This window comes from Coptis chinensis, chromosome 1, assembly GCF_015680905.1.
Source record: "Coptis chinensis isolate HL-2020 chromosome 1, ASM1568090v1, whole genome shotgun sequence".
NCBI classification, from domain to species: Eukaryota; Viridiplantae; Streptophyta; class Magnoliopsida; order Ranunculales; family Ranunculaceae; genus Coptis; species Coptis chinensis.
Window position 1 is genome coordinate 70,376,617 of NC_141456.1, and position 72,089 is coordinate 70,448,705.

General features: G+C 37.6%; 1 protein-coding gene across 3 annotated transcripts; it reads left to right on the forward strand.

Moving 5' to 3' along the window:
• The first annotated feature begins 21,489 nt into the window (after nucleotides 1-21,489).
• Nucleotides 21,490-36,487, forward strand: EMB976 (Tetratricopeptide repeat (TPR)-like superfamily protein). Of its 3 annotated transcripts, none has more exons than XM_086605263.1 (11): nucleotides 21,490-22,087; nucleotides 22,726-24,187; nucleotides 26,604-26,915; nucleotides 28,942-29,046; nucleotides 29,132-29,219; nucleotides 29,350-29,471; nucleotides 30,023-30,087; nucleotides 30,516-31,728; nucleotides 31,989-32,065; nucleotides 35,060-35,214; nucleotides 35,895-36,487. In XM_086605263.1, exons 1-8 carry the CDS (start codon nucleotides 21,569-21,571, stop codon nucleotides 31,071-31,073), a joined length of 3,231 nt encoding a protein of 1,076 aa, XP_086461389.1. In that variant the 5' UTR covers nucleotides 21,490-21,568; the 3' UTR covers nucleotides 31,074-31,728; nucleotides 31,989-32,065; nucleotides 35,060-35,214; nucleotides 35,895-36,487. The 3 variants fall into 3 exon arrangements, with proteins under 3 accessions (XP_086461389.1, XP_086461385.1, XP_086461394.1); XM_086605259.1 differs by having other exon boundaries at nucleotides 35,100-35,214; XM_086605268.1 differs by lacking the exons at nucleotides 31,989-32,065; nucleotides 35,060-35,214; nucleotides 35,895-36,487 and having other exon boundaries at nucleotides 21,984-22,087; nucleotides 22,709-24,187; nucleotides 30,516-31,724.
• Nucleotides 36,488-72,089: the final 35,602 nt, after the last annotated feature.

The window sequence follows — 72,089 nt, forward strand, 5'->3', positions numbered from 1 at the left end:
GATTTTGTCTCAAAGGGCGTTAGGTTCACTATTAATGGAACAAAGCTTTGTTCATAGGCTATAGGGCCGATGGGAATCGGGATGCTCAGGACTCCAACAGAAACTACATGGATTTGAATTTACATTCATAACGGGGATTGGCTTTTGTTGTACAGATATGGCATCTACCTTTTTAGTGAGGGATTCAATTAGAGTTTTAAGCTCAGGATCTGATTTAACCTCAAACATCTTGGTAGTCTTAAGCGTGGAAGAAGAACTAGCGGGCGGGGATATCATCACTACCCCGGTTGTTATTTTCGCTTAGTTTGATCCTCTAAAAATTTATAAGCCTCGAGGCTCCTTTACTTAAGAAACTACCCCATTCATTATGTCAAGGACTTCCTTATGGTGATGTTGAAGTCCTTTGAAAAGGCAACGAACTAACGTGTCTTTTGCTAAGTTATGGTGTGGACACTCTATAAGCAGATCAGTGAAGCGATTCCAAGCCTCTGAAAATGATTCATGAGGATTTTGTCGAAAGAAATGAATCTTGGAAAGCATCTCATCCGTCTTTAGGGGTGGGTAAAAATGTTCCATAAACGGTGAACAAGTTTAGCCCACGAGTCCTGAAATTAAGGCGCTTGGGCAGTTAACCAAGACGCCGCCTTATCGGCTAAGGTGAAAGGGAATACCCTTAATTTAATTTGTTCCGAACCAACCGTAGGATGGTGGAATGTTGTTAGGACTTGTTCAATCCTACGCATGTGCTGGTAAGGTTTTTCATGGTCTAAACCATGAAAAACGGGTAACAAATTAAAAATATTTGGAGGATCTGAAATCCCATTTGGGGTTTGCTAGAACGATGCAAGATTTGGGGCTATCGCTCAAGGCTTTGTAGAAGTCCGAGAGAGGAGTCTCTCTTTCTTCCCCCATTATATCAGGTGGTGTGTGTGGAATAGTAGCTAGAGGTGTAGTTGTGTGGTATACTAGATAGACTTGATTGTTGATGTTGTTGTGTATTTACGTTCGGTGTTTTTGTTCGGCCAGACCTTAATCTCATGCAAGACTAAGTCGAGCTTAACTACACATGCAACACTCCAAACAATTCTGATGTACTAGTATAAACCTCTAACAGGAGATGCGAGGTGTGGAAGAACGGAATACCTGATTGCGTCCTTGCTTCGCTTATGAATAGCGTCTTGTATGCAGCGTGTTATATGTATATAAGAGAATAAAACACTGAAAAACTTGACAACTCGAAGTTTGAATCAACTTTGTGGAAACCGAAATTTCAGCTAAAGCTGGCTGGCGCGCTTTCTATCTTATGCGGCTGGCTCTATGTAAATTCGAAAGTCCAAGATAACTTAGCTGGGGTCGCTCTTTCTTTGCGGCGTGGCAAACTCTGTTGTAAACGAGAATTCCGGTAACATATGCTGGTCAATGCTCTCTTTGAAGCCATGGCATTTTGATAACTAAAAATTAATATTTTCTCGCTGAATTTTTCCAAACCTAAACGGCAACCACGGTATGAATCAAACAAGGGTGGGTGGGTGAAATGGGACTTAAAATTACTAATTCTATTATGAAAACAATGCTAAAGTGCAACTAAGATGGCAGCGGGGCCATTTGATAACTATAAAATGAATAGTCTACCTACGAAATGAACTATGAATCCAAACGTAAGTAAACTATAACTATTTTGATGCTATCTTGAGTTATCAAAGAATTCTACTCTCAATCCTATGAGATATAGTGGAGTAGATAAGTTCGTTCCACTCCTAGTGCTCTAGCATGGATGTTTTCTAATCTAGCTAGTCGTTTTTAAGTCTATGAGAGTTTTACAAAGGGAATTATACTACGATGCAACTACCCACAAGATGCAACTAGTCGGTTATCAGAATACTACGGGAATGCTACGTTGATTCTTGATAAGGAGTTAGAGGGGGATTGATTCCACCATAACTCAACTTAATCCACTAACGGCGAATCGTCGTAAATCGAATTGAAGCGCTGCCATGAGAACAATGGGTTATTCTAATCCCTAATTATACATGGCATTTCTACCAATTATAACTAGCATGTGAACAATTAAACCCATTCTCATGGTGAACTAATCATTTCTAGAGTGGAATAGAAAATCGACGATTCTAACGATAATCGAATCAAGCTTTCATCAAGGCTTCACAACCCCTCTAATGGAGGTTTAGCCTTGAATCATTCCATAATCATTTCCATTTATATTAAAACTAAACATAATATAAAGCATTGAAATTTATTTAATTAAACAATAATGAAATCTAATTTAATGACTAAATTGAACTAAGGACATGAATTGAAATTAGATCTAGAATTGGAATTGGCAAAATCGAAATTGATAAAGAATACTACTTTATTGATCTAATCAAATGAAGAACAAGATTCAAGGTTTAATCTAATGAAATGAATTAGATATTGAAACTATACTTAATCAAAACAATTAAATAAAACTAGATCTAGAAGCTATTTTAATGGCTACTTTCTATTCTAAGCTAACTATTATTTTCTAAACTGGCTACCATTAATGAAGAGCTAAGCTTTTTGTTTTATACATTCAGATCAAAAACGTGCATGGGCTTGGAGCCATGTTTTGGGCCAGAGAATCGGGCCCCAAACCTAATTCTTTCAATTCAAAAGGCCTCTTCAGCTGCAGTTGACTTCCACAGACTTTTCGTCCACTTCTGCTCCTCTGATTGGGTCAAGGCTTGGACCATTGCAAAGCTCTTTCCGCGCCGGTCGTTTTGACATAAGGTAGGCCTCATTCCGAGGTCTGAGTCCAAAGATCTGGCTTTTGGAAGTTCTCGCTTAACTTTGCTCAGTATCTCGCTAAAGTGGTACATTTCGCACATAATGGACTTTGAAGCCTGAAATGCATAAAAACGCGTAATCAGTGTTAACTCTTACTTATTATTCACATAATTGGTCTAACAGTATGATTATTAAGGGGTTAAAACTACAGTTTTGGGCTCTTATCACATCATGTATATGCCCAATTTGATCTTCCATTGACAATTCCTCACTAAGCAACAAGGCATGTAATTCATTTGAAGTAACTAGATCCTTTCTAGTTCTGATGGAGGTAGCAAATGGTTTATAATCACTTGTAAGATCAGTGATAAGCACCCAAAATTATAATACTAAACCCCGTAGAGACATAGCGTTTTGGTAAATTATGTGTTTAATAATCATGAAATAATTATATTTTCGTACTTTTGCAGATTTTTACAGTTAACATGAATATGATGATAAAACCTGCATCAAAGTATGGGAATAATGTGCATACTTGAAGTCTTCCCACTCAGCCCCAGTGAAACCCAACAAAACCTGACTAGAGCCGAAGATTCCAAAAGGACAAAACCAGTGCAGAACGAGTCCACGTGACACGTGTAAAGAAGCAACAAACTTCTGAAGCTCACATCTTTCAAACCTGGACGCCGATTTCGGCAAATGAACTGCCAAAACGACCACTGCGACGAGCTCTACGCAAAGATAGAAAGTTGTAAAAACACCAAAATCCGGGCCACCATAAGAAATGATGAGTCATCATATATGGACAAGTGGCAAGTTATGGACACTTTGGTGACACATGGAAAGGAAAAGATAAGACAAAATAATCAATGCATGACTTGATTGTTGAAAAGAAAAAGACAAACTTGTGAAAAAATGTTTGGATTTTTTGGAAACAAAAAGACAAACTTGTAAAAAAGGTTTAGATGTTTTGGAAACAAAAAGCCAAATGGGAAATAAATGTAGGAAGGCTTTACGTGAGAGAAGGGGAAATATATAATTGGAAAGGTTAGAGAAAGGGGACATTACTTCTTCCATTTCCATTTTAGTATTTACATTTAATTCGTAGTTTTTCCCTTTCACTTTGAAGCTTTTGTATTGGTACAGGAAGTATCAACCTCAAATAAAATATCTTTCTTCAAGTTAGATTCCAGTTATTCATTTGCTTCTTTTTACTTTTCATTTCATACATGCAAGACAATCAATCCATCCAAGGACTATGAACTAAAACACTCCCAAAGGGAGGGTTAATGATGTTCATGTGAGGATCAGGCCGCAAGTTAGTATTCCAGAATCACTACTAAAAAAATAGGTTTAGATTATACATCCGGTCCCAAAATGATCGAGTCGACCAAGTTTAGATCTTCGATACTCGAGACGATCTCGCAAGAAGAACCAGTTAACACTAGGTCAGGTCTCGTGCGAGACCCTATGGTAGTCGTTAGCCCTCTAGTTTGTCCAGCTGATGTGTAATCAAACCAAGAGCTGAAGTGATATTCCAGAGATGGAATGTTAATTCAACTCCTCATGCTAGTGAGATGAACTTAGAGATGAGCGCATCTCACTAGGGATCGATACTCGATGTCGTTTCAAGTTTATCTATGAACTCGAGATGGATTAGAGCTGTAGTGATATGGTACTCTAACTTTTGTAACTGACCTTGCATGATTATGATTTAACCTTCTTCCTGTATCTCTCTCTATATTTAGTTTATTAGAAATCAATTGTTATACTTTTACGTTGCTTGCATTCCTAGTTTGAATTGAGCAACATAAGAAATAACCTAAAATCCTACTCACTAATCCTTTAAAGTTGTGAATCTAGTTGTGAACCTTGCCTAGTCCTAAGGTTTGGACGATCCCTTATTCGATCTATGCTACCAACCTACGTGAGTAAGGTAACTTGACTAATCGGACATTTTACGGACTTTAGACTCAAAAGACAAAACCCTAAAGGAGTGATCATCAACCAATAAGAATCTGATACACTAAATCTTGCTCTTGTACAGGAACTCCAACAGTAGCAAGTTGATCAACTATCTTCTTTATATTATGAAGATACTGTGTAATAGTTAAATTGCCTTTCTTTTGAGCTTGTAGCTTAGCTTTTAGCTGCATAACATGTGTTGTTAAGATAGTAGAGAATCTAGTCTCTAATATTTTCCAGAGTTCATGAGCAGTCGGCACTCCCACTACATATGGTAGTAATTCACTTGACAATGTGGCATTTAGCTAAATCAATAGAGTTGATCCCTTCTCACCCAATCACACTATAAAGGGTTAACATGATTACTTTCATTGCCCATATCATCTCTCAAGTATTCTTCAGGACACTTTTCTTTACCAGTTACCAAATTTGTAAGATTAAAATTTCTCAATATTTGTCTAAAACATGATTTCCATTGTAAATAATTTGCTCTATCAAGTTTCACAGTAACAAGATTAGAAATATTTTGAAAAGATAAATTTTGAAACGAACTCACTAAAGATGATGCGTCTGGAATAACCGCCATTGAACCAATAACTGGAGAAAACCTAGTGTGAAAATGCTAAGCCACCATTGAAGCACTAGAAACTTGAGAATTTGGTGGAATCGCTAGTGGAATTCGATCATTTACACTATTTTCACCACCATTTATGTTGGTTTCTTGATTCATGGTTGAGTTTGAAATTGATATTTGATGATGATTTTGAGCTGAAACTTGATTGTTTCTTGTCATTAGATCTGATATGAAATACTTGATTCAAGTATTGAAGAAAAATTTGGATCGATTTGATACCGTAAAGTATTTAGAATGCTCTGATTCCATAATGATGTTCTTAATCAAGAACAGAGAATGAAACAATGAAAAGAGGATTAACCTCAAAACTGAAAACTAAAATTTATTTCCTTTAGTGATTCTTGTAATACATTCATCTATTTATACTCTACGATCTAACTAACTATTGCTGACTAGGATGAGATGATGTGTCAGAAACGGTTACAACATAACAACAGAAAGCTTAGCTGGATGTCTTCAGTCCTTTGACTATGTATGATGCTTATTAGATGTTCTTAATCAAGAACAGATAATGAAACAATGAAAAGAGGATTAACCTCAAAACTGAAAACTGGAATTTATTTCCTTTAGTGATTCTTGTAATACATTCATCTATTTATATTCTACAATCTAACTAACTATTACTTACTAGGATGAGATGTGTGAGAAATGGTTACAATGAGAACAAATGAAAAGTTGAGTTGGATGTCTTCAATCCTTTGACTCTATATAATGCTTATTAACCTCCCTCAAGCTGAAAGGAGATACTCAAACTGTAAGCTTGGAAATTAACTGAAGAAATCGTGAAGTAGATAATCCCTTTGTGAAGACATTAGTAGTTTGATAAGCCGTACAGATATACTTAATGTCCAGAAGCTTGTTGTTGACTAGTCTCTGACATAGTGGTAGTCTACCTCTATGTGTTTGGTTCTTTCATGAAAGATGGGATTGCTTGATAAAGAAATGGCACTAAGAGCATCTTTAGGTGAGATACTTTCCTAGCATCAAACACCAAATTGCAACAATTTGGTGTTTTTTCATCTTCAGGAGTCACATGTTGATGAAAACACCAAAAAAACACCAAATCGGCCAAAATTTTGTTCTAGTTTTGGTGCTGTATCAAATCTCTCTCGCGGTTTTGGAAGAACCGCGCGGTTTTTCTAACATCGCATGGGATTGGGCTGCTAAGTGGGCTTCTATGGCACGGTTTTGCCAACACCGCCTGGGCTTATGATTCTATGGCATGATTTTGCCAACACCGCCTGGGCTTAGGCTTCTATTGGCGCGGTTTTGCCAACACCGCGTGCATTTTTTCTAAAAATTAGGAACTGTGCAAATGAAGAAATTAAGAATTATGCAATTGAAGAAATTAGGAATTGTGGAATTGTATCTAAAAATGATAAAAATGATTATGATTATGTATCCGAAATGATAAAAATGATCCAAAACCTATTATTATGATTATTTATCCAAAACGATAAAAATGGGAAGAAAATATATGATTATAATCCAATATCCAAAATGATCCAAAACCTATCATATTACATAAAATTTATTTAGCTCTCTTCTTCTTCGCCCTTACCGGTCGATGCCTCTCCTCTCTCTATTTGGATATTCCAAAGCAGCTCCTCTAAGTTCCTAACCTGAGAACCAAGATCTTCTCTGTCTGCACGAAGGTTAACTACCTCAGCCTGAAGTTCCTCATATCCCTAATGTTGTTGGGTATACACCTGCTGAATATCCTCATATGCTTTTTGAGTCTCGTCATACGCACGTTGGGATTGCTGATATGTTTAAGAATATGCTTCCTCTCTTTCTTGGCTATAATGATACACGTCAGTCCTCATCCCATCAAGCATACGAACCTTGTTCTCACATCTTTCCCGAACCTCAGCCTAAAAATCCAAGAAAATACAGTGTGAGTACATATTATATATATAATAAAGAAGATAAATAAAACAATTAAACTCACCGTGGTATACTGATCAATCTGCGGCTCTAACTCATAGAAACAGGCATCAGGCACCTCAGGAATTTAAATGTAAGTAGCCTCCTAATCAGGTCCACACACGACAAACATCTGAGGATTACTGGCAGACACAGGAGCTAGATGATATGCATTCAGAGGTTGTGGGTTGTAAACAGGCTGTGGCGGATGAGGAATACATAGCTCACGTCTCATCCTTTCTATGCCCACAAACTCGAAGTTGCTAGCCCGACCAACAGGGGGCAACAATGGACCCATAGAGACACGGTTCCACCATCTATAATATTGATCATCGCGCTCAACAACAAAAGAAGATGCATCTGGACAAGGACCACAACTGGCATGAACTTCATGAACTTGAGTTCTACTCCACGACTTAGCATCACTAACATCTGGTATGGGAGCACATGGAACTCCATAACATCCGGTCATCTGTCTCCAACATCCGCGTCCGCGATACCAAACCTTACGATCACGCAAAAAAAACAACTCTGTGATGTGACAAAACACAAGCATCGTTGCACAACTAGATCATCAAAGGCAGTAGACAAACGCCAAGGTCTCCACTCAATAGATGACAATGATCTAATATCAATCTGATCACGAGCCATACAGATACTATTTCTAATTTGCCCCCTGTTACGAGTCAAGTGAGGCCCTGACCAACTAGCAAATCTAGGGCGAGTATCAGCAATCATGTCTATGTTAGGACAAAGACAACGAAAGTACTCATAAAACCAAATCTCTAAAAGTCCTGTGAATCTTGCAATCTGAGGACTTCTACTTCTGAATGTCTGTGAAGATTTATCTAACGCCGATATTAATGTCGCATATACTGAACTACCAAAGTCATAATCTCTCATATTATGCAAATCAGAAACATAAGCATAATATCCAAGTCGTACCATAGAATGACCATTTGGAAACAAAACATGGCCAATAAAAAACATCAAAAAAGCCCTAACATACACATCAGCACCCTCACTACCAGGTAGAACAGTTAAAGCGAACTCCGCTCGTGTATCAGGATCTAAGAGGGGTTCCATATATGCAGTCTTAATATTAGATAGCTTAATACCAGAAGAATCATAATCATCCGCATCCAAGCGAGGAAAACTCATAAGCATACTACCAATGTTCTCATAATTTGTATTAAAAGGTATCAGTTGGCTTATACCGATACTCAACCCAGAAATCATGATGAAGTCTGGTGGTGTAAACCCTAACTTCGCACAAGGAAAATAAAATGTATGAGTTGTATTCCACCATCTTTCTATTAAAGTTATGACCACTGCCTAATCAGCCTTTTCATAATCTACATCAACCAAAAGACCCAAAGGTGTACACAGAATACTATCTCTAATATGTACAAATTCATCCAAACTCTTAATAACCTTCCACCACTTTTTAACACCAAGTAAAGCTGATCTAACTCAGTAGTCAATAACTTGCTGATATTATTAAAACAAAAATAATGCATATAAGATAAATAATTAATTAGTCCAACTCATAATCAATGCATAATATTCAAAATATTTAATCAAAAATAATTAATTACCTGAGAATTAGCCACTGTACTCAACACGTGTAGAAGACACAACTTGCATATCAAGTGTTTCATCGGGATTAAATTGCCAACTGAAGTCGTTCATTTGATACTCAAGTACATAGGGGTGTCTATCAGTCGGCGCGATATCCTCGGCTTCTTTTCCCCCACCGTCTTGTACTTCCTCGGGTTCTTCTACCTCTACATCATCGCCAATGTCGTTTGTGTACTACCAATACTCATAGTTATCATCGTCGAAAGGTTGAAAAGGATCCATATAAAATTTCAAGAGTTTAGGTAGGTTTTTGTTTTTTTTACTAAGGAGAGGGTTTATAATTGAGAGAAAAGTTAAAAGTGATTGAAATGCGCGGTTTTGGTCATCTTTATATAGAAATAGCACGCAATGTTTGGAAAACCGCATGGACTTGGGCCTGTCAGATGTGCTTCAGTGCGCGGTGTTAAGAAAACCACGTGGGCTATATGGCGCGGTTTATCCAAAACCGCATCATTTGATGTCGAAAATTTGTTGTTGCTCCTAAAGTTGGTTGGTGTTTTTTTGGTTTGGTGTTTGGTTTGGTTAAAATTTTTGGTGTTTTCTTGGTTTCTCTCCTAAAGATGCTCTAATGTTGTCACACCAAAGCACAGGTGGATGACTAAGTGGTACTTGAAGATCCTTCAGCAAAATGCATAACCAATAAATCTTGGCACCCGTATATGCAAGACTTCTGTATTCGAAGTCTGTACTTGATCTTGAAACTACTATGGATTGTCTCTTTGCACACCATGAAATTAGATTAGAACCAAAGTAAATGCAAAAACCAGTTACAGACCTTCTATTAGTTGGATTTCCTGCCCAATCTGCATCAGAATATGCTGTAATTTGACCATAACCTTTTTGAAAGTAGATACCCTTATCAATAGTACCTTTAAGATACCTCAACAATCTCTTTACAGCAACATAATGATTTGTAGTTGGTTGCTGCAAATTTGATTCACTGAAAATAAGATATCTGGTCTGGTCCATGTAAGATATTGATGTCCTCCAACAAGTGATCTATACTCAGTTGGATCTGGAAGAGGATCACCACTATAAGGATCAAGCTTAATAGATGTTGAGCAGGGTGTTGAACACGGTTTTGTTCTAGTCATTTTTGCTTTCTCAAGAAGATCATATATATATTTAGTTTGTGACAGAAACAGTCCTTCTGAATCTCTTGACCTCTATTTCCAAAAAGAAATAAACTGAGCCAAGATCCTTCATGACAAATGTATGACTAAGTTTCTGAATTAAGGAAGAATAATAAACATATGAGTTCCCTGTAATCAATATATTATCTACATATACCAAAATATATGTTGTAGTATGATCTTGTACTCTGATAAACAATGAAGGATCTGCCTTTGATGTAACAAAACCATGAGAAACAAGTGCTTTAACCAATTCTTCATACCAAGCACGAGGTGCTTGTTTGAGCCCATATAACGACCTGTGAAGCTTACATACATGTGTTGGCTTTTCTGCATCCACAAAACCTTGAGGTTGTTGCATATAAACCTCCTCTTTTAGATGTCCATGGAGAAAAGCATTAGTAACATCGAGTTGCCTAATATCTCAATCATGTTGAACAACTAATGATAAAATCATCCTTATAGTAGTTGGTTTTGCTGTGGGGACTAAAGGTTTCAGTGAAATTAACACCTTTTTCCTGACTAAACCCTCTAGCAACCAATCTTGCCCTATGTTTATCTATGCTCCCATCTGGTTTCTGCTTTAACTTAAAAACCCACTTTGAATCCACTAAATTTTGACTAGGATCATAAGGAACTAGACTCCATGTATTAGTCTTCACCAATGCATTAAATTCTATTGCCATTGCTTGTCTCCACTGAGAATCTTTTACAGCTTGTTTGAATGTAGTAGGTGTAGGTGGAAGTTTTTGAACTGTAGTGGATAGGGCTAATGATAAGGGATGTTTAGTGGCCATGTAAGATTTAGGTTTGAATATACCACCTTTTGATCTTGTTTGCATGACATGATTATTGGGAGAAACAATGGGTGAAGACTCAGGAGATAAGGATGAATTGATCATAAAATTGACTGATGTAGAAGTAGTTGAAGATTGAGTTTGATGGTAATGAAAGGATTTTTGGAAAAATTTAAAAGAGTAGGGAATAGTGTTGTCAGGCATGGTGTCAGAATTCTTGAAAATATTAGACTTAAAAGGAAACTCTGTTTCATTAAAGACAACATGTCGTGAAACAAAAACTTTACCAGTCAAAGGATCTAAACATTTGTAACCTTTATGTTCAAGACTATAACCTAAGAAAACATAATGTTTTCTCCTCATTTCAAACTTGTTATGAGCATAAGGTCTGAGCCAAGGAAAACAGCTACAACCAAAGGATTTAAGACTAGAATAATCAGGGAGAAGTTGAAAAATGTTCTGTAAAGGGGAAGTGTTTTTGAGAGAAGGAGTGGGAAGCCTGTTAATGAGAAACTGATGTTTGAACAATTTCAAGCCAGAATTGCTTTGGCTGAAAACACGTCATATTGTGTTACTGCGGGACATTAACCTCATCTTTGAGGGCCAGTGGTTGTGTTGAAGAGACACAAGTGGAATGTTACACTAGAAAATGTGTACTGAGCTAGAATTTTTGTGTAATTTGAAGAAATTTAGTTTGGTGAGTATAGTCAGTCATGCAGTAACTGATATTCCTTAGTATAATTCCTTTTGTGTTTTTGTTTTTCAAGAACTCTCTCTCAAATGGTGAGTTGTGACTCCAAGACAGTTGGCTTGTTTAAAAGCGAAAGTCTTGGAGAGTGAAATGACGAAATTTAGATTGTCATTGGATATATACCAATTTTACATCCGAAGTACTAAATTGTGCAACCTTAATTGAGGCTTAAGTTTGGTTAAAATTCTGTGCCACATCCTCTCCATCACCTCTCTCTATATTAAAGCAGAGTACATCTTATGTGAACAATCTCTTTCTAGGTGGTGCATTCTTGAGACACAGGTATGCCACGTGGACACTCTTAATTAATCATAAGAAATTTCCTAATACAACATGAACTCTTAATCTTAAGAAATTTCCTAATACAACATAACTCTAATAAGTCAATCAACATTTAATAAGGAAATTGTATACGACTCCAATAAGAAAACATTATTAAATTAACTCCAAAAACTTATGCTAATAATTATCAGTCATGAATTCCTCACAAAAATTTAGGAGATGTGAATTTTAGAAATGATACCGGCCATAAAACCTTGTGGTTACTTATGAGTCCCCAGCTCTTTGCCGGACTATATATTGTGAGGCTTAACTTTGAACCATACACCCCTAACCAAAACACGGAACAAACCGAGAAACCAAAGAATAGCCAGTTACCACCCTTCATCAAATTCACAAAAATCACAAAACCCACCAAAACCAAAACAAAAATTGTGCAAGGACAACTTCTCCAACAACAACGCCTTCTTCAACAACAGCAACAACAACAACATCAATCTTTAGCTTCACATTTTCATCTCTTACATGTAAGTAGAACTTCTACTTTCTTCATATTGCCTAGTTTGTTAAAATAGTGTTTGGTGTATTGCTATTAGTAATAATGTAATATCAATCGGTATCTGTATTGCAATTATGGTGTATTGCTTATAAAAAGTGTTATTATTTGGTGATACTGGTTCTTATTCTGAATGGGGCTGTGGAGGCACATAGTGATTGCATTTGTGTATGAATTAGATTTGAATTTTAGTTTGGAGTTGCAACAAAAGATAGCAACTGAATGGTGTTTAGCAATGGATGCTCCTATGGGTTCAAATATAGATGGATCAAGTATAATAATTAGTTCCTCTGTTAAAAGTTCTTGGGGTGTGAGTATGTGAGTGTGTGACCCTTGAAAGTTCGTGTGTCAATTGTATGATTTGTATCCTATTCAAGTTTGGTATCCGTACTTTTGTTTTCTAAATCGTTATATTATGCATTTTAAATTATGTTTGCTCCTTCCTACAACAATCTTCATTACATCATTTGGAGAAATACATCAGGATTAAGTAACAACAAATGAACAAAGTCTTGCTTTGGAAACACATTTAATTGGGTCCCCACTTAATTCTCCTTCCATTTAATCATTTGGTCATCCTTTAATCTGACCACTTCTTCAAAAAATTGGTTAAGGCCGTGTTTATAAGCATTGATTTATTCAAGAAGTTATTAGAAACTTCCGATCTGTTGTGTTCTGGTCCTAAACCAGTTTACTGCGCTGGTTGCTTGACCATTTCATAGTTTTATCTATTAACATAACCCTGCTATCACCATGTCTTACCAAGCCTTATAATAGAGTTAGAATACCCCAACAACAGAAGGCCCTAAGGGATCCATGTTATTGAGTGGGCTTGATATGATTAGGATCTAGCTATTTGTTTCTGAGTTTTCCATATCAATATTAAGTGAGGAGGCATGAGATGTGAATTTATCATGAGTACTGTTTTGATTTCCCCCTGAGTTTACTCATTCCCTCAAGTACGGGAAGTTTACTTACAATCTCTACAGCCACAGTTTGCTTCATTTTGGTCAAGTAATTATCATATCAAAATACTTTTATTTATTTATTTATTTTTCCAATTTATTTATTATTCATTTATTTGGTTATTTTGTAGCAATGCCTCGAACAAAGAATGTGAATGTGAAGAATGTAGAAAAAAGTGTTTTCACGGGTGCTAAGAAGTTGTTAGGTGGGGGGAGTAGTACTTCAGGTCACGATGAGGAGCCTGAGAAAAAGAGAGAAAGGGCAACAACCACCTCGGCATCAGTCCGTAGAGGGGATCGGAAAGCGGATGATCCCAGTAATGTAGTAAGTGGTGTAAAGTTAGAAAATCAAAAGAGAAGAATGCGGACAGTTCCGAGTGATGTAGATGTAGATTTAGATGAAGATGTAGATGTAGATGACATAAATATGGATCGTGGGAAGAGTGTAGCTGTAAGTCATGGTGATGGTGAAGAAGATGATAGTGAAGAAGGTGACGAAGAGGGTGTTAATGATGCAGAAGAGGAGAATGACGAGGAGGAGGAGGACGCGAAGGAGGAGGAGGAGGATAACGAGGAAGTCCCTATACATGTACCTCCAGTGAATATTTTGAGAAAGTCCAACAATGACTTGGAGTTCCAGAGAAGTGTTTATGGAGGTGGCCCTCGTGTGCCACATCTGTTGTATGACTACACGGTGCACGTGGCTCGCGATGTTTGGGAGGGGCAGGTAATATTATCATATAGTGTCTATTAGTATTTAAATTTTGTATTACGAAACCTTGTGCATACATTAATACTGAGTTTTTGTTGTTTTAGGTGGAGCGAGGGGTGTTGAAATGCCATGGGCACCTAAACAAGTTGGTACAATGGGATATCGTCGGAGAGTGTTCAGACTGTTCTAATTTTCACGTGGAGCTTCAAAGGACCGGCTTATGTGGTCTGGTCTTAGGTGTATACAAGCATCAGGATCCTTTGTTGGTCTTTGCGTTTGTGGAGAGGTGGCATCCAGAGACCAACACGTTTCATATGTCGTGGAGGGAGATGACAATCACATTGGACGATGTTTTCCAACTCTTAGGAGTTTCGATCGAGGCAAAGCGTTGGATCGGGGACACCGATTTGACCTCGAAATGAACAAAAGACTCCTCCACAAAGGTCTTGGCATACCCATGGACAAGATAGGGGAAGCGGAGATGAAATCCAATAAGTTCACTTCCAAAGTTAGGATGGATTTCTTGATGAAGTAGTTTGCTAGGAAGGTAATAGATGAAGATTATTGATGAAAATGGGGTTGTTGTGAAGAAGGCGTCAACCCAAAAAGAGTTGCGGTTTGCTATGAGAGCTTATATATTATTTTTCTTTGGATGTACCGCCTTCACTAACACGCCCTGAACTGCGGTTCCCATTTGTTATCCGAGACTACTTTTGAAATTTGCGAGATCGAGACTACTGGCGTGGGGTGCGCAGCATTACCGGGCTTACTTGTATGGGGTCTTGGGACTGCCACAAGTGCCAAGGTGAAGGGTGTTTCAGGCTATTTCACTCTCCTACAGGTATTAGTTTTTTTGTTTTTCTTTTCAATGTCAATTTTATCTATCTATTAATATTAATTGGGTGTTTATATTAATCTAGGCATGGATTTATGAGTACTTCCCGGTGTTCAGGCCATTCCCAAATGAGGACTATCAGTTGAGCATGTCGCGTACTCATAGGTACTCAGTTACTCATTCTTTTTATGCTAGCACAACAGCTGCATTTAAGCATACCTGAGCGGTGATTGATAATATGACTTGTACCGATGTAAGCATTTTTGTATGTAAATATTTTTATTTATTAATTGATGTTATTAGTATGTGGTTAATGATTAATTTCCTCGATCATATGCTATTTGACAGGTTGAATGGTATCCCTATGTTGAAGTCCGAGCTACACGAGCGATGGATGAAATAACATTTTTCGAGGGATTTATATGCTTTCTTGATAATATAATGTCGAGCAGTACAATGTTTCGAGGGTTGTGCGTCAGTTGGGTCATATGTAGTTTGTACCCTCAGATCCCCCAAGACCAAAGACCTCGACACGAACTACTTCCGGACGCGAGTACGATGTGAAATTTAATATTGCGTCTTCCTACTGTAGTAAATGGCAGAATCACTTGATACAACTTGAACATCGAGGATCCATTCCGTCTTATCCATGGGAGTGTGTTAGTAGATACATGAGTTGGTACGAAAACAATAGTCATATTCGAATGATAAACCATGATCATCATAATCACTACTCCCTCCAAAGTCTTCCATATCATAATCTGGTAAGTTAATACTTTACAACGTTAGTTTTTGTTTTTTTTTTGTTTTGGTATTTTATAAATGTATATACTAATGTAGTTTTTGTTTTAATTTTGACAGCACCCTATCGTCGATGAAATTTCTTGCTTGCTCAATCAAGGCCTGCAATTGGGTGGGACTGCGATTCCAGACGATGCACGGAACGAGTTCATGGAGGCATACAATTTGACCTGGTGTATGTTTATTGGCGGACGATATCGTGAAGGAGCATAGGTGAAGAAGCAACCTATTCTTGAGCATTGATCTCAACTCTTGGAGTTCTAGTAGTTTAGGTTGCTTTTGTTGTAAAGAGTGACGTTGTGATATCTGTACCCTAATACTTCATTTTGTCGTATGTTATTTCAAAATATTATTTGATGTTATGTGAATTTGGTTTTGATGTTATGCGATTCCATTTTATGTGTTTGCGATTCCATTTTATTTCAAAATACTTGAATTTCATGTTATGCGATTCCATTTTATGTGTTTGGTTTTGAATTTGGAAGTGTTAGAATTATTGGAATATGGAAGTTGAATTTGGAAGTGTTAGAATTGTTGGAAGTTGAATATGAAAGTTAAGAAAAAAAGAAATCGAGGTTCGGCAAATTTCAGTCCCAAACGACATGGCCACACCGGTCAAGAGGCAAAAAAACAGAACTTCGGATTTTTCAAAGTTCAAATCCCAAACGACATGGCCACACCGTTTGGGACTTAGTCCAAATGGTGTGGCCATGTCGTTTGGGACTAAGTCCAAACGGTGTGGCCATGTCATTTGGGATTTGAACTTTGAAAAAATAATACTTTTCGCTTTTTTTGATTGTGTGGCCACACCGTTTGGACTTAGTCCCAAAAGATATGGGCACACCGTTTGGACTTAGCCCCAAACGACATGGCCATGTCGTTTGGGATTTGAACTTTGAAAAATCTGAAGTTCTGTTTTTTTGCCTCTTGACCACACGCCACACCATTTAGACTAAGTCTCAAACGGTGTGGCCATGTCGTTTGAATTGGACTAAGTCCCAACGGTATGGCCGCCATCGTTTGGGATTTGAACTTGGAAAAATATGAAGTTACGTTTTTGGCCTCTTTACCAGTGTGGCCACACCGTTTGGACTAAGTCCCAAACGACTTGGCCACACCGGTCAAGAGGCCAAAAAACAGAACTTCATATTTTTTCCAAGTTCAAATCCCAAACGACATGGTCACACCATTGAACATCCAAACCATCCAACAAACATACATCCATACATCAAATTCGACCAAAGAATACCATCAAATTTAAGAAAATTGTATCAAAAACTAAATTACAATTCCAACCACATGAACATTAATTACAGACTTATTCCTAGTCAACATCTATTATTACCCATCATTAGTGTGCTCGTCTTCCAATACTAAATTGGGAATGTTCAATGCCGTAAATTGCGATTGTCTTGCTTGTAATGCAGTATCCTAACTATCTGCAATTAAGTGTCAAGCTCTACGCCATCTTCGTATCAATTTTGGAACCGGACAATCATCAACAAGTTCAACATGGAGAAAATGACATCCCTGTACGTAAGCGGTACCCAACACTTTCTTTACTCTCTCAGGATTTGCTTGGGTTCTCAGTGGCAAGATAAGATGGCAGTACATATTTCCTAAATGTACAAGGACGACATTAAATCTCGAAGCAAATATATATCCAACAAAGGGCATGGTCATCCACTTATTATAGGGTGCCCAACCACATGCATGAGAAATTATAGGTTTCACAAAACTAACCTCACTGTGAGTGTACAATGTATGCGATTATAGGGGAGGTTGTCATTAAGTTCTTGTAACAACTCATTTTCATCCACGGCCACTCTTCCCCGACTTCTTCCCGGTTGCAATGCACATTGCTCTATACCGCAATTGCCATCACCCACGTGGTCGACCACTTTTAACAATATATTTGTGCAGTTCTTTCCGGAATATTTAAACCGTAATGTTTCGGCCCCCTCAGGATGCCAATGTCTAACTTTTGAGGTGATTTTTTAGAAGAGTTATTCCGTGGTATGGTTATTTTAGGTGGTAAACGTGATTTTTGAGAAGAGTTATTCCGTGGTGTGGTTGTTTTAGGTGGTAAAGGTGATTTTTTAGAAGAGTTCTTCCGTGGTGTGGTTTTTTTTGTGGCAAAGGTGGTTTCGAAGAAAACTTTTCTGCAGGTAGGTTTGGAGTAGCGTATTTCGATGGTGTGGGTATTTTATGAGAAGGCTTGGAATTTGGCATACATTCCAATTGTTGCGATGAGACCCACTCTTCATGCTCATGTTGGGAATGTTCAAAACCAGATGAATCTCGCTTTGAAGAGTTCTTATCCTCAGTTGGAAGCTTTCTCTTGCAGCTACCCTTAGGGCAACCTTTGGTTTTTGCCTCCTCATAAGTTTCTAGCCATGTACTTTCTGGCACAGCAATCTCCATAAGTTTCCTAACCATAACCCTCTGCTCTTCTTCAGAAGCCATTTCATACCTTTTCATAAACATATCCATTGAAGGTCTACAATCGGGACCAACACCCACCGACACACTTGGAAAAGTAGATAGATTTTTCCAAAAGGGACCGATAGCACTCAAAGATATGGAACGTTCTTGCTTTTGAAGTTCAATGATTTCGTGAGCACATGGCAATCCATGACTGGTGCGCAAATAACACCCACAAATGAACTCAGAGTCCTTAGCAGCACGGCTTACACGGGTATCTAGTTCTTCATAAAGCAAGTCCAAACATTTTCTTGAGACCAAGTTTCTGAGTTCACGAAATAAAGGTATCTGGTAGTGGTGCTGGGTTACAATCAGACTCTTTTCAAACATACCTCTAATCTCAGACATCTGGATCTCTAAAATCGGGTGGATCAAGTAAAACATACTTAGAAAATCATGTATATTTGTGTTTCCTAGAACACATTTCACCTGAGCATGAGACCCTTCAACTCTATTGGTCGTTGTACTTCCAAAGTGAATGTGTTGATCTGTCCAACAACATATGAATCGATCCTTGTAAGGCAACCAAGTCTCTCGCAGATAACTAACAAAATTGGAGTACTCAACCGTATATTGTTTTTCCAAAGTAGCAATTCTACGGTTGAAGATATCCTCAGTCATCGATTTCATTACAGTGTTCCATGAGAACTGGCCTTTATCTACAAGTTCTGTGGTGGGAAAAAAATCATTGCATTTCTGAAGGACGCACATAGAGATATGCCATCTATAGAGATGCTTGTGCGCGTCAGGAAACACAATATCAGCGGCATTCATCAAGGCCAAGTCCCTGTCAAACACGATCACAGATGGCCTTTCTTCACCCAGCAAGCCGTTAAACTAACGCAAAGCCCACTCATAGTCTATCGCTGTTTCGGATTGAAGCAACACTTGGCAGACCGTGAAAGACTTTCAGGTTGAAGTCACCCCCACAAACTGTACAAAAGGCCACCGATACTTATTAGTTTTGTAGGTTGCGTCTATGATGAAAACTTTTGGAAAAGTCCGAGCCATTTTAACACCGTTCAGATGGGCCCATAACAATCCCGTTATCTTATCCGTATTCGTATCCTCTCTCACCTCCTCGAAATAATGGTTTTATGCTAACAACTCACGGAATCTCTGCATTTGCAAGTGATCGTTCATATCCAATGTCCTCACATTGTGCCTGGCATTGTAGACTTGACATATGCTAGATAGGTTATTAGGAAACCTATGTCTGATGGACTTCAAAACTTCTTAAGGCTTAACTCCATTTTGATTCATCTCTGACAAGAACTCGAATTGTGGAATGGTCAGTCGAGTAGCAAATGCATGTCCTTCAAGGGTTTTCGCCAATGGATGGTTGTGAACACCATTAAGAACGACAATTTTCCAACTATCGACAGTGCCGCGTTGGAAAATACATCTTAACTTAAATGGACATCCACGTTTCTTGGTTCCCGTATTTCTCTTATTAGCCTTCTCTACTTTTTTGTGTGAACGATACACGCCCGAACTCTCGCAAGCTAAATCCAGCCTTGGTACTCGTTTCCCATTAGCATTCTGCGACTTCCCAATTACCACAACCACATTACATTGTTTTCCCCGAGCAGTTACCCAACCAATTACGTCATTACATGTATGAAATACCTAAAGATATGAAAGAAAACAACAATCAATAAACTAATATAATTTCATTTAGAAAATAAAAACAAGTGAAAACAATGCCTACTATGTACCTCTTCCGTAGTAAATATTTCTGTTGTATCCATTAAAAGTGGTTGAACATCATCCACGTCATTCAAGTTTCTAGAGTTCTCGAAACACACCGAAGGATCCTAAATGAAGAACAGTTGTTAATTGATGTTTGGCTTAAGTACCAAATGCCACAAACACACCGTTTACCACTATTTGTGTTTTTCTATGTTCAAGTCTTAAAATGACATGGCCACACCGTTAGAGATTCCAAAAAACAGAACTTCATATTTTTTCAAAGTTCAAATCCCAAACGACATGGACACACCGTTTAGACTGAGTCCCAAACGGTGTAGCCAAGTCGTTTGGGACTTAGTCCAAACGGTGTGGCCACACCGGTCAAGAGGCCAAAAAACAGAACTTCATATTTTTCAAAGTTCAAATCCCAAACGACATGGACACATCGTTTGGACTGAGTCCCAAACGACTTGGCCATGTCGTTTGGGACTTAGTCCAAATGGTGTGGCCACACCGGTCAAGAGGCCAAAAAACAGAACTTCATATTTTTCAAAGTTCAAATCCTAAACGACATGGCCACACCGTTTGGACTGAGTCCCAAATGGTGTGGCCAAGTCGTTCGGGACTTAGTCCAAACAGTGTGACCACACCGGTAATTTTTTTTTTTCTAAGTCCAAATCCCAAACGATATGGCCACATCGTTTTGGACTCATTCCAGTCGGTGTGACCAGACCGTTTGGTGTGCAATATGAACGACATAGCCGGGTCGTTTAAGCCTTCGAATTTTCTCTTTCAATCCTATACATCACTGTACACATGAATAATTACTACATGTATAATTACTACATGCATAATTACTACATGCATAATTATGTTTAATTTAGATTTATTTTATTCTTATTAAATGCATCATCATCCATTCCTCTATTTTCTTCACTTGGAACTTGTTCTACATTTTCTTCTTGAATTGGGTCACTTGGAACTTGTTCTACATTTTCTTCTTGAATAGGATCACTTGGAACTTGTTCTATATTTTCTTCTTGAATGGGGTCATGATGCATTACATTTTCTTCTTCATCTTCATGTTCTAAAATGGGGTTGGGCCCTTCCATTAGTGTTTAGTGCTAATGTTAAGATATAATTTTCTTTAGGGTTTAAGGGTTTAAGGGTTTTGATGGTGGAAGAGAAGAGAATAGAAGAGAAGGGCTGAAAAGATTGCAACAAGTCAAATTCATTTTGGTTTGGGAGGTGCCCAACACAAAACAACTTTTGGAGCCAATTTTTTTTTTTTCGATATAAACCGACGTAGATTAGATAAAACCACCTAAAGTTGAACAGGATAACAGTTCTGAACAAGCATACACTTCGGAAGATCCGGCGGTAACACATTTGTAATAATTGTTTTTGTTTTTGGGTCAGCACAACACAATATGGGGTCCGGCGGTAACAAACACCTTACTTATTTGCGAACACCCCATTGAAATAACCCGAATTTGGACCCGGATCTTGCTGCTAGCTCAGGCCCATTTTATAACTGCAAAAGTACAACAGAATTAACAGAAAACACTGAACAAAATTATCATCACTCTCAACTCAAACCACAACCGCCCACTCCCTTAAACCCCCTTCAATAAATGGATTCCTTAAAAACAGCATTTCTCTCCACAACAACAACCCTCCATCCCATCCCTTCAAAACAACCCAAAAACCTCACTTCATACATATCATGCAACTCCATAACACCCGACCCATGGACTCTTTCTGACGGAAACAACAGCTACAAGAAACAGAAAAAGAAACCGCTTTCGGACGACAACGCACGTCGAATAATCAAGGGCAAAGCTAAATACCTTAGTGTACTGAGGAGAAACCAAGGGTCACATGCACAAACACCGAAATGGATTCAGAGAAGTCCTGAACAAATGGTGCAGTATTTGAAAGATGATAGAGATGGCCATTTGTATGGGAAACATGTGGTTGCCGCGATACGGATTGTTAGGAATTTGGCTACTAAAACTCAAGGGTCGTATAATATGAGAGAGGTTATGGCTTCTTTTGTTACTAAGCTTACTTTTAAGGAAATGTGTATTGTGTTGAAGGAGCAGAAGGGGTGGCGTCAGGTTCAGGATTTTTTCAGTTGGATGAAATTGCAGGTATAATTATTTCTCAATTCAATTGAGCTTTCAATTCAGAAGTGTCTTAATTAAAGTGTTATACCAAGTACAGCCTTTAATTACAGTCGTTTTAATTACTTTGTTTGATTGTCATCTGATCACTAGGGCCTAAAATTTGAATTCAGGTGTTTCTTGTTATGTTGGGTCCGTTTAATTATAGTTACGGCCTGATTGTGTTAGATATAACTTAACAAGAGGCTTAGAGAAACATCCACCACTCCTAGTTATAAAATATAGGCAATCCTTTACATTACAATAGTGTCACACTACATACAAACTCGCGAAGCCTCAAGTCTCTAATTGAGATGACACCCCTAGACCAATCATAATTGGGAGATGATTTATGAGTTCCTTAGAGTGTGCCACCTCATTGTGACATTTGCTGAAAGGTTTTCCTTTTTCACATTGAGTTTGTTATTCCATACAGATCATAGCTTTTGTCATTTTTGTAAAGATGTTTTTATTGGACTTCAAATTTGGTGGAAGAAATTCATGAAATATGAGAGTCTAAGTTAAGTTGGTATCTGCTGGATGTTACTCCATACAGACATATAATCTTACATGCATACTGAAGTACATTATTAAACTGTTAAAGGATAGTGCTTACCTGAATGCAGCTTCAATATCAGCCCAGTGTAGTTGTCTATACTATAGTTCTACGCATATATGGTCAAGTTGGAAAGATCAAGCTTGCTGAACAGACCTTCTTGGAGATGCTTGAAGCTGGGTGTGAACCAGATGAAGTTGCTTGTGGGACCATGCTGTGTGCCTATGCTAGATGGGGACGCCATAAAGCTATGCTGTCTTTCTATTCTGCAGTGCAAGACCGGAGGATTGTACCCTCTATTGCAGTTTTCAATTTTATGATTTCCTCTTTGCAAAAGAAATCACATCATAAAAAGGTTATCTTTTTGTGGAGGCACATGACAGATGCAGGTGTGGTCCCTAACCATTTTACGTATACAATAGTGATTTGCTCGTATGCTAAAGAGGGTCTTCTCAAGAATGCATTTGAGGTGTTCAATGATATGAGGAAATCTCAATTCATCCCTGAGGAGGTAACTTATAGCCTTCTGATCAACTTAAGTGCCAAACAAGGCAATTGGGATAAGTCGCTGAACCTTTACGAGGAAATGAGATGTCAGGGGATCATTCCAAGTAACTACACTTGTGCTACACTCTTAATGTTACATTACAGGAACAGAGATTATCAAAAAGCCCTTCAGCTATTGTCAGAGATGGATAAAATTAAAATTGCTGCAGATGAAGTTATCTATGGTATAATCATTAGGATATATGGCAAACTTGGTTTATATGACGATGCACAGAAAACTTTCGAAGACATTGAGAAGTTAGGACTTCTTAATGATGAGAAAACATACGTAGCAATGGCACAGGTTCATCTGAATGCCGGGAGCATTGAAAAGGCTCTAAGTGTTCTCGAACTCATGAGGTCTAGAAACATTTGGTACTCAAGATTTGCATATATAGTCTTGCTCCAGTGTTATTCTATGAAGGAAGATGTGGCATCTGCTGAAGTTACATTCCAGGCTTTATCGAAGACTGGACTTCCTGATGCAGCTTCCTGCAAAGACATGCTCAACTTGTATGCAAGACTGGGTCTTCTTGAGAAGGCCAATGCTTTCATTGTCCGGATGAGGAAAGATTTGGTACAGTTTGATGAAGAGCTTTACATGAGTGTTATGAAGCTATATTGCAACGAGGGTATGTTAAAGGATGCTGAAGAATTAACAGAAGAGATGAGGAAAACTGCGTCTTTTAAGGATAGCAAATTCTTACAAACATTATTGATGGCTAAACATGGAGAATCTAGGATTATTGTGAATGCTGACGAATCATTAGCTGCAAGTAAACAACCAGAAACTTTAGTGTTGGCAAAAGCTGATAATGTGGGGAATGCAGTAAACCAACCCAACATTATGGCTCTCAAAATGTTGCTTAGTCTGTACATGGAAAATGGTGATGATGGCAAGACTAACCATATTGTGAAGATTTTGTTGCAGAGTGCCAGTGGTTTGTCTGAAGCCAGCCAACTCATCAGAAAATTCGTTTCAGAAGGCAAGAAACTTACATTTTATATATATATATATATATATATTTGTCGTTTAATAATAAAATAGTGGAAAAGGAGGAGGAGAAGAAGAGAAGGGAGGTCTCATTTTCTTATTATTAAAAAGTAGGTATTACATAGTCTTATATACCTTGAATAAACCCTAGACGACATAAAGGACATAACTACCCTTAACAATAAACTAATATCACTAACAATATTAAAAAAACATCTTAAAAATAAAAGAGACAGAGAAACAATTTACAGAGGGTAAAGTTATTCTTATTCCAGTGCATAGTATGGGTCAGACCACCTCTACTCTAGCCATTGAATTGCAAGTGGTGTGCAGTATCTTTTGGTCGCAACTGCTTTTTGTTTGCTCAGATGATTAATCACATTAAGGAATTCTCTTAACACACTAATGTTTGATTTTAAGGTTGCTAGCATACTGCACACATATATCTGTCGCTTTAGTCTGCTGCCTCATTTCTTCCTTGTAGATTGTTTCACTCCTCTTGGACCCTAAAGAACCTAACTAAATATCTTCCAGGTTAAGGTGTCCTTAACTAACCTGAAACTGGTGAACTCTAAAGAGTGAAAGTGATTAGCATGCTTAACATTCAGTAATTTAGTTGGCTGTATGCCTGTATGTGTTATATGTTTTATCCACAAGCAGACCGAGTTCTTGTTATAGTGGGAGGGCGTGATTAAAAATTAAAAAGTGTTCCCTTATTCATTGCGAGATTGGGGAATATTTTGTACCAGGTGACTTGATTTTTGTGGGTGTGAGTGTCTTCTAGGCGCAACCAACAGCAACTAAGCCACCTTCGCTTGGAAAGTCGACATTTTTTATATCTATAGCCGATCTGTAGATACAGGGCCTCTGAAGAGCTGCCAAACACAGAAGGAATGGATCTAAACATGATTACTATCGTTTAGGGATAGCGTGATAGCACATTTCTCGAGCACGATACTAAACTAGAGCTCCAACTATTATATATATAATAGCATAGAGGTAATCGAATCGTGACACCCATGATCTTGACAGGAAGAAGAAAGATTACGCCAAGTTTTTTTTAGGAACAAGGCCATCCGAATCTAGCTGCAAGCCCCGTGTCTCTAAACTCGTGGCTTATTCCGTGCTTGATATGTTCACTCACCTTCCTTATAACGTAGTATATATATCTACAGAATGAGTAAGATGAGTTTTTGGCAATTCCTCTTCTTTCTTTTGCTGCTAATCTCACATTGAGAGCAGCGTGAGTAGGGGTGTCCATCTTGCCCGAAATCCGCCCAAACCCGAACAAAATACCCGCACTGAACCCTGCCCGAACCCGACAAAACCTGAATCCGAACCCAAACCGAAATACATAGGTTAGGGTTTGGTCACACTCTCTAAACCCGGACCGACCCGAGCTCGACCCAATAATTTAGCCCTAAACCTATTAAAAGGGCTAAAAAACCCAAAATCGAACCCCAAATCCAATTTCAATTGCATACTACTAATCTCATATAAAAGAATGAGTTAGTTAAATATTTGGATTATGATCTCATTCATATTTACAATGATGAGTTATTTAATATATTGGATTATGAAAAAATTTATGTCGAGATTTTCAATTTTTTCAGTAATTGCATGTGATCATATGTCTATAGTTCATTCCGAGTCAATCTATTTTTAAATCATGTCAAATAATTATGTCTGAGTATAGGTGATAATTACTTCCAAGTTCATTAGAAGTTTTACTTTGTTTGAAGGATTGGTGGATAGCCGAAGAAGGAATAAAATATAGATATATATTTCAAATAAAATTTCTTATTGTTTTTTTTCTTCATTTATACCGGGCTTTATCCTACCCGAACCCGAACCCGATGGGTACCCGAAATATAGGGTTAGGGTAGGGTTTGGTCACACTTCTCAACAAAATACCCGACTCTGAACCCAACCCGCTGAAAACCGGTCCAGGTTCAGGTAACCCAATACCCGTTCAAAACCCGAAAAGTCGGGTTCGGGCCGGGTTGGGTACCCGTTTGGACATCCCTAAGCGTGAGATAAGAGACTAACTTTCGGACCATGTAACATACTGAACAATCTCACATCAATTCCTCGTCAAACGAAACACGTACGATACTGGATATGCTACAAGAGACTTTGTCAATAAGCTGGATATCCTAACCATTGGTTAGGCATCCTCTTCATGCCTCTACACAACTTTATTTCTCCATTGGATCCTGAAAAGGAGGTTTCGTAGTTAACACTCTTGAGTGAAAAAAGGTCTATACTAACTTTGGAGCTATTTGATGTCCATTATGGCATGCCTTCTATTGATATTTTATTATTTTTCTACCTGTGCAAGTAATATTGTTAAACTATTAGATTGTAATTTAATGTTTCTTGAGGATTGACACTGATCCTCATTACAGGTAATGTAGCTAAAGCTCAATCTATCCATGAGCTAGTAATCAAGCTGGGTGACAGACCTACAGATGCAGCAAGTGCTTCCTTGATTACTTCATATGGGAGACTTCAGCAACTGAAACGAGCCCATGAAGTATTTTCCTCAGTGGCAGAATTTCTTACATCTTCGAAACCAATATATAAGTCTATGATTGATGCATATCTCAAGTGTGGAAAACCGGATGAGGCACTCATGCTATATAATGAAATGATCAAGAAAGGGATTAAAGTGGATGCCGTTACAATCAGTGTTCTTGTGAATGCTATGACTAGTTATGGTAAGTCTGTCGGATATTACAAAGAGACTCGTTACACCTTTATCATCTGTTTTCTCGTAGTAAAATAAATAATTTGACATGCACCCTCGTAGGCACTTCATCTTTAATATAGAGACCATATGTTATACACTTACAGGGATTATGGCACTATGAAATGTGAATCTGATTTATTATTGTGTTATTATTCACTTGACAGATTCTGTGGATAAAAATCATGAGGAATGAAGTGCCTCACCCATTATAAATTCCATTTAGCAACTACTAACACATTGGTAATTATCTGGTTAATGGGGCACCAGTGGACAACATTTATTAATGCTCTCGAAGGAAGCATTGTCCTCATTCCTTATCACCCAAGGCATATTGGGTAGCGAATCATCTTTCATAGGCGATTAAGTGGATGCTATTCTATTTATTATATTGGCGATAAGTTCTTGATTAAGCATCGAATACTCGCTAATTGCTAATCTGCCAACCTGCTTTCCCAATTAATCCTCAATCTTAACCTGAGATTAAACTCCCCAACTACCGGCCGATTTGCTGACTAATCCTAACTTTGACTTGACTGAGTCGCAGATTAGTCTTGATTTTATTTTATTTTTCGCCCTCTTTACTGATAAACATACATGTTCAAGAAAGTGATGGAATGTTGTATATTATAACATTGTTGTGCTCTTTGGATTTTTTTAGTTGTAGGTTATTTTGCCCATGCAATAATTGTACTTAAAACCTCTGTGCGGGTACTTCATATGTTCTGCCGTGTCCTGTGTCCGACACTCCCGTTTCGGTGTGTTCAACACAGGCACACAACTCAGATACTACACCTACACTTCTAAATGAAGAAGGGTGGAGGGTAATGTATCTTTTATGAGATATGACCCAAAGAAACATAAAACATTAGAATTGAAATTCTGTAACTACATAATTTTACTTGATCTTTTCTATAACCTTATTGTCAATTAGTTTTTGTAATAAAAAAAATTTAAATTTAAATAGATATTAGCCGTGTCCACGAATTTGATTTTTTAGACCGTGTCGTGTCCGTATCTCTATAGCGGTGTCTCTGTACCCAAGTGAAACTATGTTTTTGCCCCTTAGAAATGAAACTTCACTTTTGCATCTCTGCTCTTCCTATCTGGTATGATATTTTCTATATATCTCGAATCTATGCTTTTCTTAATTACTAATCATATTACATATGTATGTTACCTAGCAGAAAGGGGAAAGTGCCCAACTAATCCCAGGCCAATTAGGTGTAGTCGCTAGTTGCTACCGCCTAGCACTTTCCGATTTAATTGCTCAGTGGCTATGCAGTGAACGAAATCGAAGGATCTTTAGCATAAGAGTAAAGATTTTCTCCATAATTTATTGCTATCACATGGACATGTCATATTGTAAAAATAATCCATGTCGGATATGTATCCACATGTTTGTATCGGACACGACACAAACACATATTGTATGTGATATACCTCAATTTTTGATAGTTCTCAATGTCTGACTCTTTGTTTCCGTGTCAGATACTGACATACGTATCCATGTCAATGTAACTTAGATTTATTGTATTCCAAAGAAACCTTGTTTGATTGGTCGGGGTTTCACTACTTCGTTGGGGCACTATTTAATACAAAGTAATATTTGAGTTTGTTGTGGAAGACTGGAACTGATTTATTACTGGTTTGATTATACTTTTAGGTCCTTGCTACGGTAAATCTTCGGGTTGTATTGATTCTTGTATGAAGTAAAAAGTAACATATATTACTGTACCACCACATCATCATTATTATGTTAATTGGATAGGAATGGGATCCGCCGCTTTAATTCTCTTTCTCCACTTTTTTCTACTACAAGTCATCTAGACCACATTGTTCCTTATACATTTGTGCACTTGTATAGTTGTATAACAGTTTGGGGAGTCACGTGAATAAAAAGAGAAGAATAGAGTGGGGCTATTAAGATTTGTATGTATTGCATCTTGCTTTGGTTTTTCTTCTGTGTTTTCTAATCGCTGATTGCTCAACTCCAGGTAAACAGCAAGAATCAGAGAACATTATTCGGAAAAGTTTTCAGGAAAAGCATGAGCTTGATACTGTTGCATACAATACCTTCATTAAAGCTATGCTAGAAGCAGGTCAATTGAGGGTCTTTTCTTTATAATGTTTAATTTGGATAAGAAAGCTTGGAATCACATGGTTGATATCATGCTAATGTTGCAGGTAAATTGAATTTCGCATCCAGAATTTATGAACAGATGCTCACTTCAGAAGTTGTTCCATCAATTCAGACTTACAGCACCATGATTAGGTAAGAATTGTTCCAAATTAACATGCTGTTATTCTTTATATCAAAACTGCAAATAGATTTTGTTTATGGAGGAATAGCATTTTGCTCTGTTCTGACAAGTTATTGCTTTCTTTACTATTGATGCATGCAGTGTGTATGGCCGAGGCCACAAGTTAACTAAAGCTATTGAGATGTTCAATCTGGTGAGCAGCTCGGATGTGTCCATGGATGAGAAGGCATATACTACCATGATTAGCTATTATGGGAAAGCTGGTAATGAGCTATGGGAAAAGATTTTTAATTTCTTATATTTCAACCATATAGAGTTCACTTCTTTTTTTACTTAATGAAATGCCGTATATTCAGACACTACAAAACTTATTAATTACTGAAGCTACCTTCAAATCGATATGTAATATGGATATAGTTTTGACTGAAGATTTGGCTCAAGTTGTATGGTTAAATGTATTGAGCATTAAGATTCACAACCATTTAGAAAGCTCCAGTCTATACTGAATTTGAATCCAGAGTAGGATATATTTTAAGCTTACAAATGTCTCTGTTATGATATATGTTATGTATTATACCTGTATATATATTAATATATGATACCCAAAACATTTCAAGTGGGTGCAGTATTGTGGTGGGACACTTTGTTTTTTTGATGTAAAATGGTGCGCCCACGCCGTGTAGAGCCATATCACCCTGTTAGTGGCTATCATAGCCCTCAGTAGCTTCTTACTTGTCTATGGTTTCCAAGTATATTATCTATTGTGAACATCCGTTTTCTGACATATCTCTAATTTTGTCTTATGCCATTCCAGGTAGGAGTCAAGAGGCTTCCCTTTTGTTCATCAAGATGCGGGAAGAAGGAATAAGACCTGGAAAGGTATACAAACTGCAGTTGTGGAAATGGTTATGTTGATGTTCTGATAATAAAGATCGAAGTGCCTTTGTGCTGAAAACTTTTTTGACGGGGAGGGTCATGTCATTAGGCTATCAATCACACACACAAGGAGACACGCTCGTGCACACACTCTTAGTAGGAAAAAGAAGGAAAAGCAAAATAGAGCATAAAGAGACACAGACACACTTACGAAAGAAGGAAAAGAGGGAACAAGCTAATACATTAATTCATTTACAACAAGTGTACATTTAAATCCCCTTCTCCATTTGAGTCACATATCAGATTTGCGAAGACGATTAACTCCAAATTTGCCAAGACGATTACCTCCAGATTTGCCCATTCACTGAAAAATTTATTGTTTTGGTTCTTCAACTAGTGCAAATTGCTTACACCAACGTGGTACAATGCAGGTTACCTACAATATTATGATGAATATGTATGCTAGTGTGGCACTTGATGATGAAGCAGAGAAGCTTCTTCAAGCAATGGAAAAGGACGGTTGCTCTCCTGATTCCTTTACTTACCAAGCACTTATTCGCGCGTATACAGTGAGCCAGAAGTTCTTGAAAGCTGAGGAAACTATCATTGCAATGCAAAAAAAAGGGCTGTGCCCTTCCATTGCTCATTTTGGTTACCTCTTATCAGCTTACGCTAAACACGGATTGATGAAAGATGCTGAAAGGATTTACGGAGAACTAACTAGAGCTGCTTTGTTTCCTGACCTAGAATGTCATTGCAGCATGTTGAGGGGTTATATGGATTATGGGCATGTTGAGGAAGCGATCTCACTCTTTGAGCATGTTTCCGAGTCTGTTCAACCAGATAGATATCTTCTGAGTTCTGCTGTTCATCTCTACAGGTTTGCTGGTGATGAACTTAAAGCAAGTTCCATTCTAGATTACATGAATAGATTGGGAATCCCATTCCTGAATACACTGGAAATTGGATCCAAGATGATAGCTTCCTGAGATTTCTAGGACATGTTTTTGGGATCTTGGAAGATTTGTTGCAAGAAGTCAAAGATAACATCATGGACAAATGACTGAAGTCAAAGATAAATTCATGGGGAAATGACTGAAGTTCATACTAAGGTAATATGGAAAAGATAGCTCATGTTAGCAATGCTCTTCTCTTACTCTATAGGGAAGTAACGGTGCATGGTATCAGCGTTTGTATAATTCGAAGGAAGCAACACAGCCAAGACAGATAATAGGAGCAGCAATAGAGCATTGTTCGTACGCTAAACCAATATGGCCAAAAAGCAACATTCATAAGGGGAAATAAACTACGCTTATTTGCCTTTAAGACACAATGAGCGCCTAAAGCCGTCATATAAAAACTCTAAGGCCGTTGTTCGCCTCAGCTGGAGACCTGCTATGGACATTATCAGAATAAAGAAAAAATATAAGAGAAAAAAGAACTGACTTTAGGAGCAAAAATTTCGCACAAGAGATTTCAGTGTTGGGGCTGTCTTTCACTCTCCACCTTGCGTTGGAGATTTCGAAGGCAAAATTGATTTCAGTTCGATTTTCGATTTGTAACTCTGATCTCTCTATTTGTGAAGTATTGGATTTCGTTTCGGGTTCTCTCATCTCATCAATCTTCCACTCAATTACAATACAGGTATTCCCAAAGTTTGGTTTATTTATTATTATTTTTTTTTCGTGCAAAATTCAATTGTCTGTGCTTGTAGTGAGCCGTTGAGGGGAAGACCTCAATTTTGATTTTCGTTATTAATATTTCAATTTCATTATATACCCAATTTTCTACGTGGAATTTCAGGAAGTGGGTGTACGCCATAGCTTAATTGGCTATTTGTCCTAAAAGATTTCCTCAAAATTCTTTTCTTGTGTATGTATAACTTTTGGGTTTTACGAAATTAGGTGATAATTGAAGAAACTGCCGTACGGTCATCGATCTGAATTTGGTTGAGAAGGAGAAAATTTTGGCACATCCAACGGTAAAAGTTTTAGCAATTAAATTTTTACTTGGGGTTTTCTTTTGAAGTATAGAAATTTATGTGATTCCAACCCTGATCTGTTTGTAAACTGACTTTTCATTAGGATTTTATTGAACTTTCACCATGACTAAGTTATGGTCCCATATACAAACGAGCTATTAGTGATGTATCTTTGTCGCGGAAGCAAGAACAATAAATACACAATGTATAAAAATATCCAAAACTAGGGTTTAATGAATAAAAACGAATTTCATAAATTCAATCTAATAATAATAAATCAAGTCTGAAAATCTTAAGGTTTACATCTGCTTATATAGAGAATTAGTTAACAAATCCTAATCATAATAGAACTTGGAAAACTAAAATAGAAATTAGTCTAATTCTAATTAACTAAGGATTTAAAATAGAAATAAAATAAAAGATAAACTCTAGCTGTAGCATTATGCATGTACTGTGCACATGATAATCTATTGCGTCCTCGCATCAATCTCCCCAATTTGAGAAGAGCTCGTCCTCGAGATTAAGTCCTTGTACTTCTGGTAGAAAGTTGGATCCATGAGTTGAAATGCAGCATCAGAAATCCATGAATTTTCTGAGAATGGACGGTCACACCACTTCACCAAATAACGATCATAAGGACCGACGAAGTAAGTAGTAGTAGAAACATCAATGGTTTCAATCCGATCAGAATAGCGATGGCGAGGAACAACACTATATGATCTGGTGGGGAATAGGTGGAATACTATCGCCAACAAAAGGAGTGAGATCCATTTTACATTATGAGTCGCGAGATATAATGCGATCGGGAGGGAGGTCCAATTCATAAGCATTTTCTCCATGACAGGCGACAATGGGAAATAGGTCAAATCGTTGCATCATTAACTTGTGAGATGAAGGCCGATGTTCTTTTCTCAAATAAACCATCACCAAATCACCAACCTCGAAAGTCACCAAGCGTTTGTGTTTGTCTGCATTAGTCTTGTACACGGTATAAGATTTCTCCAAACGCTTCTTGACATCCTCATGAATAAGGTGAATCCGGGAAGCAAATTCCTCTGCAGATGCACAAACAGGAACAGTCGAAGGAATAAGAGCAAGATCAAGAACAGTAAGAGGAGTCATGCTAGTTACAATCATGAAAGGAGAAAGGCCCGTCTTAACGGTTGACAGAGTTATTATAAGCAAACTCTGCTTGTGCTAGAACAAACTCCCAAGATTTGAGATTATCATCAATCAAACACCTCAATAGGTCACCCAAACTACGATTTACAACCTCAGTCTGCCCATCAATCTGTGGGTGGAAAGCTGTAGAAAATTGGAGCTTACTCTTAAAAAGCTTCCATGATGTTTTCCAAAAATAGCTAGTAAACTTGACATATCTGTCAGAAGTGATAGTGCGAGACTGCGAGGTAAACCATGCAAACGAACTATCTCACGGAAGTATAAATGCAAGCAACACAATGCGGCATTTGTAAATGCGAGTCGCGAGGGAATGAAATGAGCCATCTTGGAGAAACGATCCACAACCACAAAAATAGAATCCTTTCTGTGTGTAGAACGTGGTAAACCCAACACAAAATCCATAGAGACATCAACCCAAGGTTTGTCGGGAATAGGAAGTGGAGTATACAAACCAGTATTAGTGTGCTTACCTTTCGCTGTTTGGCACACATAATATCGCTCAATAAACCGGTTAATATCTCTTCGCATAGTAGGCCAAAAGTACTTTTCCCTGATAGAGGCAGTGGTCTTTATGATCCCAAAGTGACCACTCAACCCCCCAACATACATTTCAAACATAATCTGATCACGGAGGGAATAAATAGGAATACAAAGCTGTGAACCCCAAAATATGAAACCATCATGGAGAAAAAATTCACCAGATACACCATGATAATTAACCAAGAAAATTGAAGATTTTTTTTTTCCGCAGTGAACAGTACTTGTGAACAGTATTTCTTGAAAAAAAAAAATTCCCAAAAATCGATTGGCTCTTGATACCAAATTTGATATATTTTTGTCGCGGAAGCAAGAACAATAGATACACAATGTATAAAAATACCCAAAACTAGGGTTTAATGAATAAAAACAAATTTCATAAATTCAATCTAATAATAAATCAAGTCTGAAAATCTTAAGGTTTACATCTGCTTATATAGATAACTAGTTAACAAATCCTAATTATAATAGAACTTGGGAAACTAAAATAGAAACTAGTCTAATTCTAATTAACTAAGGATTTAAAATAAAAATAGAATAAAATATAAACTCTAGCTGTAGCATTATGCATGTGCTGTGCACATGATAATCTATTGCGTCCTCGCATCAATTTGTCCTCAGACAAGATCTGGTGTGACGCTTTGATGAGCTCCATCGAGTGGTCTGTGAGACTGCGACTACAATGTCACGACATTGTTCCAGCCACTCCACATGTCCCATATCAGGCTAACATGTGAAAGATTGGAGGTTGCATCACAAAACCAATATGGTATATATCATAGCTGTATGATACGTATTAATGGATAAGGTATAGACGTGTTAGTTCTAACGTGTTATGAAGGAAAAAGTTGCTTCTGATATGGAATAATTAAGATAACAGCCATGGGTTTTTCACAAGAGGCTCAAGTACTCTGTCTTATTACTTATATAGTCAGTGAACAAGCTTTATTTGACTAATGGCTAGCTTAGATGTGTTCAATCTGATGGAGGGTGAGATTGCCTTCAGGTATTACTGGGCTACTTGATTGACATTTTTAACTACTATACTGTTATATGGGCTTGCGATAATTAGATCACTCTTCAACCAAAAGGAAGTAATTTGTCTCGCTTTTTGTTTCCATTTTTCATTAGCTCAATCAACACTATGAGTTATAACTTATAAGTCTCATTTTAACATCTTTGTGCTTCAACCTTATCATGTAAACACTATCATGAATTCTTCAATTGCAATTTTTAGAACCTCACTAGATATCTCATTGCAACATGATATCTTAGATCGCTGTTATGTTGAATCGGATTATATACCTCTCTACAGAAACTATGGTATAGGTCTTACCACATGGAGTCTACCAGCAACAGGAGTGCTCAATGGAAAGTACAACAAAGGAACTATACCACTTGATAGTTGTTTTGCTTTAGAAAATTATAAGGTAAGGTTCTCTGGCAGCTACTCTCAATTACAAAAAGTTCTGTTAGGTAGATGTAATTATTTAAATACTTATAACTATTGTTCATGGTCCTGCCAGCGTACATGTAATTATAGGTAGAACAATAAGTTATATATGTCTACAATCAATATAGTATCTGATTTGAAAAGTAACTTAGTACAGAAGGATTTAGTATTCATTATTTCGGCAATAATCTGCTTTAACACAATGAGAGCAATTTGATGTAATATGCACTAAAAACATATGAGAATTGATAGTAGGGAGAGATGAAACTGAACCAAGATAATGGCTGCCTACGTACTCAAGATATTTTCTCTAGGGATCAAGTTTCAACGTAGTTTGTTATTGTAAGAGAGAATAATTTTTTATATGAATTGGTAGAGAAAGTAGAGTCCTTGGATGACTTGTCTTGTTGAATGATTAAAGATTTGATTGAATAATGAACCTGGATATATTAATGAATAAACCAATTATTGGGCTTAACTGTTGGGCTGGCTTCACAGGCTTTATGAGCCATGAACCACATTGATTGAAATGCCAGAACAAGAGGAAATAGAATTGATAAGTGCTCAAAAAGTGCTATTTAACCCTCAATTATGCCTCTTGTTTAGCCATCTTAGTGGACTAATAGTGTTTGTAAGTTATGTTTTATGATTCTACAGGTCAAAGAGAGAGTTTTGTGGAATATTAGAGAAAAAAAGGGTAAAAGCGGAGACAATTCGAAACATTAAGGATCACATGGGAAGCCCGTGGACAATCATGGAGAAGGCCGAGGAATTGGAGCTATTAAATATCGCGACTTGGACCTATTTTAAAGCATATTTGGAAGCCCAAGGCCAAATGATTAGATTCGCATGGACCAAAGCCCTAAAAAGAAGATAGAAGGATAGAAGCGAGAAGAGACAAAATCGCCTAACGCTGTATGGGATGCATGGATCGGCGCCCGTGACGCATTGATGATCACGTCGAGATGATAAATAATAGGCCCGACGCATGGATCGACATTGTAGCCAATTTCTTCTCAATTTTGGAGACGAAGTTGGACTCTGAAAGAAGTCTATTTGTATTAGGAAACAAATGACGGTTTGGAATACTTCTAGAGCTCATTGTAACCTCTATAAATAGAGGACCTAAGTGCCTCATGTAATTGGCAGATTCACTTATATTCTTATCTCCAGAAATTGAGGCAGAGAGAGATTAATAATAAAAGATCAGTTTTAACTAGCTGAGTCTTAATAAATTAGTCTTTCTAGTATTATGTTTTTAGATTCTTCTTCTTCTCGTTTTTCTTCGTGTTTTTCCTTCTTTATGGAAGACTAATATTCTCTTTCAAGGGAGGAGATGAAGCCAGCGCTTAAGGTTTAATGATTCTTCTGGGTCATAGTGTTCTTTAATCATGTTAGTTTTTTATGTTTTTAGTTATTAGTTTTATTACTCACACCAGGGGATGGAAGTATAGAATAGGGTTTATGTTTTGCAATATTAATATCATGCTAGTGTTCTTTACTTTTCTTCTAGTAGTATAATTCTTTAGAGTTAAGGAAGTATTCTTTGTGTTGCCTTTGAAGGGTAACTCAGGGAGTGGCTGCCTAGGGGAACTATTCTTTGTGTTTGCCTTAAGTGGTGATTCATTGAATGGTCGCCCTATTAGGAAGTACTCCTTGATAATGCTCTTGGTAATACATTAAATGACTGTCCGAGCTTACATAAAAAGAAAGAAAATATTAATAGCATAAACATAGGAACAACCTTAAGTAGAGTTAATTGTTAACGATGTTTCCTCCAAGAGGGTATCGTCACTCGCTCGATTGCCTAATTGTAGTCTACTTATAAGAACAACCATGAAACAGAAGGTCATAGATTAAAAGTATTGGTGGAATCTAATCTCTTGAATTCCCTCTCTTATAAATTCTCAATAGTTTAGTTTAATTTAATTTAGTTTAGTTGAGTATTAGAATCTATAATCTCTACAATCATAGTTTTTATTCCCTTAAACCCCCTTTCCAGTCCTGTCCTTCACATAACATACACTTAAAACTGGAACGATACCCTACTCATCCTTTACTTATTGATGGATAATTAGGTTTTGATACGCTTCTGTTTTGTTCAATGATCATACACCATCTACATACACAAATATGGCTTGTCAAATGGCGCTGCTGTCGATTTAAGTTGTTTATGTTTAACATTTTCTTTCAAGATTAGAATTTTGGATCTTGAGGTAATTTTAGCCGCATCATCCATCCTTTTATAAAAGAAAGAAACTTGAAGGACATCTCGAAGACAAGATCTACCATCCAGGTTAGTCGAATCTTCATTCTTTTTATTGCTTTCTTAGTATAGTTGCATCGTAGTTTAGTTTTATTGCTTTCTAGTATAATTGCATGTAGGACCTTTTCAACAATTGCAGTTGTAAGCTAATACAACGAAACATCAAACTCTAGTGTTTCTTGTCTGAATCTTGACAAACGGACTATCTTCTGTGGGTAGTGGTACTTAAGCAATCCAAGTGATTCACCATAACCCTAGAAGAGACAACTTTAGACAACGAGCGAGAAGCCCAACCCAGTTGAAGGAAAGTAGTTTTACATTTTAGTATAACTTAGAATAATTGCATACTATTCAAGCATAGTAGGATAGTTTTTTGTTATTTTCGCATAGCATTTTCTAGTGTATGCCCCGTCGTCCATATCATCATCCAGTAAGAACACAACAGTGGACAAGGTTTAACAACCGACTCACAAAAATACTAGACGAGATTAATATAATGGCCACATGCAATGAGGGAGGTGTTTTGGACACCAATAAACCTGAAGCTATCCCACCCATGCAAGCACAACAGAGGAAGAAGCTGAGTGATTTCTATTCACCAATCATTGGAGACCCTTGTGATATTGTTTTTCCAGAGAGGCGAAGCTAACCCGGTTTGAACTTAGAGCATCGGTAATCTCTATGCTTCCAAAGTTCAATGGTTCGACAATGTTCAAATTTTATGTTCACATGAACAAATTTCTATCGATCCACCGGAACTTTCAAGAACCGAATATCGGGGATGAGAGTATCAAGTTAATTCTTTTTCCACTCTCACCGAAGGTAAAGCATCCGAATGGTTAATTCCGCCCGATCAATTCAATCAATGGTTGGGAGAAGTTGAGAACAAAGTTTATGAACAATTTACCTACCCTTTAGAAGAGCGGATGTCATGCCAGCAAGCCATCAACAATTTCAAAGGGAAGGTGGTGAAGAATATCATCAAATTTTGGGAGAAATTCAATAATCTGCTAGTCTCATGTCCACATCATGGTTATGATAAAGAGCACATTTGGCTCATTTTTTCTTCGAGGACTTTCTACTATGAACAAGCGGATGATACAATCAATGCATCAAGGTAAGTTTACATCGTTGGATGGAGAGGAAGCCTACAATTTTCTCAAGAATTTAGTGAAGACACTTAACATATGATAGATACTAGCAACGAGGGCGTAGCTAGAGTGGAGGGTCTTAGAACCAATTTGGCAACCAAATTAAAGAAGACCCAAATCAAGTGATGATATCAATTATGGCAAGCCTATCAACAGGACTTGAAACTCTGAACAAGAAGTTTGATCAGTTCTCCATGAATCCTCCAAAAGCAAACAATTTCCAAGCTAAACCTCAGCCAACCAAGCCTTGTTATGCCATTTGTGAGCTATGTTCTGATGAAGGCCACACCACTTAAGAGTGTTCGTACTACCTGGATACTAATGCAGAGGCATGTAGTATCAACTCTTTAGGATGAAATAACCAGTTCAATCATGGACAGAATTATTGGAAACCACAAAATACAAATCAGAGGAATTTTCCTCCAAGATTCTAAAATCAGTTAAATCAGTTCTAGAATAACCCGATCGGTTCAAAACCGCCAAAGAACCATACGTAAATCAACAGTCATACGGAACCCAAGAATACCAAGCCAACACAAAACGAGAGTTAGTACCGGATCTTATAAGTGGATATATTGCCCTACGCCTCGGTCGAGCAAAGCGGTTATCCCACATCCGGAAGAAGCTATCACCACCATTGTCGAAATAAAAGCGGACAAATCAAAGAACCCGAAGTTGGAGAGTAACTTTAGTGTCATTTGAGGCCGATAGGGCAAATCGTTCTTTGCCTTGGCGGAAAGATCGAAAGGAGCATTACCAAGCCCGGAGCCAACCGAAAGGAAGAGGTGTCCTGCGGGTAGATAACCTTGAGATTACTCATGAACAAGTTAATGTTGTTACCCTCGAGGTCGAGGGCAAGAAAGTTGATAACAAGATTGTCTATGAACCAGAAAAAAGATTATGAGAACTGAGGTAACTTATGTTCCACCATCCCACCCAGTTCTAACATTCCGGATATATCTAGTGTTGTGCCACCCATGAAATGCTTGTTGAGAAGTGAAGGAACTATTGTGGAAGTAAGTAAGAAGAAGCCATCACGAGTGACTCCACTTGTCCTCCCTTTTTCGATACCAAGCCAATCGAACCCGAAGAAGAGAACCGATATTAAAGAATCCGCCAAAGACCGTTTCCTTGAAACTAGTGAATACCGAGAAAGGATGACCGGTACAAGGAGATTTGCGATGTATTTCAGAATTTGCATATTAATATCCCATTTCGACCGCCATCAAGCAAGTTCCCTCGTATGCCAAGTTCGCGGAAAGATCTAGTGAAGAAGAAGACCAACATTTCGAAAGAAGCTTTTATCGCCAAAGATGTTCAAAATTACCTCTGAGAATCTAGCGGTCAGAAACCGAAAGATCCCGAAAGTCAATTGTTACATGCGAAGTGGAGATTCTTTGGAGGAACAAGCTTTATTAGATTTGGGTGCCAGTGTAAATCTTCTACCATATTTTGTCTACGAGAAGTTAGGCTTGAAGGATCTTAAACCGACTGATGTTACTTTACAGTTGGTAGATAGATCAGTAAAGATACCTAAAGGAATCATTGAAGACGTCATAGTCAAGATCGAAGATTTCTATTATCCAATTGATTTCATAGTACTCGACACAACACCTACATCTGGTAGGGAGATACCAATCATTCTAGGCAGACCATTCTTGGCCACTGCAAATGCACTCATCAATTGTCGAAACGGTAATATGACGTTATCCTTTGGTAATATGAGAGTCGAAACCAATATTTTCCATACGTTAGAGCAACCACAGGAGGTGTGTGTTGTGAACGAGGTATGCATGATTGAAACATTAGCACAGGATTATCTGACTCATTCATATCCTGCTGACGAGTTGTTGAAAGCTCTAACAGACTTAGACTGTGAGGAACTTAATGTCGAGGCAATCAATGCGATTTTGGATTCATCACCTGTCATGGATGACAGTAAGTTCAGAGAAAAGTTTGAATCGCCTATGCCTGATGGACCATCTAAAGAGCTTAGAAAGGAGCCGCCTAAGCTAGAATTGAAGCCTTTGCCGTCTACACTCAAGTATGTTTTCTTGGGAGATTTGGGAACCTACCCAAAGAGTCATTGCATCGATTTGAGTGAGGAGCGGGAATCCGTGTTAGTAGCACTTTTAAAGGAATACAAGTCAGCCATAGGTTGGACAATTGATGATATCAAGGGGATCAACCCTATGATAGTTCAACATAGGATTCATTTGGAAGAGGATTCCAAAACTTCTAAGCAACCACAGAGGAGGCTTAATCCGAAGATGAAGGAAGTAGTTCGAGAAGAGGACGTCAAACTCCTTGATGCCAGCATTATCTACCCTATTTCGATAGTCAATGGGTTAGTCCGGTTCAAGTTGTCTTAGAAGAAGTCCGGAACCACGTAATTGTGAAGCGATAACAATGAGTTGATTCCAACCGGGATTGATTTGGATGGAGAGTTTGCATCGACATGAGGAAGTTGAATAGCGCATCGAGGAAAGATCATTTCCCATTGCCTTTCATCGATTAGATGTTAGAAAGATTAGCTGGACAAGCTTACTACTACTTTCTTAATGGTTACTCAGGATATTTTCAGATCCATATTCACCCTGAGGACCAAGAGAAGACCACATTCACATGTCCTTTTGAGGATTGTCTGCATCATCTCTCCTTAGTCCTTAAACGTTGTTGCGATACCAACTTAATTCTGAACTGGAAAAAGTGTCACTTCATGGTAAAGAAAGGGATAGTGCTGGGTCACCAAGTTTCAAAGGAAGGAATTCTAGTAGATCAAGCGAAAATGTTTACAGGAAGTAAGCTAGGTTCTTTTGAAGAATTGCCATTCGAAACTTGTCCCGGGTTCTGACCATTAAGAGAAAATTGTTGGTACAAGGTATACTTTTGTCAATCACATGCTGAAAGAGATCAGAAGAATTCCTACAAAGTGGAACCTAGTGGGTGGGAATACTAGTCTTGAGAATCTGACTATAAAGGATTCAAAAGTCTTGAGGATCTGACTTTAAAAGACTCACATTACGTCTTGGGGATCTGACATAAAAAGACCTAAAAATTTGTTTCTTGAACTAATTCTGATATTCGACATCAATGGTAATATCCTACCTTTTTCTCATCCATTTCATTTACTTCTTTATACATTGAGGTCAATGCATGCATAAGTAGGGGAAGGGTGTACTTGAGAAATGAATTTCGAAAATTAGTTTTCAAAAACAAAAATATTTTTGTTTCTATATTAGTAGCATGAGAAAAATGAATTTTAATGATGAGTCTGGGATATAGATTCTATACTGCTTAGTGTTGAGTTTGATAGATAGTTGATATTATTGATTTCATTACCGCTTAGACTATTTATTATGCTCGAACATAGTTCTAGTTGATAGAATTCTTTGTCAAGGCACCACCATAATACTTGATCAGTTTTGTGTACTTTTGCTAGAAGAGAGATTTAAACCCCTAGTAAACTGGAAGTAGAATTTTTAGACTTAGCTCGTGAGACTTGAGCTTTATACCCATTCTTTGGAGAGTCTTACGAAAAATCCGAGTCTTAGTGACTCAACATCTTTCAGTTCTTTATGTCGTTATAATATAGTCTCATTATTTGTTGATTTGGTTAATCACGAAGTGACATAAACTGGGGAGATAGCCATTAGGTCTTGTAGTCTATTTGAAATAGAGTATCATACTGATAAGTCAAGTAGTGAACCCATTCAGCCTTTATCCTACCTAGTAGGACCATCATATTAAACCCTTTTGAGCCTTACAATAAACCATTTTCTTTCATAAAACCCTTTACCCTTTACCCAACTCCAGACATGGAGTATAGCCAAAATCTTTATCAGTCATACCTATATGTTTCGAGAATCTGAGGGCACAAAGGGGAAGAAATAACAAAAAAAGGAAGATTACAAGGAAATACCGAGAGATACAATGAAGACCATCATTCTCGTTTCTAAGTGAAAGAAGCTAGTGGAAAACAAGCATATCCAAAGACTAATCAAGGATATACCAGCGAGCTAAAAAAAAATGTGTTGAAGCAGGAATGGATGGAAAAGCTAAGACAAAGGAAGAACTTTCTGCAAGAATACGAGAATTTAAAGAAATCTTCCAAAGAATGAAGCAACCCTTAGTGTTTTTCAGAAACAACCTTAGAATCATTTTTACCTTTCCTTCATAAACTAATACCCAAGCCAAGTTACAACCCATGACTTATCACTACAGTATGGTACAAAGTCTAGAATAGGTGAGAGGATGGTAAAGTGAAAGACCCGACACTTCATATGTGATTGACATTCTTTCCATTAGACTACTTTTATTCAGAAGTCTGTTTTTCAAGGTAGTATGTGGGATGTTCGTATGCATTATTCTTTTCCCCACATACATGAGGTAAAATAGTAGACCATCTTTTGAGAGATTCTTTTCTGAGAGTATGACCGGTGAGGATTGAAAGTCGAGATTATCTACCTATGGTAAACTAGGAATTCTGTTTCTTGGATAGGAGAGTATAGGAGATTGACTAAGTACACACATAAGCCTTGATTAAGAATTTTGTCAATTTTTACTATCTCCCATCATAATTTATGATTCTTTGCAGCAATGTAATTAGCAATGAAGACTGTCTGTTGGAGTAAGCACTAAGTGGGCAAGGAATTTCTCTCTATGAAAAATAATATCATTCTTGAACATGTTATTGATTGATTTTATGGGTATATCACCTGAAAACCCTCACGAGACTATAACTCGTCCTTTTTGGGGAACTTAAAGGTTTAAAACCTTATTGCATATGGTAAATGCAATCGGGATGCCTACGAAAATGAGTTAGGATTTTATTTTTGTTATTAGGATGTGATTTTAATCACTTATCTATTTTTTTATTTTATTTGCTAAAAGACTAGCAAAAGGCTAGTTGGGAGTTGTGATAAGTGCTCAAAAAGTGTTATTTAACTCTTGATTATGCCTTTTGTTTAGCAATCTTAGTGGACTAATAGTGTTTGTAAGTTATGTTTTATGATTCTATAGGTCAAAGAGAGAGTTTTGTGGAATATTAGAGAAAAAGGGGTAAAACGAAGCAATTCGGAGCATTAAGGATCACATGGGAAGCCCGTGGACAATCATGGAGAAGGCCAAGGAATTGGAGCTATTAAAGATGCGACTTGGACCTATTTTAAAGCCTATTTGGAAGCCCAAGGCCAAAGGATTAATTGCTTGGACCAAATCCCGCAAAAGAGGATAGAAGGATAGAGCAGAAGACACAAAATCGGCTAACGCTGCGTCGGGGATGGATGGATCAGCGTCGGGACGATTGATCACGTCCCCGAGACGCATGAATAGTGCATCCGACGCATGGATCAAATGATGTAGCCAATTTCTTCTCGGTTTTGGAGATGAAGTTGGACTCGAAAAAGAAGTCTATTTGTATTAGGAAACAAATGGACGGTTTGGAATGCTTCTAGAGCTCATTGTAACCTCTATAAATAGAGGACCTAAGTGCTTCATGTAATTGGCAAATTCACTTATATTCTTGTCTCTTAACTTGAGGGTAGAGAGATTAATAATAGAAGATCGGTTTTAACTAGTCGAAGTCTTAATAAATTAGTCTTTCTAGTCTTATGTTCTTTGACTCTTCTTTTTCTCGTTCTTCGTGTTCTTCCTTCTTTATGAAAGGCTAATCTTCTCCTTGAAGGGAGGAGATAAAGCCAGTGCTTAAGGTTTAATGATTCTTATGGTTCATGGTGTTCTTCAATCAGGTTAGTTCTTTATGTTTTTAGTTATTAGTTCCATTGCGCACACCAGGGGATGGAAGTATAGAATAGGGTTTATGTTTTGCAATATTAATATCATGCTAGTGTTCTTTACTTTTCTTCTAGTAGTATAATTCTTTAGAGTTAGGGAAGTATTCTTTGTGTTGCCTTAGAAGGGATAGCTCAGGGAGTGACTGCCTACGAGAAGTATTCTTTGTGTTTGCCTTACGTGGTGATTCATTAAATGACCGCCCTATTAGGAAGTACCCCTTGATGTTGCTCTTGGTAATACATTGAATGGCTGCCCAAGCTTACATAAAATGAAAGAAGATATTAATAGCATAAACATAGGAATAACCTTAAGTAGAGTTAATTGTTAACGATGTTTCGTCCAAGAGGGCATCTGCACTCGCTCGATTGCCTAATTGTAGTCTACTTGTAAGAACAACCATGAAACAGAAGGTCATTGATTAAAAGTATTGATGGATTCTAATCTCTTGAATTCCCTCTCTTATAAATTCTCAATAGTTTAGTTTAGTTGAGTATTAGAATCCATAATCTCTACAATCATAGTTTTTAATCCCTTAAACTCCCTTTCTAGTCCTGTCCTTCACATAACATACACTTAAAAGTGGAACGATACCCTACTCATCCTTTACTTATTGAGGGATAATTAGGTTTTGATACGCTTCTATTTTGTTCAACGACCATATACCATCTACATACACAAATAGGGCTTGTCAAGAATCTAAGGTGGAATATAAGTTCTTGAGAGCATACGATGATCCCTTTATTCAAGTGGTTGAAAAACCTAGTTTGCCATATGTCGTCGCATCATCTAAGCCTCATGAAGAACAACTACTACCACACTCTCACTCTCTTGGACAATTCAATGACGGGTTACTACAAAAGTTCCATGATGGTTTGCATAAGCTTTCTTTTATCATTCTACATCTTACATTCCACATGCATCATATCATTCTATTTGGGGGTTAATGTTTTCATATGTTTTTCTATAAAGATCCCCAACTGTTTAGATTATTAGTATATAGTTAATAACATATCATCCATCTCATATGCATAGTCTTAGGGAATCTGACTTAAAACGACCACACATATAGTCTTGACTATAAAAGATACATCGAGAAAGGTAACCGACCACTCCACTTGGAGTGTGTGGTTGTAAGTGTCGGAGCCTTGAGTCCACGTATACTTGCATATTCCTTGTAATCACTATTACTCGTGGTTTGAGTAGTGTACTCCTATGGAGCAAGTATACATTTTTCTTTTTCTTTATTTTACACTTCTTTTTAGAATAGTTTTCTTTTCCTATCATTTACTTTACATTTCCCGCTTTCTGTTATTCCCCAGTTTTCTATTTTTACATAAGCATTTTTCTTTCAATCTCACCTTTGATGCTGAGTAGTCTTTCCTCTATAAAGAAGAGATGTGAAACAAAGTAGAGGGCGATAGGGATTGAGTGAAGGTGTCTTACAGTTGTCTCTCTTGATTGTTTAGCATGTCTCGTCTTATATAGGCATGTCAAACAATGGGATGGTTGGCAACTTGAACCCTTTTACTTCGAAAAGTTTTTGCTTCTATGGGTGACTTCTAATTATTTTGAGCTTCGTATTTCTATATAGTTGGAATAGCTACAAAATAGGGCTAACTAGAAAGTAGGAGAGGAGAGACTAGATTATCTAGAAATACAGCTAGTCCTCTTCACTAGATTTGCCTACTTACAAAACAAGAGGTGGAAGATCTAGGGAGGCCAAACCATGGGATGGTTCACAATTAGAGTCACCTAAATTCAAAAATCTTTTCCTTCTATTGGGAGGATCACTTTTCCTCATAGTGATTTTTTTTTAGTAGTTTTCTCTTTTTTTTGTTATTGTTTTAAGTAATTTAGGAACAAAAACCCAAAAAGCCAAAACGAAAAACCCTTCTCTCACCCTTTCATAAAAGTTCTTGTTTTTCTTGTGCTTATAATAGAGTTTCTCGATACATCAATAATCATGTGATTTTCTAAAACACGGGTAATGGATTCCACATATACCAACCCTTAGAAGTTCGCAATCTCCATTTTTCTAAGGGCGGTTTGAGGATCAGTTATATGTTACTAAGGGTCGCCCATATCACCATGCACTTTCTGTCTCAGATTAACCCACATAGATACCAATTGTCCCTTACACACCAACATACCATCAAGAAGTCTGTGCTTTCAATATACCAAATGCACCATAGAGACAACACCCAAAGCCACAAACCCAACCACCTCCAGGGTTCGTCAAACCACCAACTACATTTAGACAAGGTCAAAGTACCTACAACAATCAAAATAGAGCATTGGTTCCACCCCATTTTAACCAGAACTACCAAAATCCACCAAAGAGACCTAGTTCCACCATCTACTAGTGTCCAATCAGATAAACCATCCCACTACGTTATGCGTAATAAATCCCGCAACACACATAACTGAAGCCACAGTCTAACTGGATTGGGTTAAATAAATAGCCCACACAAAAGTTGCCTAAGATCACCTGTTATGGTTTGTTTTTCAAACTTACTGTTTAAAATCATGGCTTTTGAGTACAAGTATCTTAGCATCTCTCCATAGTTTTTCAAAAACTTGAGGATACAAAAATTAAAATCTTACGCCCTAAAGTAACCAAAATGATACTGGATAAACGTATGATTCTATTCTCTTGTTAAAACCTCTATATGGTTAGAGATACCTTTCGTGAAAAAAAAAAAGATTGTATAGATAGTTGTTTACATAGTTTACATTTTGCACTTTTTATTTCTTGCCTTGTTAATATAATAATAATCATGTATGCATGTTTAGTATTTGGTATATGAGTAGAAGCTACTACATATACATCATGCCAACATTTCTATTTTTCGAAAATAAATACAAAAACCTAAAAATTTCATAATAGAATAATTACGTAAATCCCTAGTATAGTTAACCCATGTACATCTTGTTCTATATATATCAACCCATGCTCCAAACTTGTTTGGTGGTGGTATATTCTCATCACGAAGAACATAGTACAGGTTACTGCTGTTTTTGCTCATGTTCCTATGGTAAACTCTTTCATTTTCTTCATACTTTGAGGACAAAGCATATTTCTGTTTGGGGGTGGTATAGTAACATTTTGAAAAAACTAGGCATTTATTTATTAGCATTTCTTATATTAGATAGATTTTCTATATTTCTTTCTTTCTTAAAATATTTTGAAAATACCAAAAATATTTTTTTGTTTAGTACTAAACGTCTTGTTTTCCTTTTTCTATGATGAATAAATTGTTTAGAAGTCTCATGATAGCAATAAAGTAAAGATTCATTCTTCGAACTTAGACTAATATACATACAATGGTTTCTGCACCTTTCCATGAATGACATGCATCAGCATTTGATTGTATATAGCAGTGAGTTTCCGAGACCAAGGTTAGAACAATTAAGCTCCATACACTACAACATAAATGACATTTAAAATCACTCTATAAGTGATGTCAAAAATATATCACATCACTTTCGAAAGTGATGTAAATGGTGGCGACGTGAAAAGTAAGGGTTTTTAAAATCACTTTTTCAGTGATGACAGCAAGTGATTTGATAGGTCTTTTACATCATTTTTTTGGTGATCTGGTAAAGATGCATCACTTTAAGAAGTGATGACCCAAAGTGACGTTATTCAAATATAAATCACTTTTTAGGTGATATAATAGTTGTTAGTTGACATGAGAATGGAACATAAACATCGCTCAAGAAGTGATGTTAAAAACCAATTAAACAACACCTAAAAAGTGATCTCACATATTTTAAGTCACTATAAAAGTGATGTCATAGTAACCAAAAAAATTTTAAAAAAAAAAGAATTTTTACGTTTGCTAATAAAAACCCTAATAAAACCATTGGTCATCAAATATAGAAGAAATATACAATTATATTGTCATTAGTACTATCTAGTATGCTTGAAACACCAAAATACACATTTATTTAGAATGGTACATGGACAATGTTGAAATTTAATCCATACACATTGTCAAAATAAAAGCTAACTAGCTTTGAAGAGGTACAACGATATGGTATAATAAAACTAGAAATTAACTAATCATGACGCAATATGTGCAATGATAAACGTAAAAAGATTAGTTTTACTAATGAATAAAGCGATGAAACTCAAAACGTAAGTAAAACTAAACGATATTACGAGCCTAATTTATCAATGTTTTCTACTCTCAATCAAATTAAGATATAGTGAAGTAGAAAGTTCGTTCCACTCCTAGTTCTTTAGCATGAGATGGTCTCGTGTCAACTAATCAATCATAAGTCAAATGAGAGATTTATGAGGGAAATTCTATACTACGAGGTGAATTCAATTAACAAGTTAAGAATAACGAAATGAGATAATGCTAAGGGTTTGAATCTAGATAAAGAATTAAAGGGAATTGAATCTACCTTAACTCGACTTAATCCTACTAACAAAGACTCGTCGTGATCCAAATTGAATGCTTCGCATATCAAAATAGTAATTATAATCCCTAATTATACATGACATTTCTACCAATTCATAACTAGCATATGAGCGATTAAACCCATTCTCATGGTGAATTAATCGTTTCTAGAGTGGAATAATTATCACGACGATTTCTAAGTTTAACAAAAATCAAGCGTCATCAAGGCTTCTTCAACCCCTCTAATGGAGGTTTAGCCTTGATTCATACTACTATCATTTCTTATTGATTTAAAACAAGACATCATATAAAAATTCTATATTTATGCAATTTATCTAAACAATAATTGAATTTTAGGTAATAACTAGGAAATGACTAACAAGTAATAAGGGAATTTAGATCTAAACAATTGTAAATGACAAAAATCGAAATGAATAAGAATCTACTAATTTATTTATCTAATCATTGAAGATCAATGATTTAAGAGTTTAATCTAAAACAAGAATTGGATTTAAACTAAACTTAATTAAAAATAATTAAAACTAGATCTAGAATTATCTATAGTTTTAGGTCTAATTAGCTACCATTAACAAAGAGCTAAGCTTTTGTTTTTATATGCTCAGATCCAAAAATCCTGCATGGGCTTGGAGCCATGTTTTGGGCTAGAAAATCGGGCCCAAAACCCAATTCTTTTAGTCTGAAAAGGGCTCTTCAGCTGGAGTTAGATTTGACAAACTTTTCTTCCACTTTTACTCCTCTAATTGGGTCAAGGCTTAGACCATTGGAAAGCTCTTTCCGAGCTGGTCGTTTTGACGTAAGGTAGGCCCAATTCTGAGGTGCTGAGTCCAAAGATATGGTCTTCGGAAGTTCTACTGACTTTGTGCACTATTTCTGCCCGCGTGGACTTTGACTTTTCATCTTTTGACCGGGCTTTACAGAGGCTTTGTGTCACACCCCGAATTTCGACAGAATTCGGAAAAACAATATTTGTTCCCGACTCTTCGATCTTCGAGGTGTGACGCACTCTCAACTCCCAAAAACCCATAAGCAGTTTTAAACATGCGGATAATTTAAAGACCAATAAAAATTTCAAATTAACAAAAGTCATCTTCATTACAAAAATTAACAAATGAAAATGCAAATAACATTATCTCAACTGAAAATCTATATCACCTCAAAGGAAAACAAAGCCTATCTTGAAATGCGATGCTAACGTAAATCACGAGCAACAACTAATCTTCTTCCACACTAAACCTGTCAAGACTTATCAACTATGTTCATTTAATAAACACACCCGATAAGCAAACATGCAAATCGGGTCAGCATTATAAAAATGATGGTGTGAGTAGCTCTAAAAATACAACATATTCTTATACAAATATATACACAACCCATATGGCAATTAGTTCTTCCATCGAGGCGCCTTAACTTTCAACGACTAATACAACCTTCTTAAGTATAATAATTAAGGCAGGTAGTTCCTCCACTGAGGCGCCTTAACTTCCCACTAACCACACAACAAACCATACACATAATAAATAAGGCCTGTAGTTTCTCCATCGAGGCGCCTTAGGTTCTAACTAAACTATAACCAGCCAAGCATATACAATCATCTATCTAAAGATATATCATTAACCAACATATTACCATAATTATATTAATTAATGCTTTCTTTGTGTGTCCCTAAAATTCACGTCGTATCTATGTCTTACCTAGTTTCCCTGGCTACCACAATCGCTTTCCAACGCCGAACATGTACATCCACATGCCTCCCCTTACATAATGAACCACTCCGTATGCGTAACTACCCCGGCCGGGATGCCGCGACTGGTAACCCTCACCACGGAAGCCGTTATGTAAAATCGCCACTCTTCGGCATAAAATATCGCGGCGTCTCGTTCTATTTTGCGAACGGAATAATCAAGCCACTATTAATTTCGCCCGGAAAGGGCCATTCAACTTTTTGAAGCGCCCGGAAGGGCCAATCACATTACTTACGCCGAAGGCCATTCAGATTCATCAAACGCGCGGAAGGGCCAATCAAATTGCACTGCCCCACGGGGGCAAATCACATGAGTTGTGGTAGCTAGGTTTTAGGATTTTCGTTACGTAGTTTATTCAAGTGTCATACATCTTTGACTCATAATAATTCCACTATATCACGTGCATGTCAAATACATTATTGCACTAAGCCACAATATTTAGAAATATCTCAAGTATATCTCATAACCACTTTCATTCTTTCACGTGCCAATATATTATTGCACTAAGACATAATCCCGTGGTAAAATATCCACACATACTATACTACCTCATAGATAAAATAATAGAGTGTCTATACATTTATTTCTCCAAAACTATTGCCTTTAATATATATATCCCAACATATTATATAATGTCATAATATCAACGTCAAATCTTAATTAGATAATGACAACCAAATTCATACAAGCTTCCACAGCATTTTAGCATTTGATTTGTCCATACAATTTACAACATAAAATGTAGCACAATTAAACAGTCCACAGTCCACAATCAAAGCCCAATATATATATGTTTTACACACTACTCACGTCAAATCTTAATTAGATAATGACAAACAACGTTATATAATGTTCGACAACATTTTATTACTACATTTGTCCATATTCTTAAATATGTGAAAAACTGGAAAAAGTCAACATTCCACAGTCAACGGTCAAAGTCAACTGTCAAAGTCAAAGTCAATGGTCAACGGTCAAAGTCAACGGTCAAAATCAAAGTCAATGGTCAAAGTCAAACTGTCGTTTCCATGTTCAACAGGTTCAGGGTCATAGCCATGATTCATGGCTAAGGTCAAAGGTAAAGGGCTCATGGGCTCATGACCAAGGTAATGGTTCGGACCCAACTGGCTAAGCCCAAACCTTAGAACCCGAAAGTCTAAATGTTGAAAGACCCATTTGGATCTTTATATAGTCCTATGGACTGGCCCAAAACAATATTAGAAACTGGCCCAAAACAGTTAAGTGGTTTGGCCCAAAGAAAATCAATTAGAGAAAGGCCCAAACAAAATAAGGTTTTTGGCGCAACCGATTAGGCCCAAGCCCAACCAAAATAGACTTGCACTAATGAGATGGGGAGCACTGGATCTCTCCCTCTGTCATCTCTTTCACAACCACCACCAGCTGCCAAAATCGGCCACCACCATCTCCACTCCTCCGCGCATTTCAACCCAGCGGTTTCCCTCCTCATCACAAACCAAACAACATTACCTAATCCACCACCCCCTTTCAACGACTGTTGAGATCTATCCCCAATCAAGATCTCGACCGCCATTAACAATTTCTCTGAGCTTTGTCGTCCCCCATTCGACAGCCCCACACATAATACACTAGCTACTTCAATCATACATCAACAACCAACAACACAACCCACCAAAACAAAACAACATAATAAAAATAATTAAAAGTTCCAACAGTGAATACGATCCGACATCCAAACCATATTCCTCCCCCATTGATGTGTTCAATAATATCCGCTTGGTGCTCTAGGTGGTGATCTAGGCTACACAAACCAAGACAGCGCGGGGTGAGGTTTTTTTTTCCTGGAATTACTGAATCAGTAGCCTCTCCTTGCTGTCAATGAGTCGTGACACAGGAAGGTTCGAGAAAGAGGGAGCCATCGAATATCATGGTATTCGTGGTATCTAAGGAACTTCATTTCTAGTATACAGGGACGATTTCTATGGGGCTGATGCCATTAACGACTGTCGAGCTTCAAGCTTCCAACAATACCCAAATATCAATCCCGACGTCCAACCCTTAATCCACCAACAAGATTTAATATATATGTTTCCAATCGTGATACAAAGCGGTCAAATCAGATATTGTATTTATCGTTGTTTTGGCTTGCCGCCATTAACGAAACTCCAAAGCTTCAACAGTTCTATTAAGTATTCCACAGTTTAACACTCCAACCGAATTTACCAAATACAGAAAACGCCAAATAAAAACAGGAAATTTAGTAGTAATAACATACATAAACCTTGGACAGAGAAAATGTCTGTATACACCGATACACAGAAAACTGTAGATTTAGTGAAATAGTAAAAATAACTACTCACCTTAATCCCAAGCTCCACAAATCCTCTTAGTCCGAATCGTCACGTTCCAACGCTCTAGAAAATCCAGCTTCTATCTCTGCCTCCATTTTTATTATTTTTTTATTCTCCCAAAAACCCTATTCTCTAGAACAATGTGATTATATACTTAGGTTTGAAACCCAAGCCCAACACAGACTCGGGCCCAGAAAATCAGGCCCACATATCCCAAATCCAATCCAACCAATTTTTAAATAAATAATTTAATTAATTAATAAATAGAAAAATATGTATTTTAAATACGGGCGTTACACTTTGTCTTCTTGAAAATTGGCCTTTAATCACAGAACTCCTTAGCAACCGACCTTTGCTCCTTTATCTCGCTAAAGTGGCACATTTATGCACATAATGGACTTTGAAGCCTGAAATACATAAAAACACGTAATCAGTATTAACTCTTACTTATTATTCACATAATTGGTCTAAAAGTACGATTGTTAAGGGGTTAAAACTACAGTTTTGGGCTCTTATCAAACCACCCCCAAACAACATTTTGCTTGTCCTCAAGCAAATATGAGAAATTAGAATAAGTGACCAAAAATGGAGTTTAACTAACTACTCGTTTATTTGAGTCGCGATTGCATTTATCATATGCAATAAGGCCTTAAACCACTAGGAATTCCCTAGTGGACGAAGTTATAGCCCTCGTGAGGGTTTTTCGATTGAAGGTACTCACAAACTTCATCTATACTACAAATGACTAAGAAATAAAACTATTGTTTCCTCATTCATGTCTCAACTATCTATACATCTCACTAGCAAATGAATAAGAATAACCAAGTCAAAACCTAAGCTAATATATGTATAATAATCAATCATCTATGATACAAATATATATATACTATGAGTAATACTATGAAATGCCTAGCGAGGTTCATTTATGAAAACTTCGAATAAGCGTCCTTAAGTAGGTCCTCACATAAATGTCAAGACAAAACCACTATGATTTTTTCGGTTAAGTTTAAGCTACTCCGATTGTGCTGTGGGCACACTTTACCTTACAATCTCAATGACAAACAAAGGAGTTCGAGTCGATCAAACACATCCGCCACTTACTATCACACTAACCTATTCCTAATTGAGCTAGAGGTCTTTATTAGGTGTTGCGGGGATTTGGAGATGGTTTAAGAAGGAAGGAAATGGATATTCAAAAGGACAAGTCTGAGATAATAGAGTATTCATATTATGTAACTTAGAGAAAACCTTGTTATTTTCTTTTTCTTCTATACTTTGTTTCCATCTTTAGCCATATTTTTCTTTTTCTTTTCTTTGGCTTTTGACTCCCTTTTATTCTATTTTTGGAGTTTTTATTTATTTCTATTTTTCTTTTTCTTTTTCTTGGATGGAAACTTCTTTTCTTTTTCTGAAGCAACTAACTAATTTTTGTTTACATATGTTTTTCTCTTCTTCTTTATTCAATCATTCTATTCTCAGACTTATTCTAGATTGGGTAAGTTAAATTTTTTATTTTGTTTTGTTTTTGTAACAGGGTAAAGGAATTGTGGTTTATGGAAGGCTAAAGAAAGGCTCAGAGGGGCGACTAGCGGAAAATGATTCATAGGTCTGAATTTCTAGCTATATCAATCCAAAGAGGGCCTAAATTCTCGCTTAGGATATGGCATAGTGATCAAGCAAGTGGACGTGTGATTTCTCTATCCGGATTTTACTTCTCCCTTGTGTCACTTCTCAAATGTTTCGCTCATATAAGGCTTTAGGCTATATTCTCACAGGATTTGTAGAATAAGTACTTTAGCCTAGATTTCAGAAACTTATCGCTAACAATCATAGATACTCATGTAATATATTTATAGATAGATGCAAAGATTATTACCTACATATTAACCTAAGTTTCTAACAATTATTCCGATACAAAAAGCTACACGGAGACTTCTAGATTGTTAAGAGCATAGAGAAAGAAAACAATACCAATATTCCTAAGTGTATAGCATAAACTTATTTATTTATATTTTTGAATTTAAAAAATTTTACTAGAAAACAACTACATATTATACATATCTATATCCTAACAGATGCCTTAATTACACGTGTTTCTATGCCCCCCAAACAAAAATGCATGCTTTGTCCTCAACGTATTTTAAATAACGAGGGTAGGAAAATACCATGGAAACGCGTGAAATTTTAGAATATCTGCAAAACAAGGGTAGAACATACTAATATAGGAAGGAAAACTGACGCAACTCTATAAGAGTTCCACCCGTTATGGGGTTAACAGAATTAAATTGCTTGGGACATAAGCAGACAATAACAAAACTAAAAACTTACCTTATCTCCCACTTAAGCATCCTCTTCCTCATCAAAGAGATGAGGTTCCTTCGCATCCTGCCAGGCCATTATAACTTGCCAAGCTTGCCGCCATGTATCATCTACTAATGCTAACCTGTTGAGTGTTATTATGTCCGGTGGGATGTGCGGGCGACAAATGAGGCTGCACTTGCCATCCGGCCAAGTCATAATTTCGCGAATGAGGCGAACCACCCAATTGGTGGGTCTCATGACTTCAACCCTTTTCCAATCTGTGAATTGTGCACGAATACGTAAACAACTACGATGATCGCGCTTACCAAAACAGGCATAAGAAGATACTTACGCCTCATGCTTTGGGCTCTCTTAAGACTAGTGACTAAAACTTCGGGGAATGTCATATCGGCGACGTCCCCGCCTAAAGCGAGGAAAATGTCACCAAGAAGATCTTGTTTTGCGAAGTGAAGCGCCATCCCCTAAAATATTCATCAGGATGAATAACATGGTGGTGCCTAAGTTTAGGGACAGGCTACCAAGGGCAATGCTATATCGCCCCTGGTCTATTACTCGAAATACCCCTCCCCTATAATACTCATGGAAATATGTATAATCATAAAGGTATGCATTATCAGTCATATATCCCTATGTGTGAACAGGATCAGGTATTGGTAATCCCAAAACTAAAGCGACCACATGTTTATTGAATTCTAGTGTCGTGTCATCGACTACGACGAAGAATTCTTGTTCTCCATCCTGATTACAATAGAAACTAACGTGGTTGTAGAAATAAGCAGTAAGCTATGCTGAATATGAATTGTCATCACTTACCAGTAGATGGCGCCATCCTAACTGTAGGATCCTGTTTCAGAACCAATGTCCATAGGTCTCGGTTCCTAACACGTCTTCAAAAGACTGTTCAGGTATGACTATAAGAGATGTCATCTCAACTACTCTTTGGACAGCTCCCAAAAATCTTGGAACAACCCCTCAAAAATTGGAAATTTTTGTGTTTACGGAGGGCAGGGCGCAGGTCGCTCCACTTGGGCGCAGGTGCGCTCGGGTGTTTTTGGGGTTACACTGTTTGGGCACGAAGTCGCTTCAACTTGGAAGCGCAGGTCGCGCTCTAGCGTAAAATTTCGACGATTAATGTCTAGGGCGCAGTGTGTTTCTCTCGAGGCTTGAGGAGTGCTTCGTAAGTCTTGAAGCGAAGTTTACAAGGAAAAAGAAGGAAAAGCTTGGAGTGAAAGGTAAGAAATGATGGTGGGGTGTAGTGTGGGTTGTGAGTGTAGAATGAAGGAAGTTTAAATAGGTTCTGAGCTTCCAAAACCAATCGGGAAGTTGCGAAATTGTTTAAGGCAATTTCTGGAAATAGAAAATTTCCAAACCCAAAAACGGAAACAAACCATATTTTTTATTTTATAACAACCCTGGTATCTTTTATACTGGATTTAGAATAGTAACTTCTAAACTCTCCTAGATTTCATGCTACCACCACAAATAATCATAGATATGCCGATATCGGCCAAATTCTCAACCTTTACTCCAAGACAACTTTACAGAAGATGATCATATAACGAATTATGCTCGGTATAAATATTACCACCCCCAAACAATTCGGGAAGGTGTGATTAATGGTAAAAACATGAACAATTCGAAAATAACCAATTATATTAAAAAAATTTAAATCTAAACAACATAAAACAAACACATTAATATTTAAATTTAACAACTGAATTAAAATCCAACTAATAAAATAATAAAAACAATGAAATAACAGCGAACACAAACTGATGGTGAACACCTAGCCATGTGATGAAGATGGACCCTGAGATGGAGATTGGTCCTGGGATGAAGAATGGCTTGAGCCATTTGTCCTTCGGCAATGACGCTCATGCCTCTCGGACTTCGGTGAAGCGAGAATCCTCCAAGGGTGGCATCGTCGTCGATCTCTATTCGAACAAAGCCGTGCTTCCATCTCATCCCGAAAGTAATCGCGATCTTGGGCTTGGTGATCTTTGGTGGATAGTCTCCATGTTAGACAAGATATCTTTCGACCCTTTCGAAAGCATTTCAACTCTCGTCGAAGGTTCGTTTGTTTATTTCAACCTAACTGTCTATCTCGGATATCTTCACAAATACCATAAACGCGAAGCGCGGTTTGCAACACTTGCATGCGTTCTAAATTAGAATTACAACTATCTAATGCATTTTCATCCGGACATGTCATATCTTCCATTTCATCCACCAACTCAACTACATTTCCTTCGCGGACAACGCCAAGTCTCTTGGATGCAATCCTTATAAATACTTGCATTAGAATGCAATTTGATCTTAATAGGAGCAGATTTTTGCGACAGCTCTAAATGAGAGCATGATCTTAGTGATCAATCTGGGGAAGAGGCTTAATGCTCTTTTCCCTCCTCTAATCACATTAAAAATTAAATCGAGGATGCATAAATTATACTTCTTCGTTTGCAAAATCCGAGAACGTCGGACATTGCGGACCGATATCGCGGTGACTTTTTCTTTCCCGGGGCGTTCCTACCAATCCACCGAGCTCTGATCGGTTGGTTGGTTCTCGACTTGATTGGCGGACCTTAATGAGAACTCGTATTGTATTCACCCTCCATGACGGTATCTTTCATCAAAGCGGGGAACTCCGATATCTTTGTGATTCCTGAATGGTGGCTTCTAGGTTGCTTCGGTAGCGCCTAACAAATTTCGACCAACAACCTGCCTCGTTACTTCCCTCCTCGTTCCTACTACCTTAATGAAAATCCTATCCCTCCAATTCTCGCTTCTTATAAAACTGTTCTACCAAATCATAGTGATAGAACTCCTCAGTCGCGAGTACCACAGTCCATTCCAATCCCTCCTAATCATCTCCGCATCGTAAAATGGCGCGAAGCGGTCGGCCGCAAACGCGTGCTCCGACAAAATTCTTCGTCGTAGCGCCATTGAAGTTGTTGCAACAAACAATGGTTTTGTAGACGGTGGAGGAGGCGAGTTTGATGAAAAAAAACAACTAAAAACAATGGTGGTGGCGATGGTGGGTACGGTGGCAGGTTGGAAGCTTGAATTGGCGGCTATTTTTGGTGGTTTTGGAAATTTGTTTGAGAGAACTCGGGCTGGTGGTTAACAATGGGCGTGGTGTAAATAGGTGTTTGTTTTTATTTTTTATTTATTTTTTATTTTTTATTTTTTATTTTTGGTTGTTAGGTTTTCCTTTAAACCTTGTTAACTGGCGGGATGGAAAAGGAAACCGACTGTTTGTGTTTTGGGAAGGAAGGAGATGCATGTACCACGCACGTGCGTGCGGTTTGGGCCCAAGTCCAACTCGAATTCCACACTTTTTCGATATTTCGCGCTGTTGGTTACAATGGGCGTGGTGTAGATAGGTGTGTTTTTGTGTTTTTTTTAAATTTTTTTTTTATTTTTTATTTTGGTGTTTAAGTTTTGTTTTAACTTTTGGTAACCTGCGGGATTGGAGAAGGAAACAAACTGTGCATTTTTAGGAAGGAAGGAGACGCACAGACGTGCGTGCGGTTTGGGCCCAAGCCCAATTCGAATTCCAAACTTTTCCGATATTTCGTGCAATTTCAAATTCAATTTGCCGCTTCGTTATTGGTCCGATTTTGGTGAATGAGTTATGGAAATGATCAGTAGAGAATTTCCAATCCAATGATCCATAAAACACTGAATTCCAACCATAGGTGACATATAAGAAGGTGGAGAAACGCCTCGAAGTGCGTGTGTGATGTAAGTTATGCGAACGAAGGAAATCTAAGTTATAGATAACGTCAACCTGAATGAACTACGAATAAATGGAAAGTTCGAGCAATCCGGATGGAAAGACCGATTGCCCACCCCCAAACAAATTTTTAAATACAAAATTTGTTTTAAACGTGGGTCGTTTAAAGTCAGATTCCCAAGACTTGTTGGATTGCTATTGCTATGATTTTAGAATTTTTATTATTTTTATTTTTTTATTATTATTTTTTTATTAGTTTATTATAAGAAAAATAAAAAACAATAAATACATAATTCACCCCATAGAGGAACATGACTCAAAAACCGAGAAAACATGCAAAAGTGGAAAATGTGAATTATGTGAAACGTGGACTTAGGATCCGGTACTTACAACCACATACTCCATAGGGAGGGCCCGGTTACCTGAATGGTGCACTTACCACTATATGGAAGTGAAAGGAAGTACACCAAATGACAAAGGTCAGTCCTCATAGACAGGGTCCTGTAAAAGGACTTCCTCTACATCAAGGGACAGAAGTTCGTGAAAATGTTTTAACCGTTGACCATTAACTTGAAAGGTATTGTTGTCCTTGGGATTGACCAACGTGATTGCCCCGTAAGGGGTGACTTCAGTAACCAGAAAAGGACCAGACCAACGGGTTTTTAGTTTCCCTGGGAAAATATGTAGACGGGAGTTGTAAAGCAAGACCTTTTGACCGACCACAAACTCTTTGCACAAGATTTGCTTATCATGAACATGTTTCATGTTAGCTTTATAATCCTTCGCGAGATCGTAAGAATCGCTATGGATTTCCTCAAGCTCATTCAATTGCAACTTACATTTGACACCCGCCTTATCAATATTGAAGTTAAGGCTTTTTATAGCCCACAGAGCACGGTGCTCTAATTCAACAGGGAAATGACAAGGTTTCCCAAATACAAGTCTAAAGGGAGATATACCTATAGGAGTTTTGAAAGCCGTCCTATACGCCCATAAGGCATCCGATAGACACTTCGACCAGTCTTTCCTATCAGGATTTATAGTTGTTTCTAAAATCTTTTTGATTTCCCTATTAGAAACTTCTACTTGTCCGCTAGTTTGTGGATGATAAGGAGTTGCTACCTTGTGTGTAACTCCATACTTTTTTCTAGAGATGCAACAATTCTGTTGCAAAAATGTGTTCCACCATCACTAATGATGGCTTTAGGAATGCCAAAATGACAGAAAATATACTCCTTAATAAAAAATACAACTGTCTTATGGTCATTGCTTTGGCAAGCCATGGCCTCTATCCATTTAGACACGTAGTCCACAACAACTAGAATATAAATGAAACTGTGGGAAACAGGGAAGGGACCCATGAAATCAATGCCCCAAACGTCAAAAATTTCTACTATCATGATTGGGTTTAATGGCATCATATTATGCTTCGTGATTCGCCCAAGTTGTTGGCAACGAATACACGTCTTGCAATGCACTTGGGCATCCTTAAAAAGAGTAGGCCAATAAAATCCACATTGAAGAACTTTAGCGGCTGTTTTCATTCCACTAAAATGGCTACCACACTCTTTGTCATGGCAGAACGATAGAACTTCATTATATTCCCACTGGGGAATACAACGACGAATAATTTGATCCGCACAATACTTAAAAAGGTAGGGCTCATCCCAAGGTGAGTATATCTTAACTCGCCAAGAACTTCTTACGTTCATTTCTTGACCAATTATAAGGAATAACATCAGCCGCTAAATAATTTACAATGTCAGCATACCAAGGTGCTGAAAAAATAGCATACAGATGCTCATCAGGAAAAGAGTCCGGTATGGACTCATAATCACTGTCATCATCGTTTGTAAGTCTAGATAAGTGGTCGGCAACTACGTTTTCGACCCCTCTTTTGTCCTTTATTTCTAATGTGAACTCTTGCAGGAGAAGAATCCATCGGATTAATCTATGCTTAGCATCCTTCTTTGCAAGAAGGTACCTAAGGGCTGCATGGTCCGTGTAAACTAAAGTTTTAGAACCAACCAAATAAGGACAAAACTTATCTAAAGTATAAATGACAGCTAAGAATTCTTTTTCAGTAGTTGTATAATTCTGTTTAGCATCGTTTAAGGTTTTACTAGCATAATAAATAACAATGGACTTATTATCTAGTTTCTGTCCCAAGACAGCACCAACTGCATAATCACTAGCATCACATATGAGTTCAAAAGGTTTGGACCAATCGGGAAGCTGTATAATTGGTGCAGAGGTTAGGGCGGCTTTTAAAGTTTCAAAAGCTTGCTTACAGTTAAAATTAAAATCAAAGATGACATCCTTTAAAAGCAGATTAGTTAAAGGCCTAGCTATTTTCGAGAAATATTTAATAAAGCGCCTATAAAAACCTGCATGGCCTAGAAAGGCTCTAATATCACGGACAGTCCGTGGTATAGGTAGAGTCGCTATCTTATCTAGTTTGGCCTTATCTACTTCGATGCCATCACTAGATACAATGTGACCTAGTACTATGCCCTTTTTCTCCATGAAATGATATTTTTCCCAATTTAAAACGAGGCTCTTTTCTTCACACCGTGTCAAAACCTTAGACAGGTTAGACAAGCAATCTGTGAAGGAGTCTCCATAGATAGAAAAATCATCCATGAAAACTTCCATAAAGCGCTCTACTATGTCACTAAATATATGAAGCATACACCGCTGGAAGGTACCAGGAGCATTACAAAGGCCAAAGGCATTCGTTTATAGGCATACGTTCCAAAGGGACCCGTGAATGTAGTCTTTTCTTGGTTATCAATATCAATAATAATCTGAAAATAGCCAGAGTAGCCATCCAGAAAACAATAAAAAGCATGGCCAGCTAGACGTTCGAGCATCTGATCTATAAAAGGTAAAGGAAAGTGATCCTTTCGTGTCATAATATTTAAACGTCTGTAATCAATACAGATTCTCCATTTCATAGGACCTTGTGTGAAAACATAGTCACCCTTAGCGTTACGTACCATGGTAACCCCCGATTTCTTAGGAACTACATGAATGGGACTTACCCATCCGCTATCGGAGATTGGGTATATGATACCTGCATCGAGTAATCATAAGACTTCTTCCCTAACCACCTCTTTCATGGCAAGGTTCAAGTGACGCTGAGGTTCGCGAGAAGTCTTCGCGTTATCCTCCAAATGGATACGATGAGTGCAAACATTAGGGTCAATTCCCTTAATGTCGGCTAGGGACCAACCAATCGCAGACCGATGTTCCCTAATTACCCTGATTAAACGTGTCTCTTCATCCTTAGATAACAGAGAAGATATAATTACCGGATGACTACCATCCGGATCAAGTTGAATATATTTTAACTCGGGAAGAGGTTTAAAGCAGGGTGGAAGGAAAGTCAATAGATGTTTTCGTCCGGTCCTCATCTTGCGTAATGAATACTTGCTTAGGTAGCAAGTCTTCATACTCGAGATAAGGAGCAACCGGGGGTCTACAATTGGTGTGGACTCAAGGATGGTGTTGACTTCATCTAAGTAGGAGTCATTTACAAAATCTGAAATTCCAAAAGAAAGGAATTTATACATATGGTTTTCGGGAAACGTGTTGTTAAAATAATCTTGAGCTAAGCTCGATCATGCTAACCTCCCCATCTATAGAGGCGATTCTCGTAATCGCTGTTTCATCATTTTAAAAACATTTACCTCAACAGAAAGATGGCCAAAAGATAAGGACATCTTACCATCGCGGCAATTTATAAGCGCGTTGGCAGTTGCCAAGAAGGGGAGCCCTAAGATAATTGGTACAGAGTCGTTAGCGACTTCTGTATCGAGGATAACAAAATCTGCAGGATAGTTGAAATCCTGAACCTTAACAAGCACGTTTTCCACTACACCCTTAGGATACTTTATAGACCTGTCCGCTAACTGCAACATCATTTTTGTAGGTTGTATTTCTTGTAGACCTATTTGTTTATATAAATAAAATGGGAGTAAGTTAACACTCGCCCCAGGTCTAATAAAGCGGTCGTCATGTAGGATTCTCCTAAGGTGCATTTTACAGTAGGACGACCAGGGTCCTTGTACTTAACAATTCCATTATTTTCTGATAAAGTTGGGAACTGTTCAGTTAGAAAGGCGTCTTTAGGTATGTTGGTCTTGCGCCTAGTAGTGCACAGCTCCTTAAGAAACTTAGCATGGTTAGGTAGCTTTTTAATAGCTTCGAGAAAAGGAAGGTTTATCGTTAGATTTTTGAAAACGGTCCTAATCTCCTCAAAGTTTGTATCCCTGGTTAGCATGGCTAATTTCTGGGGAAACGGTGGTTTCTCTCTATATTTAGCGTATGGCTCAACTAGATGTCTAACCTTGGGTATCTGTTTCTTAGGTTATGGTTTAACTGGTATCTCTATAATGGTAGGCTCTTCAGTTTCTATTTTGGTATCTAGTTCGATATCCGGTGTAGGGACTACTGGTGGGGTAACTATAGGCATAGTTACTTTGTTATCAACCACTTTACCAGAACGGAGAGTGGTGATGGCATTTAGCTCACCTACGGTTGTAGTTTCCGTACTAGTATTACCGTTTATTTCAAAGGCTGTGTTTGCTGTTTTAGGGTTTGATATTGCTTGTCCTGGAAACACGCCTTTTGGTTGGGCTTTCTCTTGGGCTAACTGTTGTATGCCCTGATTTATGGATTGTAAGATCTGTTGGTTCGGTTGAGTCATTGATTGGAAAAGTTGTTGGGTAACCTGTATAAAGGTGTCGAAACGATCCGGTTGTGTAGGTGTAGTAGTCATAGGTGGTGCGACTGGAAATATCTCACGTTGATTATTTATGGGAGGGGTGTGATAGTTATTATTGTTAACCAGAACGATACCTCTATTGGTATTATAACTATTATAATTACCCTGACCTTGTGCTTGACCTTGTCGTGTTGGGCTTGGTTGTTATAATTATTATAATTGCCCTGACCTTGTCCTTGTCTAGGTGGAGCTTGGTTATAGTTATTTGCTTGCCTAACATTTTTGTTATTAAACCCTGGAGGTGTAACTTGTTGATTGTTTCGCCAACTAAAGTTGCGATGTTATCTCCATGGGGCATTAGGAATAGGATAGCTATTAATGGAGCAAACATTATCTTGCTCTGATTGTTGTTGTTCATAGGCGAGAGGACAATAGGAGTCAGGGTGCTCAGGACTCAAACAGAAATTACATGGGTTGGAGTTGACATTCATGACGGGGATAGGCTTTTGTTGAACAGAAATAGCCTCTACCTTTTTAGTTAGAGATTCGATTAAATTTTTAAGTTCTGGATCGGGTTTCATCTCAAACATACCGGCGGCCTTAACTGTTGAAGAAGAACTAGCAGAGCAGGGGATATCATCACTACCCCCCCCCCTAATTATTATTGCACTTAGTTTGATCTTCTAAAAATTTGTAAGCCTCCGAGGCTCCTTTACTTAGGAAACTACCCCCATTCATTATGTCTAGGACTTCTTTATGGTGGTGTAGAAGTCCTTTGAAAAAGGCACGAACTAACGTGTCTTTTGCTAGGTTATGATGTGGACATTCTATAAGGAGATCGGTGAAACGATTCCAAGCCTCTGAAAATGATTCATGAGGATTTTGTCGAAAGAAATGAATCTTGGAAAGCATCTCATCCGTCTTTAGGGGTGGGTAAAAATGTTCCATAAACAAATTTGAACAAGTTTAGCCCACGAGTCCATTAATTAAGCGCTTTGGGTAATTAACCTTGGCGCGCTTTATCTGCTAAGGTGAAGTGAAATACCCTCAGTTTAATTTGTTCCGCACCAACCGTAGGATGGTGGAATGTTGTAAGGACTTGTTCAATCCTACGCATGTACTGATAAGGTTTTTCATGGTCTAAACCATGAAAAACGGGTAACAAATTAAATATGTTTGGGGGGATTCGAAAATCCCCCACTGGGTCTGCTAGAACGATGCAAGATTTAGGGCTATCGCTAAAGGCTTTGTAAAAGTCGGAGAGAGGAGTCTCTCTTTCTTCAGCCATTATGTCAGGTGTGGTGTGTGGAATAGTAGCTAGAGGTATAGTGATTGGTATACTAGATAGACGTGTTTGTTGACGTTGACGGAGAATTACGTTCGGTGCCTCTAACTGGAGATGCGAGGTGTGGAAGAAAAGAGTACCTGAATACCTCCTTGCTTCGCTTACGAATAGCGATAGCGTCTTGTTTACGCGTGATCAGTGTGTATAACAAGTTAGAACACTGACAACTTGAAGAAATGGAAAGTTTGAAACAAACCTGGGGAAATCGGACAATATCAGCAGAGCGAGAGCGGCCCGTTATAGTTCAAATTTGATGTTTGAGCTGGTCGCTCGGGGTTCCAGCGTTTGGCGAGGTGCGCTCCGTGTTATTTTTCGAGGAACTTTTCAATGCTGAAACGGACAACCACAGTATGAATCAAACAAGGGTGGGTGGGTTTAATGGGCCTTAAAAATGACTAATTATACTATGAAACCAATGCTAAAGGGAACTAAGATGGCAGCGGCGCCATTTTATAAACGTAAAAAGATTAGTTTTACTAATGAATAAAGCGATGAAACTCAAAACGTAAGTAACACTAAACGATATTACGAGCCTAATTTATCAATGTTTTCTACTCTCAATCAAATTAAGATATAGTGAAGTAGAAAGTTCGTTCCACTCCTAGTTCTTTAGCATGAGATGGTCTCGTGTCAACTAATCAATCATAAGTCAAATGAGAGATTTACGAGGGGAATTCTATACTACGAGGTGAATTCAATTAACAAGTTAAGAATAACGAAATGAGAGAATGCAAAGGGTTTGAATCTAGATAAAGAATTAAAGGGAATTGAATCTACCTTAACTCGACTTAATCCTATTAACAAAGACTCGTCGTGATCCAAATTGAATGCTTCGCATATCAAAATAGTAATTATAATCCCTAATTATACATGGCATTTCTACCAATTCATAACTAGCATGTGAGCGATTAAACCCATTCTCATGGTGAATTAATCGTTTCTAGAGTGGAATAATTATCACGACGATTTCTAAGTTTAACAAAGATCAAGCGTCATCAAGGCTTCTTCAACCCCTCTAATGGAGGTTTAGCATTGATTCATACTACTATCATTTCCCATTGATTTAAAACTAGACATCATATAAAAATTCTATCTTTATGCAATTTATCTAAACAATAATTGAATCTCAGGCAATAACTAGGAAATGACTAACAAGTAATAAGGGAATTTAGATCTAAACAATTGTAAATGAATAAGAATCTACTCATTTATTTATCTAATCAATGAAGATCAATGATTTAAGAGTTTAATCTAAAACAAGAATTGGATTTAAACTAAACTTAATTAAAAACAATTAAAACTAGATCTAGAATTATCTATAGTTTTAGGTCTAATTAGCTACCATTAACAAAGAGCTAAGCTTTTGTTTTTATATGCTCAGATCCAAAAATCGTGCATGGGCTTGGAGCCATGTTTTGGGCCGGAAAATCGGGCGCAAAACCTAATTCTTTTAGTCCGTAAAGGGCTCTTCCGCTGGAGTTGGCTTTGACAAACTTTTCGTCCACTTCTACTGCTCTGATTGGGACAAGGCTTAGACCATTGGAAAGCTCTTTCTGATCCTGTCACTTAGACCTTTGCTCCTTTATCTCGCTAAAGTGGCACATTTATGCACATAATGGACTTTGAAGCCTGAAATGCATAAAAACACGTAATCAGTATTAACTCTTACTTATTATTCACATAATTGGTCTAAAAGTACGATTGTTAAGGGGTTAAAACTACAATTTTGGGCTCTTATCATGCAATCATCAGGCTGCATGCTAATCTCGTAGCTATGCCTTTTACTAATATCCTTGCTTGTTCAATATAAGCTAATTAGGCACATCCCAAACTCCTTCAAAAGTCTCCAAGACATAAATACTAACACCTTTATATCTGCACGCATGCCAACTACAAGACAAAAATTTTGTGTAAGCATACGTACATGATGGTGGAATCTTATATATACAAGCCTCACCAAACACACTAATCAAATATTACAAAATCAAGAATCATTAACGACTAGTCAACCTACATTACTACAAAATCTAATTGATCAAGCAACAATCTCATCCTTAGACCATTCAGCTACAACAATGAAAAAAACTAGAATATTGAGAAAGTTGAGACAACTAGATAAAGAAAAAGTCGGTTCAACTATTACTAATGGATGCCTAGAATAGATCCACACAAGGATATAGGTAGGGAAACACAGTTCCTCACTTGATATCAACAAGTCATTTTAATTTGGTCAGACCTTTGGCTACGAAAAAGAGAGGTAATCTATTTGAATTCATTTACAGAAGAAAACTCGTCAATCCATCCAATAGAGCTCCTACGTATTATATCATGACAACCACCCTCAAATGTATGCAAAAATAAACCAACAAAGAGAAAAGGTAATAATATATGCAAGAACACGAGAACATGCACACTATAAGAAATTGGACCTAAGTCATGTACGAGCTCCTAATTTGGCGTAAATCATGTACAAAGACAAGAAGTGCCTGTAATAGTAACCTAACTGAATGTACTTATGCATATTCCCAACAACAACCCAAGAAAGAGCATATAATGGAAAAGAGCACAATAACCTGGTTTTGAGATGGCCGGATACCATGAACTTCCTGACCTTGATTCTGATTGTCCATTAGGTATCTGTATAGAAGGTAAAAAGGCCAATTTCGTAGCACGTCTTATGGAAAAAAAATCAATTTCAGGAGCAAGGGGAACAAAGGAATAAGTATGAAACTCACTGTGTGCCCGTCTATGGTGTATTCTCTTAGGCACGCTTCATGTAAGCTATTGTTTTGTATAGAATGAAACCACAAGTAAGGAAACACAAGCCAAGTTTATAATCAGCCATTTGACATAAAAAAAAAATGTATAAGAAGCACGTACCAGATTGATTTACATATTTGAAGAGTCTAAGACTATTTCCTTATCCCCTCCTTTATCCGGGCTTGGGACCGGCATAAGGCTAGTGACAACTTTACAAAGGCAGAGTTAAAAAGTTTTGGCCTGCAAGAAACAATCAAGAACAATCAGTATGGATATACGAATAATGATCAATTCTAGAACCTGTAAACATATCAATAACAAAGCTAACAATATATTCAATATTTCAATAAAATAGATATAACACCAAGTAGTTGAATTTAAAGCATTCACCATTCATTGAGTCCAATTCCAACTAAATATACCATCCCAAACAAATTATATATGATCTTGGAGTGCCGGGAAAAACCACTCTGTACATTATATTGCGGCTAGATTTCAGCTTCGAAAGGTAGATAACCAAAGAACTACACAAACTGAAACATTAGAAAATAGTCCTAGAAATCTTTGGAGGTAGATGAGCGAAGTATTAAGATCAATTCTTTCCTTTATATTAGACTAGACTCCGGAATCCAGACCTATCAAAACTATCATTTCTCAATTTTCAAAGTGGATTTAAACCACAATACCATCTCTCTTTTGGTGTTTCGCTTCTTATAATCAAATCTCTTTCATTACTTGTCTCCTCTATATCTTGCATTAGTTGCTACATGTCACACCCCGAATTTCGACAGAATTCGGAAAAACATTATTTGTCCCCGACTCTTCGATTTCCGAGGTGTGACGCACTCTCCACTCCCAAAAACCCATAAACAGTTTTAAAATATGCGGATAATTAAAACCAATAAAAATTTTAACTTAAACAACAGTCATCTTCATTACCAAAAACAATTTACAAATGAAAATGCAAATAACCTTATCTCAACTAAAAATCTATATCACCTCAAGGGAAAACAAAACTTATCCTGAGATGCAATGCTAACGCAAACCACAAGCAGCAACCAATCTTCTTCATCACTAAACCTGTCAAAACTTATCAACTATGTTCATTGAATGAACACACCCGATAAGCAAACATGCAAATCGGGTCAGCATTATAAACAATGCTGGTGTGAGTAGCCCTAAAATACAACATATAATTATACATATATATACACAATCCCATGGGCAGTTAGTTCCTCCACCGAGGCGCCTTAACTTTCAACGACTAAAACAACATCCTTAAGTACAATAATTTAGGCAGGTAGTTCCTCCACTGAGGCGCCTTAACTTCCCACTAACCACACAATAAACTATACGCATCATAGATAAGGCATGTAGTTCCTCCATCGAGGCGCCTTAGGTTTTAACTAAACAAATAACCAACTAAACATATTACTATAATTAGATTATTTCAGGCTTTCTTTGCGTGTCCCTAAAATTCACGTCGTATCTATGTCTTACCTAGTTTCCCTGGCTACCACAATCGCAACCCAACGCCGAACATGTACATCCACATGCCTCCCTTACATAATGAGCCACTCGTATGCGTAACCACCTGGCGGGATGCGCACACAAGGTAAATCCTCACACGAAGCCAAATCAATGTAAGCACTGCCACTATTCGGCATAAAATATTGCGTATCATCGTTCTATTTTGCGAACGGAATAATCAAGCCACTATTCGGCTATGCCGAGGGCCATTCAGCTTTCTTGAACGCCGCCCGGAAGGGAAGGGCTATTCAGGATTAACAAACGGAAGGGGGCCCGAAGGCCATTCAGATTAACTGAAACGCCAGAAGGGCCAATCACATGAGTTGTGGTAGTCAGGTTCTAGGATTTTCGTTACGAAATTTATTCAGGTGTCATACATTAATGACTCATAATCATATCTACTATATCACGTGCAGGTCAATTGCCTTATTGCACTAAGCCACAATATCTAGAAACATCTCAATTATATCTCATAGTTACTTTCGTACTTTCACGTGCCAATATATTATTGCACTACACCACACTCCCGTGGGCAAATATTCACCAATACTATGCTACCTCATAGTAGCATCTCACATATATAATAATGGAGTGTATATACATTTCTCCAAGATATTGCATTAATATAAATATCCCAGCATATTATCTCATGTCACAATGCTTCAACGTATCACATACATTTTTATTATAACGTATTAGGAATATAATATCTCATAATATCTCAATATCGTCACGTGTCAAAAATACACAACATCAAGGTCAAATCTTTCTTAGATAATGACCACCAAATTATACAAGCTTCCACAACACTTTATTACTATATGTGTCCATATAATATACACATAAAACGTAGCACAAATAAACAGTCCACAGTCCACAATCAAAGCCCAATATATATATGTTTTACACACTACTCACGTCAAATCTAAATTAGATAATGACCAACCAAGTTATATAATATCGACAATATTTTATATAATCAAATATGTGAAAAAACTAGAAAAGTCAACATTCCACAGTCAAAGTCAACGGTCAAAGGTCAACGGTCAAGGTCAAAGGTCAACACATCATGGTCAAAGTCAAAGTCAACATGTCATGGTCAAAGTCAACATGTCCTGGTCAAAGTCAAAGTCAACATATCATGGTCAAAGTCAAACTGTCGTTTCCGGATCCGACAGGTTCAGGGTCATAGTCATGGTTCATGGCCAAGGTCAAAGTGCATGGCTCATGGGCTCATGACCAAAGGTAATGGTTCGGACCCAACAGGCGGAGCCCAAACCTTAGAACCCGGAAGTCTACACATTTAAAAACCCAAGTAGATCTATTTTAAGTCCTATGGACTGGCCCCAAGCAATATTAGAAACGGGCCCAAAAACTTATAATCGAAGCGTGCCCAAAACACAATTGAAGTTCGGTCCAAAAATACAAATGGGTTCGCCCAAAAATAAAACAAAGAGAACCGCCCAACATAATTAATGTGGTCCGAAAATTTAACGAAATTTCGCCCAACTACCATCGAAATTTCGCCAAGCCACTAATAGAATTTGGGCCCAAACCAAACACTTAAACATTTCGGCCCAACAATCTAAACCGGCCCAAACAAAAACCAACAAGCAAAGCCCATGAGAAACCGACCTAGGCCCAAGCCCCACCGGGTCATCCTTCCTCCGGCAGCCACCAACCACCCAAAAATCCGGCCACCACAATTCCAATCGACCACCTAATTAAACTAATCGGTTTTAATCCTTGCAAAAACCCCTACAACTTTGTCAAACACAAAATCCCCTAATCATTCAATCCCAATTCTTCCAAACTAGATCTAGAAATTCGCAACCGCCATTAATGGCTTCCCCAACCTTCACTCGACAGCCCTCAATCGCAGCACTCCTCCCCTCAATCAATACTCCTAATCCCATCACCAACAACCCATTCAAATACCAACCAAAACCTAAACAACAAACTGGGCGATTTCTGGCCGCCATTAACACAGTGGTTCAAAGCTTCTAACAGCCCAGTAAACCAGCCACTCGATCCCCCTCACGCCTACTACACTACTCCCTCACCAACAATCCATCCAACCCACAAATCTCCAAACCAAAACAAACAATATAGAGCAGTACCAACTCGAGCTGGCGCCTCTATTACCGACTGTCTGTCGACGTTTAAAGCTTCCAACAGTACCCACATATCCGTCCCGACGCCCTCACATACTCGAACATAAACAACAAATAAACAGTTCAAAAAGTGGTACTGCCGATATCTTGTCAGAGCCTTGGCCGCCATTGATGCTCTGTCGAAGCTTCGACAGTTCAACATCAAATAGCCCCATAAGCGCAACAGTCCAAAGATAACCAAAACAATAAACTACTAACTAACCAGTTTAATAAATAACGCGATATGACGAAGAATGATGAGCAGTAAGCTATTACTGTATACCGGTGAAGTAAAAACTAACTACTCACTTGTATGAACAGCTCCTACGAATTTCTCCGAGTCCGAGCCGTCGCGCTCCACCCTCCAGAAATCCAGCTTTCATCTCCGCCTCCATTTTCATTATTTTATTCTTTTTATGAACCCTATTTTCTAGAAAAATGTGTTTATATACTGGGTCCTAAACCCAAGCCCAACACGAACTTCGGGCCTAAAACCGGCCCACGTATCCCGAGTCCAATCCGATTTAATTTTTAAAATAAATAATTTAATTAATTGATTAAA

What these genes read in the sequence shown, in the direction of transcription:
- EMB976 (XM_086605263.1), top strand. Translation starts at nt 21,569, where the DNA reads ATGGATTCCTTAAAAACAGCATTTCTCTCCACAACAACAACCCTCCAT. An exon ending in TCAGTTGGATGAAATTGCAG is followed by an intron (nt 22,088 to 22,725) that starts GTATAATTATTT and finishes ACCTGAATGCAG; the next exon opens with CTTCAATATCAGCCCAGTGT. An exon ending in TAAAGCTATGCTAGAAGCAG is followed by an intron (nt 29,047 to 29,131) that starts GTCAATTGAGGG and finishes CTAATGTTGCAG; the next exon opens with GTAAATTGAATTTCGCATCC.